Source organism: Salvelinus alpinus, chromosome 35, assembly GCF_045679555.1.
Source record: "Salvelinus alpinus chromosome 35, SLU_Salpinus.1, whole genome shotgun sequence".
NCBI classification, from domain to species: Eukaryota; Metazoa; Chordata; class Actinopteri; order Salmoniformes; family Salmonidae; genus Salvelinus; species Salvelinus alpinus.
The window spans coordinates 3,109,074-3,167,542 of NC_092120.1; the positions used below are offsets into that span (position 1 = coordinate 3,109,074).

At 43.0% G+C, this 58,469-nt stretch overlaps 2 protein-coding genes and 2 long non-coding RNA genes across 6 annotated transcripts; 2 read left to right on the forward strand and 2 right to left on the reverse strand.

Annotated features, from left to right (window-relative positions):
- The first annotated feature begins 7,185 nt into the window (after positions 1-7,185).
- On the forward strand, positions 7,186-29,034 carry ncam3 (neural cell adhesion molecule 3). Of its 3 annotated transcripts, none has more exons than XM_071383654.1 (16): positions 7,186-7,543; positions 9,586-9,657; positions 11,919-12,113; positions 12,681-12,818; positions 13,261-13,401; positions 13,541-13,658; positions 13,974-14,128; positions 16,533-16,675; positions 16,808-16,946; positions 19,368-19,535; positions 21,396-21,516; positions 23,133-23,262; positions 23,367-23,532; positions 27,070-27,274; positions 27,404-27,529; positions 27,947-29,034. In XM_071383654.1, exons 1-16 carry the CDS (start codon positions 7,483-7,485, stop codon positions 27,984-27,986), a joined length of 2,118 nt encoding a protein of 705 aa, XP_071239755.1. In that variant the 5' UTR covers positions 7,186-7,482; the 3' UTR covers positions 27,987-29,034. The 3 variants fall into 3 exon arrangements, with proteins under 3 accessions (XP_071239755.1, XP_071239756.1, XP_071239757.1); XM_071383655.1 differs by having other exon boundaries at positions 13,264-13,401; XM_071383656.1 differs by lacking the exon at positions 27,404-27,529.
- Positions 29,035-29,047: 13 nt separating this feature from the next.
- On the reverse strand, positions 29,048-30,321 carry LOC139564273 (uncharacterized). Its single transcript, XR_011672715.1, has 3 exons — positions 30,184-30,321; positions 29,386-29,507; positions 29,048-29,181 (listed from the first exon to the last, which is right to left on the reverse strand). It is a non-coding gene; the product is annotated as an uncharacterized lncRNA (long non-coding RNA).
- A 6,872-nt stretch (positions 30,322-37,193) lies between these two features.
- On the reverse strand, positions 37,194-45,649 carry LOC139564623 (IgGFc-binding protein-like). The gene is made up of 13 exons (XM_071384317.1): positions 45,585-45,649; positions 43,863-45,089; positions 43,316-43,656; positions 42,624-43,197; positions 41,928-42,532; positions 41,195-41,765; positions 40,442-41,040; positions 39,807-40,350; positions 39,449-39,645; positions 39,075-39,213; positions 38,600-38,928; positions 37,906-38,479; positions 37,194-37,761 (listed from the first exon to the last, which is right to left on the reverse strand). Exons 1-13 carry the CDS (start codon positions 45,628-45,630, stop codon positions 37,583-37,585), a joined length of 5,925 nt encoding a protein of 1,974 aa, XP_071240418.1. The 5' UTR covers positions 45,631-45,649; the 3' UTR covers positions 37,194-37,582.
- Positions 45,650-46,989: 1,340 nt separating this feature from the next.
- Positions 46,990-52,292, forward strand: LOC139564624 (uncharacterized). Its single transcript, XR_011672794.1, has 2 exons — positions 46,990-47,291; positions 51,864-52,292. It is a non-coding gene; the product is annotated as an uncharacterized lncRNA (long non-coding RNA).
- Positions 52,293-58,469: the final 6,177 nt, after the last annotated feature.

Consider the following 58,469-nt stretch of genomic DNA (forward strand, 5'->3'; position numbering starts at 1 on the left):
GATTCCTCTGAAGTAGGAGTAGGAGTCATACTCTCTCAGCGGGTGGGAACACCTCCAAAATCACACCCCTGTGCCTTCTTCTCCAGGAAGTTATCCTGAGAGGAATTACGATGTGGGGAACAGAGAACTCCTCGCCATTAAGCTGGCCCTCGAGAAGTGGCACCACTGGTTGGAGGGCGCACAACATACCTTTCTCGTCCTAACAGATCATCGTAATCTGGAATATATCAGAGGGGCCAAGAGGTTAAACTCCAGACAAGCCAGCTGTGCTCTCTTCATCACACGCTTCCATTTTCATGTTACTTACATCCCTGGAAAGAAAAACGTAAAAGCTGATGCTCTCTCCTGCCAGTTTGAATTTCCGACCAGTAACTCAGACCCTACACCCATTCTTCCTTCCTCTTGCATTATGGGACCGGTACAGTGGGAGGTTCACTCTGTCATACAAGAAGCCCTAACCTCAGACCCGGCTCCTCCTGAGACACCAGCTGGGAAGAGTTACGTACCAGCAGCTGTTAGACCTCAACTGATGCAATGGTGTCACACGTCCTTGGGGTATGGACATCCGGGCATTACACGAACCACCAAACTTTTAGCCCGTAAGTTCTGGTGGTCCTCACTGGCATCCGACATAAGGGATTACATACTCTCCTGTCCAGTCTGTGCCCAAACCAAAAGCCCTCGTCATCTCCCTTCCGGTAAGCTTCAACTTTTGCCAATCCCTCACAGACCCTGGTCCCATATAGCTGTTGACTTCATCACAGACATTCCTGAATCCTCTGGTAACACCACCATCCTTGTCATAGTAGACCGTTTTTCAAAAATGTGTCGTCTGGTTCCTTTTCCTCATTTACCTAATGCCATGGATTTGGCTGAGTGTATGTTCCAGCAGGTGTTTTGTCTGTATGGGATTCCAGAGGACATCATCTCTGATCACTGGCCCCAGTTTGTCTCCCGGGTATAGCGAGCCATCTGTGACCGGCTGGGGGTCGCCCTCAGCCTCTCCTCCGGGTACCATCCCCAGATCAAAGGGCAGACGGAATGCCTGAACCAAGAAATAGGGAAGTACCTCCGCCAACAATGTTCTGTCTCTCCACACGACTGGAGTCGGTATATGGCCTGGGCCGAATACGCTCAGAACTCACTCATGCATTCATCCATCTGCCTTACTCTGTTTCAGTGTGTACTTGGTTAACAACCCCCCATGTTTCTATGAGATGCGGAGTCTGGTACTGTACCAGCTGTCGACGACTGGTTTCGGCGTAGTGATCAGGTATGGGAGACCGCTCACCGGCATCTGCAGAAAGCCTCTAATACCCAGAAACGCTTTGTCGACAGACGCCGCCGACCTACGCCAATCTTTCACCACGGACAGCGTGTGTGGCTCTCTACCAGAGATATCCAAGCCGGATATGTAATGTAAAAAGTATCATAACAAAAAAGTCTGAAATCACAAATGCTCATATTCCTGCCATCTTTCTGAGCGATACAAAATTAATCTGTACAGGCGCAGTCTGGTTGAAAGGCCCTGTGTGTGTGTTAAAGACCCTCTTTGTTGGGCCCCCAGCAAAAAGTTCTGTCCTCGCTTCATTGGTCCCTTCAAGATAACCCATCGCATCAACCCTGTCACGTACCGCCTCCAGTTACCCCGTCAGTATAAAATCTTCTCGTCCTTTCATGTGTCTCTGTTAAAACCGGTCACCTACAGTCCTCTTCATCCTCCAGTCTCAACCTGCGGTGCGCCCCCACCATTGGACGTCGGAGGAGAACCTGCCTACGCCATTCTGGCTATCCTTGATTCCAAACGACTGAGAGGTCGCATCCACTATCTAGTGGACTGGGAAGGTTATGGGCCTGAAGACCGGTCCTGGGTCCCTGACCAGGACATCCTCGACACAGAGAGGATTCAGGCATTCCACCATAACCGTCCGGATCGTCCCGCTCGCCGACCTCGGGGTTGACCCCCGAACAGACCCAATGGACATCAGCCTTGACGCAAAACATTGGGTCAGTCCACAACCTTGTCGAACCAGCCTGCCGGACCTCGCCCCCGAGGTAGGCGGCCGCCTCTGCTCCCCCGCCCGCCCGCCCGCTCCACCCCCCGGTGCCATTGGGTCGTCAGGAGCTTCCCTTGGGGGGTGTACTGTAAGGTTCTGTATTTATTTTCTTAGTCAACCTTGTGTTCTGTTTCTTTGTGTTCTTGAACGTTGCCCTGTCTTTCATTTTTGTTCATTGATTTCACCTGTGTAAATTACTCACCTGGTCTCATCAGCTCCTTATTTAGTTCAGTTCATTCTGTTTGTGCCTTTGTGGTTATTGTTCGTTTTGACTCTACTAAGCCATTTCCTAGCTCGATTGTGAGAACTATTTATAGCCTTCAGTCCTAGTTTTGATTCACCTGCCTGTTTGCCTACCTGTGTATGACAATTGCCTGCCTGTGACCACGATTCCTGCCTTCTGCGAAGGCAAAATTAACACCTGCCGCGCTCAGCGCGTGAATCTACACCTTTTTCTCCTTGAGTATTCATTACTCAGCAGTGCTACCAACCGTCCACTACCTAGGATTCTCTCCAAGCTACTATGTGAACCTAACAATTTAGAAAAGTTATTGTTGCATGTAAACAGTCTTACACTATTTGTTTTATGTTGTGTCTGTATATTGTATGCATTTGTCTATGGAACAATATAAACAGTCCCCTTCTATTCTTGTCCTATCCCCTAGTCCATCTCGTCAGGCTTCCATACCTCTTTTTTTCTTTAAGAGATTTCTGGCTCACAAGGACGACTCTTTCCTTCCTCTCAAATGTATAAATATCTTACTATCTGAATAAAACGTACAGTATTCACATGAACCAAGCCAAGAATGAAGACCAAGGACTGTGAAATGTTCCTTTGTGAGTGTTACTCGTAAGATTGCTGATGTGACAGAGGATGAAAGCTGTTTGCTCTATCAAGATACATTTTTAGAAATGACCTAAATCTTCCCATTGTCAAGTCAAAGTAAGTGTAATTGTCTAGTCCAGAGAGTCTGAGAGAATACATTTCTGTATGTCACTCACCCACACAAATAGCATCTAAGAATAAAGAGGAATTACGTTTTTCTTGACTTCAACAGAACAGGATGTAATTACCTTGTCTATTGTTAACAGGAATGTGGTTGGAGTTGCCAAAGCCTGTGGTCGTTCTCAGGGTTCAATCCAGCTTAGTGTTATGATGCTTGGGCTATGAAGTCATTTTCTGCTGGAAAACCTTTTATACATGTTCATTCATTAACCTCGGTATTAGAGCTGTCCCTACTCGTTACATATTTCATTCTAATAGGTTTTAATTTTCACAGTAAATAGCTCACGGACACTAGAGAAGCTTCACCAAGTTTAATTCTTCCCAAAGGGTCTATACAGCTGTAATTCAGACACAGACATTGCTTCCCCTGTTGTAGTATTCATACCCCACTTTGGGTGGAGTCTCCTCCTTATCGCTAAACATTGCATCATTATTGTTAACCAGGGGGCTAAGTGACATGAGCCTTCAACGGTTTCTCCCCTTATAAGTACTGCCACATGCGATCGTGTTCCCTGCAGTCAGCCCCTCCCAAGCTTCATTATGGCACCCCTCATGTCTCTTTTGTAACTAATGTTCCTATACTTCTGAGTACAACAATGTTCAAAGTTTCACCCAGAATCCACAATGCCCATGTAGGACTGTAACATACACCCTAGCTCAGCTCACCCTTTCCCCCCTGTGAATGCAAGTCAAGGCATGTTATGCTACACATTTCTATAATTTTATCTGGTCAAAAGGGATCCAACGGGACAAAACCAACGCCTTATAGCCTCCTTGGATCCTTTCAAAGACTTATTTTACATTGTAATTGTAATAGAAATCATTTCAGAGTGCATTCACAGGCTGACAGACAAGTGAGGGCAAGCAACAAGGGGGAAAAAGGAAAACTAACAGCTGTTATGTTTCTCCAGACTCTCCCAAGTTCCTTAACTCTGACTCAACTTTGTAGCTACAGAATTGTTCATAAGCATAATTATGTATCTACATGGGAGATATCTTCCACCCCAGGCTCCAACCCCCAATCCAGTCCAGCCATCTACAAGGCAACAGGAGGGTGTGTGGCAGAAAAGGCTGGTTGGAGGTGCTATAGGAAGACAGGCTCATTTTAATGGCTGGAATGGAGTCAATGGAACAGAGTCAAACGTGGTTTCCATATATTTCATGTGTTTGATAACGTTAAATGTATTCCATTCCAGCATTACAATGAGCCCGTCCTCCAATAGTTCCTCCCACCAGCCTCCTCTGGTGTGTAACCCTTAAATGTCACGAGAGCCCTTTGGCGTCTGTCCCAATTTCCTGCAGTGTCTCCTCACATCCGGGGTTTCTGTTAAGAATGTATGTGTGTGCACAGTGTACAGTATGTGAGTGGTGGTATTTGTGTTTTTATTATCTAAACCAGCGTTGCAATTCTGGCACCAAAACAACACCCCATTGTTCATCTGGCCATTGTTTGTTTACCAGTATGAAAGGAGGACAAAGAAGGGAACGGTGGCTGGTCTACACTTTGGGGACTGGCGTCATGTGGCATCCCAAAAACATGAGGGTGTGGGGTCCTTGTTTTGGGGAGTGTGCCTTGACTAGCCATTGTCACCTGAGACTAATGGTATTTGACTTATTCATCAACAAAGATCTGGACCCAAGATAATTCAGCTAAACATATTTATATTTGTATATATTTCTCTTCACAGTCAGCGCTAGTTCATATTCCTTTTCACCTAAAAGGATAGTGGTTTTGGTAGCTAGCTGCATTGCCAAACGTCCCTGTACTTCTCTGAATCAAGGGATGAACATGACAGGAAGGAGGAGTGAGAAAAGAAGAGAGGGGAGGAGGGAACAAAGATAATCACAGCTGGGACCGCCACTTTTTCCCCATTGTGTGCCAACTTTCATAAAGAGCACGCTCCCCTATAATGAGAGAAAATGAGAGGCTGTTGATAATCGCTGTGATAGGCGGCCCTGATGGAAGGGCTGTGTCTCCAATGGCTGAGTGGACCACGGTCTGGAGCCTGCGATTGATTCACTATCAGCGTCGAGGTGCTGGGAAGGGCTGGCTGGCACTGGGGCCCCATGGCTGATATGATGATATGGCTTCAGAGGTGTGGCGGCCTGGTTGAGAACACGAGTGATACTGAGCTCCTACTGGGTGGCGGGCCAGATGAAAGGATGGTGATGATGCTGTGTATGCGTGTGTGTGGACGTGGATAACTATACTTGCGGGGACCAGATGTCCCCGCAAGAATAGTAAACAAACAACAATTTGACAAAGTGGGGACATTTTGTTAGTCCTCACAAGGTCAAACGCCTACCTAGGGGGTTTGGGGTTAAGGTTAGAATTAGAATTAGGTTTCGGGTTAAGGTTAGGGTAAGGGATTAGGGAAAATATGAATTTAAATTGGACTGAATTGTGTGTCCCCACAAGGTTAATAGTACAAGACTGTGTGTGTGTGTGTGTGTGTGTGTGTGTGTGTGTGTGTGTGTGTGTGTGTGTGTGTGTGTGTGTGTGTGTGTGTGTGTGTGTGTGTGTGTGTGTGTGTGTGTGTGTGTGTGTGTGTGTGTGTGTGTGTGTGTGTGTGTGTGTGTGTGTGTGTGTGTGAAGCTCAGATATTGGTTGCTAAACTGTGATTACATCACCTACCACATTTGTTTAGATACTGTAGCTGTCATGCCAGAGTGACAGGCCAATGCTTTAACCTATATGAGTATGTGAGTGTGCACCTTAAATAGACAAGTCTTGTACCAAAATGAATAGTACGTAGGTTTCCGGCTTGGCTTGAAACTGAACTGTGTTTTCATAGGATTCTGTGGAAAAAGACTTAATTTGCGTCCCAAATGACCTTCATGCTCATTTTACGATAAACACCATGCCCTAGTTTCCAGGATGTTCACAATCAAAGGGGCAGATGCGGTGCCGGAGTTCGCAGATTGTTAATTTGATTGCAAGATTTATACTGAAATGTGTGTACATAATCTCCTCTTAACTCTACATTGGAAGTGAGGGATCCCACTGGGCACAGACGTCAGTTCAAAGTCTAGTTCTGATTTATATTTTGGTTGAGTTGTCAACTAACGTGAATTCAACGGGAAATCAACACAACATTTTCACCATGTCATTGGATTTAGGTTAAAAGTTTGGTGAAGAAAAGATGAAATGCCCTCACGTTGATGACTTTTTATTTGGAAATGTAGTTGTTTTTTAACCAATTAAAAACATATTTAGCTTTTTTTACTTCATCATGAGTAAAATAAATAAATATATATTATTGTAATGTTTTTGTATTGAAGGATGGGCGTCCATAGATTATACACCACTATCAATTGTTTGACATTCCATCAATTGTTTAACTCAGCTGTTCTGGCAGAGGACCTGGTTAACGAAGCACAATATCTAATTGACTGGGTATGCCCCCGGAGAATATACCCTGATGAAGACAGGTTGTCTGTCGAAACGTTGGATATTAGGTTATTAAATTATTACATCTGAGCTCATAGAGTGTGCGGCTCTCCTTTAATTTTTCATATGTCCCCGGAGAAACCTTATTGTTGCGCTCCCTAAAAAAAGTATAAAATACGGCCTATGGTCGATTTATCACGTCTCATACTGCATCTCTCAGCTATGTCAGAATTACTGTAGTGTGAAACTAATCTATACCTTGTGCAGCGCACAAGTAACAGTTTATTTTGGAGTTGGGTAATTAAAATAAGTGCTCTCCATAAAATAAGTGCACTATGTACAATCCCTGTATCTTGAATATTTATATTCTGAGACTTTATTTTTCCATTCATGCCACACTGTCATTTCAGCTACTTTGATTGTATTGTTTTCTTTTTTGTACCTAGTGTTATTTATGCTGGGAACATAAATTATCAACATTTTACATGAGCTTTCCAGAGAAATCGGACACAAAGTGTGACAAGATGAGGTCAAGAAACGAAAACGCTTTATTAAATCAAGAATACATGTTTTATTTGCATATCTTAATTTCATCACATTATGAATTCAGATGAACTTGCTCTTTAACTTAAACTGATGGAGTCGAGTGATAAAAATATCTTCTTCCATCTCCTCCCTGGGGGAGTGGGGAGTGCAGAGTTCCTTTTATCCGGTGTTTTGGAGCGGAGGCAGGGGCCTGCGGTGGCGCCTGATAGGGTAGGGAAGGCTGCTTTCCAGCATTATTTCCCCCCGGTGCATGATCTGAACCGAAAATGTCAAGGGGTGTGGATTTGAGCAGGGGAGGGCGGCGTGCAGAGATGTTAGAGATTGTGGGGTCCCTGTCTGTCTCCCTGGTTCTAACCTCTTGCCTATAAAAGCATGAAATATATGTTTCCACCACTGTTGTATTTCACACGCAATTGCATGCAGCAGGTGTCAAGGACTACATCGATCCATTCATTGAGGATAGTGGCAACGTTGAGATAGAAATGGCTGAATCGATGCTCATCTTGAGAATGTGTTCCATAATGCTGGTCCTTGGTTTTTCAGGTGAGAATACAAAATCCTAAACACTTCAAGGTTTGAATATTTCTGTAAATAATCATATTAATTAGACCTACTTTTATATTTGTTGGGAGTGGGACTATTTTTTGTTTTTAATTTTATTTGATTATTTATTGGTTTATTTGTTCATTATTTGTCAATATGCATTTGCCTATAGTTTAAATAATATAGACATATATAGACAATAAATGTCACTGTTGGCGTTCATTTCTTTGAATATGTGATATTTATGCTTCCGTGTAATGACTATCTTCATTAAAACCCTTGAAATCAGTATATCAGAGCTGGTATAACCTATATCGGATGATCATATCACTGCTACAGATGTAGGATCTTAATTTGATCAACCTGTTGCAGGAAAACTTTCCTGTGCTGTAGGTCCCGTGTGGCTCAGTTGGTAGAGCATGGCGCTTACAACGCCAGGGTTGTGGGTTCATTCCCCACGGGGGGACCAGGATGAATATGTATGAACTTTCCAATTTGTAAGTCGCTCTGGATAAGAGCGTCTGCTAAATGACTTAAATGTAAATGTAGGACATTTAAAACTTGGTGAGTGTTTAAAAAGCCTTCTGGAGTTTGTAATTTCCACTTTGACATTTCAGACTTGATTTTCCCTTAAAATACATTTATCAACCCGTACAAAAATGTAAATTCTTTATAATCCACATAATAATGCACATTTCCTGTTGCTGCAGTATTATTTTCCTGCTGTAGCAAACTGGCTCAAATTAATATCCTACATCTGTATGGTTCTCCTCACAGGGAACATGGTTCACAGTTTGTGTTCTGTTATGCGATGCACTGGACTTGTTTGTCTTACTTTTCATTGACATGTTTTTTAATCTTACCTAAGGGATTCAATCCAACTTTACAGAGCTAACTAAAGTGAACATTTTCCTTGCCAATGTTCCCTACATGTACAATATATAGCACTTTCAATACATTCCTCAAGTACATGAATGTGGTGCTACAGCTATACAGCATCCCGAATGCTAGGACATAGGAGAGAATACTGAGTTTGGTCATCTCATATGTTAAAAAATAGATTTTCTTTATTCTATCTCTACTGAGTTTCATCAGTGTGAGGTGTACCCAGAGCAATGTCCAAGCTCATCTGTTCCGGAGGCTGAATTGTAATAGGAGATGCTTTCTGAATCCACCCCAGCCCATAATGTGGCAGTAATCTTTAAAATGCCAAAAAAGAGATGCCAACTAACTACTCTTATTCTAATTCCACCACATCTAAACTCTAATTAACCCAGCCGTGATTGTTAAGGCTATATCATCCCTCTGCTGTAATTTGGTTTTGGCTCAAAGAGCCCCCTGACCTTGTTTTACAACCAAATTGATTATAGGGGAAAGGAAAGCAAAAGGTTGGAAATCTATCCAACCATTTCACCTTTCAGTGGCCAACAAAGACAAAGGACAGAAATAAAGGAAGTTATGAGGCGAAGGAGATGTGGCCATATAAGAGAATTGGGACGCAGCCATACAGCCATTCTCAGCCACAGCCATGCAGCCTGTCTCAGCCTTAGTACAGGAAGGAATAGTGTGCTGCTCAGGAAGTCCACCACTGCCAAGGTCCCTGCTTGTTTTTTCCTGGCCGCCTGTCAGCATGCTGCAATTAGTCCCTAGGAGCCTATTTGTAGGCCTAACTTACTATCTCCAGATGGATGGCAATCTGCAGGGCTTCAGCGTTGACATGAGCAATAGAGACCTCACTCCTTCTGCAGGTGTCCCAGGTCAAATCAATCAACTGATCTCTCTTATAAATGTATAGTGTTGATGAGTGCATCGTTACAGTCTGTTGTAGAGATACAGTGTAGAAAATACATGACAGTTGTGGTTTGGTGGTATTTGATTAATCACACTAATGTATTCTTAGTCAAGTCGATAGGCATGCCCAAATGTTTGGCTCTAGGTTCTCCATTTCAATAGTTATTCCAGAATATAGAAGTTTCAAGTGGTGTTACTGTTAGGTGTCCAAAAGGTTGTTATAATATTGCTCTTCTTCTTCACTGTGTCAGAGGCCAAAATGGAAATCATCACCCCCAAACAAGATGTGTTGCTGGGTGAGAATGCCATGCTCCTCTGCAAAGGTTGGTACAATGTTCTGGCATTTCCATAAGAGCAACATCTTACCATGGTTAACATCTTACCAAGGGTAGAGTGTCTTCTGCATATTCTAGTACACTGGCATATGCAGTTGTATGAATATATATATATATATATATATATATATATATATATATATATATATATATATACATATATATATACACATATATATGTACAGTTGAAGTCGGAAGTTCACATATTCTTAGGTTGGAGTCATTAAAACTCGTTTTTCAACCACTCCACAAATGTCTTGTTAACAAACTATAGTTTTGTCAAGTCGGTTAGGACATCTACTTTGTGCATGACACAAGTCATTTTTCAACAATTGTTTACAGACAGATTATTTCACTTATAATTCACTGTATCACAATTCCAGTGGGTCAGAAGTTTACATACACTAAGTTGAGTGTGCCTTTAAACAGCTTGGAAAATTCCAGAAAATGATGTCATGGCTTTAGAAGCTTCTGATAGGCTAATTGACATCATTTGAGTCAATTGGAGGTGTACCTGTGGATGTATTTCAAGGCCTACCTTCAAACTCAGTGCCTCTTTGCTTGACATCATGAGAAAATCAAAAGAAATTAGCCAAGACCTCACAAAAAATTGTAGACCTCCACAAGTCTGATTCATCCTTGGGAGCAATTTCCAAATGCCTGAAGGTACCACGTTCATCTGTACAAACAATAGTACGCAAGCATAACCACCATGGGACCACACAGCCGTCATACCGCTCAGGAAGGAGACGCGTTCTGTTTCCTAAAAATGAACGTACTTTGGTGTGAAAATTGCAAATCAATCCCAGAACAATAGCAAAGGACCTTGTGAAGATGCTGGAGGAAACAAGTAAAACGAGTCCTATATCGACATAACCTGAAAGGCCGCTCAGCAAGGAAGAAGCCACTGCTCCAAAACCGCCATAAAAAAAGCCAGACCACGGTTTGCAACTGCACATGGGGACAACGATTGTACTTTTGGAGAAATGTCCTCTGGTTTGATGAAACAAAAATAGAACTGTTTGGCCATAATGACCATCATTATGTTTGGAGGAAAAAGGGGGAGGCTTGCAAGCCGAAGAACACCATCCCAACCTTGAAGCACGGGGGTTGGCAGCATCATGTTGTGGGTGTGCTTTGCTGCAGGAGGGACTGGTGCACTACACAAAATAGATGGCATCATGAGGGTGGAAAATTATGTGGATATATTGAAGCAACATCTCAAGACATCAGTCAGGAAGTTAAAGCTTGGTTGCAAATGGGTCTTCCAAATGGACAATGACCCCAAGCATACTTCCAAAGTTGTGGCAAAATGGCTTAAGGACAACAAAGTCAAGGTATTGGAGTGGCCATCACAAAGCCCTGACCTCAATCCCATAGAAAATTTGGGGGCAGAACTGAAAAAGCGTGTGCGAGCAAGGAGGCCTACATACCTGACTCAGTTACACCAGCTTTGTCAGGAGGAATGGGCCAAAATTCACCCAACTTATTGTGGGAAGCTTGTGGAAGGTTACCCGAAACGTTTGACCCAAGTTACACAATTTAAAGACATTGCTACCAAATACTAATTGAGTGTATGTAAACTTCTGACCCACTGGGAATGTGATGAAAGAAATAAAAGCTGAAATAAATCATTCTCTCTAGTATTATTCTGACATTTAACGTTCTTAAAATAAAGTGGTGATCCTAACTGACCTAAGGCAGGGAATTTGACTAGGATTAAATGTCAGGAATTGTGAAAACTGAGTTTAAATCTACTTTGCTAAACTGTATGTCAACTTCCGACTTCAACTGTACATATGTTAAAGCTACTGGCCGATAGCTTGTTGGCCTCATTGGGACCTTCCCTGGCTTCCGGATTGGTACCTCTACTGCTTCCTTCCTACTCCTCACCAATGCTCCACACTCCTCCGTCCAGCATGGGACTGCTTTCTTCTGCCCTGAACTCTTAGGATTGAGTGTATGTAAACTTCTGACCCACTGGGAATGTGATGAAAGAAATAAAAGCTGAAATAAATCATTCTCTCTACTATTATTCTGACATTTCACATTCTTAAAATAAAGTGGTGATCCTAACTGACCTAAGACAGGCAATTCTTACTAGGAATAAATGTCAGGAATTGTGAAATACTGAGTTTAAATGTATTTGGCTAAGGTGTATGTAAACGTCCGACTTCAACTGTGTATATATATATCCTTAACAATTTTTTTTATATATGATACATATAATCACACATAACCCCTCTTAGCTGGTGGGGAAGGAGACATCACCTGGCAGAAAGATGGAGAGGATGCTGAAGGTGACCAGGTTGAGAAAGTAGATGAGACATCGTCAAAACTGTTCATCAGGGATGCCAAGTTGGAGGATGCAGGACTGTACACATGCTTATGTGAATTTGACACCGGTCACGTAGATCATACAATTCAGACCATCTTTGTCTACGGTAAGATGTTTAAGGTAAAAGTTTTCACCTGGCTAATATGACCAAGAGTCAGTGTTGAAGGGTTTTTCTCGTATTGTTTGAGTATTGAGCTAATTAGTGTTGTCTTGCAAGATCAAAGACAGATAGGTCATATCTCTGTAACACACACACGTTTGTTTTAGTATCCTTGTGGGGACCAAAACAGTCATTCCCATTCAAAATCCTATTTTCCCTCACCCCTAACCCTAACCTTAACTCCAAACCCCCAACTCAATTCCTAACCCTAAACCCTAACCCTAATTCTAACCCTAAACCTAACCCCTAAGCCTAAAATAGCCTTTTTCCTTGTGGGGGAGAGTGAAATTTTCCTTAATCCTAACCTTAGCCCCAAACCTCAAACCCCCAACCCAACCCAACTCCTAACCGTAACCCCTAACCCTAATTCTAACCCTAAACCCTAAGCCTGAAATATCCTTTTTCCTTGTTGGGACCGGTGAAATTTTCCTTGAGGATAGTAAAACCAAAAACCAAAAACACACACACACAATGACCCTTTCGCTCTCTCCATCCCTCTCTCAACTCACCCAGAGCGGCCATCCTTTGGGGAAACACTGTCCTACCATGAGTTCCTGGAGGGTCAAGATGTGGTCATCACCTGCATGGTCACTGGCAAGCCGGAGGTGGAAGTCAACTGGGAGAGGGACCATGAGAAACTGCAATCTGAAGGTAGGAGGGGTACCCTCGGTTCTGATTGTTCATGTGGTATGGGGGTCTCTTTGCTTCCTAGCTCCTCACACTAGCTGCTGCCTGCCTGCCGGTGACCGATGGAGAGGTGGCGATGGTGGACAGGCTGTTGAGCGGCAGAAGGGGTCACGTAGCTCATAGGCTAATCTGATTTGCCGTCAAATCGAGGGATGTTTTCCGGACTTCCCCGGGAAACATCTGATTCAATCTGTCATCTTTTTCCAGAGGGACAAAACACACTGAAAATAACAGTCAGACAAGCCCTGACCCTGTTTCATGTGAACGCCACCATTGACAACCTTAAAGAGAGAGCGTGATTGCTTTTTGAAGCTTGGTTATATTGATGATTAAGCAGAGAGAACGTGTTCCTGACGCTGAGATGGGGCTGATCTTTCTTTTCCCTGTTGCCGTCTTTTGCTCCCAGCAGGTCGGATCACAAGACTAAAAGACAACTCTCTACAGATCAACAACATCAACAGGAAGGATCACGGAACATATACCTGTGAGGCTAAAATCAAGGACCGGCCCATTTTTGAAAAGCTCGACATCTCCATCTCCGTCAACGGTGGGGTTACTCAAAGTGCAGTAGGGAATAAGGGATATTTTAGGATCTTTATTTCGTACAAACTCTGTATAGACCAGAGGATTAGGTGTGTTGTTGTTGACTATAATAAATCATGTCTCCTCTGACCCTCCTGCTGTAGTTCCCCCCACAGCGAAAATCCATGAGGAGGTGAAGAAAGTCACGGCTGGACCAGAGACCAATGTCTCCCTCAGCTGTCTGGTCGAGGGAGTCCCCCAACCGAACATCATCTGGACAGTGTGAGTGTGTGTGTGTTTCTTCACACTGATGTGCATGTGTGTAAAGCCAGAGTATCAGTTTGCAATAACACAGAGAGAGAGCGAGAGAAAAACTAGTGTGTATTGGAAAGTGTATGTTTGGGTGAAGGCCTCCAGTGTGTCTATATTTATGTGGTCATTTATGTCTCAGTACACCACTAATGTGGCGTGCCATCCTGTCTGTGTGGTTGACTGTGTGTCTCACTTCCTGTCAACTTCCTTATCAGCAGCATGCTAATGTTCTGTAGCACCAGGCCTCACTTCTGCCTGTCTGTCTGTTGGCGCTTCCCTCCTCAGCCCAGATTCTTCAGATGAGTCCCGCTACAAGTACAACTCAGACAAGAGCGAGCTGATTATCTCGTCCGTTGTCAGGAGCGACTACGGAGAGTACATCTGCACGGCCAAGAATAAAATCTCAGAGAGCAGTGCCATGATCATGCTGGATGTCTCAGGTGTGGTTTGTTAGAGAACATCAGGAAACACACTCCTCCTGGAAACAAACAGCTTTAGCTTCACAAGACCAAGCTTTCTCCAAAATAACAGATAAAAAATGGCTTGTTATTTGAATACTTCCTTCCAGATGTTTACGTTCCTGATATACAGAGATATCATGGAGAATTTGATTCTGTGTAAGCAACCATTTTCTGTCAGACAGTCTAGTGAGCCTGAGTTTCAGAAAACAAACCATTTGATCCCATTCAAACCCATTACCCGTGTAACATTTTCAACCAGGGAAAAGCAGCATTGTGTGTCTCTCATCAGATAATTTTTTTTTTAAATCTTCAGGTGTTTTCAGAAAGATTGATGGAAAGAATGGGCACCTTTGAGGAAAATGGGGAAGGTTCATGCTTTTTCAATTTCAGTCAAGTTCTAGGTTTAGTATTTTTTTCCCAAATCTAGTTCTGGGGAGGGTCATGTAATTTGTAATTGATGAAATTCCAATATTTCTTAGTGTTTTAAAATGAGTTGATTATAAGGCTATATATCGATGTGTGCCCGATGCCGTCCCTCATCTCTGATTCTCCACTGGTCACACAATATCAGGTGTGCCTATAGGCTATTTAGTGTGGTCTCAATCAAATGATCCATAGCTTATAGGCTATAGGCTATGAAATGCATGCTTGCAGAAGCACAGAGAAAAGTTATATTTCTACGATAGAAGCTGATTAAACAGCATGATCATTAAACAGGTGCACCTTGTGCTGGGACCATAAAAGACCACTCTAAAATGTGCAGTTTTGTCACACAACACAATGCCACAGATGTCTCAAGTTTAAAGGGAGTGTACAATTGGCATGCTGACTGCAGGAATGTCCAAGAGAGCTTTTGCTGGAGAATTGAATGTTAATTTCTCTACCATAAGCCGTCGTTTTAGAGAATCTGGCAGTACATCCAACCGGCCTCACAACCGCACACCATGTGTAACCACGCTAGCCCAGGACCTCCACATTCGGATTCTTCACCTGCGAGATAGTCTGAGGAGGGGAAGGGTTGGTGCTGAGGAGTATTTCTGTCTTTAATAAAGCCATTTTGTGGGGAAAAACGAATTCTGATTTGCTAGGTCTAGCTCCCCAGTGGGTGGACCTGGCTCCCAAGTGGGTGGACCTATGCCCTCCCAGGCCCACCCATGGCTGCTCCCCTGCCCAGTCATGTGAAATCCATAGATTCGGGCCTAATTAATTTATTTCAATTAACTGATTTCCTTCTATGAACTTACTAAAATCTTTGAAATTGTTGCATGTTGTGTTTATATTTTTGTTCGTATAATTCTATCACTATCGATTGATTAATCTATTCACGTTCTGTGCAACAGAAGATGTTTAAACCCAGACAGCTTTTAGGGAAACACTTGTGACCTTCTCTCGTTGGGTTAAGCCATTGAAGAAGAGTAGCCACTAGTTAAAACTTACATTTTTTCTGCGTCGGTAGTCCTACTCTGTCTGGGGTGGAAAGGTAGGCCTAACTTCAAGATTCCTCATAATGTCTCAGATTTAATTATTTGCAAACAAGGACAGTTTCATTTAAAACAAGACATTTGGCATTAAAGAAATATGATAAGATGAACACATAGGGACAACTCTTTGTCCATTCTTAGCCTGTAATTTCGGTAGTTTGTGTGTTATTAAAAAATATTCTGCTAATATGTAAAATGACGTAGAATTGCATGAAAGGTTTATAAAAGGCAATTTTTTCTCGGACCTGCAAATACGATTATAGATTTATGCAATGCTTTTACTATAAAGTAAATCTTTCCACCCATACTCTTGTCCACGGTGGTCTGCGAACTCACAACCTTCTGCCCCCGGGCTGCAGCCCTGTGCGCAATAAAAATTCCTGTGCTGTCATGTAATGCTTACAAGACATAGAACAGTTTCTAAAACTTCATATCTAAGGCTCTGGTCTGTCCAAGAAGTGAGGGTAAATGGTAGACATGTTCTCTGTTATCCACTTTATGTTTTAATTATTATTATTATTATTGGGTATAGGGGAGGGTCACTTGTTTTTTCCCCCAAGCATTCAGGGAGGGTTTAGGTAAAATATATTTTGCTGAAGGGAGGCCCATCCATTTTCATTTCAGAGAGGTCCGTTTTTCTCCATGTAACCCTTATTATAAATAACTTTCACTCCCTAACCAGATACAATGCCAATATCTTGCTGGCTTAACCATACACACTATCAATATCTTTCTGGTCTTCGAAGCCATCTGAACACACAACAAAATAATTGTTCCTATTTAACAGAAGATGCTCATATATTGTTAATAATTTACACATATTCTTATCTATTGTAATTTGTTTGTTATTGTCACACAAAGCACTCAGTTTGTCCTGTCTCTTGTTCTGTACGTGTTTACAGAGCATCCTGTAGCAGTGCTGAGCCAGAAGAAGATGGAGCTGGAGCCAGGCCAGACTCTCTCAGTGTCCTGTAACGTCTCAGGACACCCTATGCCCGCGCTGCAGTGGGTCAGGAAGACCAACAATGACCACCTGCTAACAGTGGTAAGACAGATGATACGTTCACACAGTGGCATTAATTACAACAACTATTGGGGGAGAATCAGGCAGAGAATACATTTTTTGTTATATTTCTCTCCTCTGAGTTCCTGTCTGGTTGTGTTTGTGTGGATACAGGACACTGGTGGAGGTCGAGTGAGAATGGAGGATGGCTATGTCCTGGTAGTTGACAATGTGACGCCCTCAGATGGAGGGCTGTACAGCTGCATGGCTATCAGTCCTGCTGGCAACGCCTCCACAGACTTCAGCCTGCAGAGTAAGGCCACTCTTGACCTTCCTACTCTGTTATGATAATACTTAGCGCTAACACAACATTCCACTGGACAGAGACGTCAGTTCAATGTGAATTCAACGTGAAATCAACAGAAAATGTCACCAAGTCTTTGGATTTAGGTGAAAAAAATATGTTTAATTAAGTTGATTACTTTTTTCAAATCCAATCAGTTTTCCACGTTGATTCAACGTCATTGCATTCCATTTTTTGGTTTTAATGACATGGAAACAACATTGATTCAATCAGTTTTTACCTTTCTATAAAGGGACAAGCAGCCACAAACCACTATAAAATTCTAAAATAACTGAAAACAGTGGGAGATTTTAGCTAAAGTGTAGGTACTCTAAACTCAGCAAAAAAAGAAACGTCCCTTTTTCAGGACCCTGTCTTTCAAAGGTAATTCATAAAAATCCAAATAACTTCACAGATCTTCATTGTAAAGGGTTTTGACACTATTTCCCATGTTGTTCAATGAACAATTAATAAACATGCACCTGTGGAATGGTCGTTAAGACACTAACAGCTTACAGACGGTAGGCAATTAAGGTCACAGTTATGAAAACTTAGGACACTAAAGAGGCCTTTCTACTGACTCTGAAAAACACCAAAAGAAAGCTGCCCAGGGTCCCTGCTCATCTGCGTGAACATGCCTTAGGCATGCTGCAAGGAGGCATGAGGACTGCAGATGTAGCCAGGGCAATAAATTGCAATGTCCGTACTGTGAGACGCCTAAGACAGCACTACAGGGAGACAGGATAGCTGATCATCCTCACAGTGGGAGACCACGTGTAACAACACCTGCACAGGATCGGTACATCCGAACATCACACCTGCGGGACAGGTACAGAATGGCAACAACAACTGCCCAAGTTACGCCAGGAACGCACAATCCCTCCATCACTGCTCAGACTGTCCGCAATAGACTGAGAGAGGCTGGACTGAGGGATTGTAGGCCTGTTGTAAGGCAGGTCCTCACCAGACATCACCGGCAACAACGTCGCCTATGGGCACAAACCCACCGTCGCTGGACCAGACAGGACAGGCAAAAAGTGGTCTTCACTGAAGAGGCGCGGTTTTGTCTCACCAGGGGTGATGGTCGGATTCGTGTTTATCGTCGAAGGAGCGAGTGTTACACCGAGGCCTGTACTCTGGAGCGGGATGGATTTGGAGGTGGAGGGTCCGTCATGGTCTGGGGCGGTGTGTCACAGCATCATCGGACTGAGCTTGTTGTCATTGCAGTCGCGTTACAGGGAAGACATCCCCCTCCCTCATGTGGTACCCTTCCTGCAGGCTCATCCTAACATGACCCTACAGCATGACAATGGTACCAGCCATACTGCTCGTTCTGTGTGTGATTTCCTGCAAGACAGGAATGTCAGTGTTCTGCCATGGGCAGCGAAGAGCCTGGATCTCAAACCCATTGAGCACGTCTGGGACCTGTTGGATCGGAGGGTGAGGGCTAGGGCCATTCCCCACAGAAATGTCCGGGAACTTGCAGATGCCTTGGTGGAAGAGTGGGGTAACATCTCACAGCAAGAACTGGCAAATCTGGTGCTGTCCATGAGGAGGAGATGCACTGCAGTACTTAATGCAGCTGGGGGCCACACCAGATACTGACTGTTACTTTTGACCCCCTCTTTGTTCAGGGACACATTATTCAATTTCTGTTAGTCACATGTCTGTGGAACTTGTTCAGTTCATGTCTCAGTTGTTGAATCTTGCTATGTTCATAAAAATATTTACACATGTTAAGTTTGCTGAAAATAAACGCAGTTGACAGTGAGAGGACATATCTTTTTTTGGTGAGTTTATTTATATTTGAAGTATTCACCGTTTTTTATTTCTAATGTGTAACGGCAGCCTTCCTTCTCTTCAAGAGAAGAGGAGGTGTAGCAGGGATCGGACCAAGACGCAGCGTAGTTGGTGCTCAACATATTTAATAATGATAAACAGTGAACACTTAACAATTACAAAAATAACAAAATGTGGCAAACCGATACAGTCCTAGCTGGTGCAGAGAAAACACAGAGACAGGAAACAACCACCCACCAACCCCAACACAAAACAAGCCACCTATATATGATTCCCAATCAGAGACAACACAAAACACCTGCCTCTGATTGAGAACCATATTAGGCCAAACACAGAAACAGACAAACTAGACACACAACATAGAATGCCCACCCAGCTCACGTCCTGACCAACACTAAAACAAGCAAAACACACAAGAACTATGGTCAGAACGTGACATAATGACAATGTTCTTATTCTTTCATCTCTGACATGCTCATTCCCTCTTCACCTCTCTGTCTTTGAACTGCTCTGCACCTCCCTCCTTTCTCCCTATTTCCCCCTCCTTCAATCCTCTCGCTCTCCATGTTTCTCTCATCTCTCCTCCCCCAGCCTGGCCAGGTAAAGCATCCCAGGTAAGTGGCACCCCAGGGCCCACATCGGTCCACTTCACCCTGGGTGCTTCCCTGGTGGACGGGGGCTCTCCCATCACCCACTTCACCCTCCAGTGGAAGACAGGACGTGAGAACAATTGGCAGGAGAGAGTCATCCAGTCCACAGGTAAAAACCTGACTCTCAGTGCCCAAACTATTTAATGAAATACTGTAGATGATGTTTGAGACAGATGAAGCCAATGAATACGCTGAGGCTTAGAAGTCGTAACTGAACACGGATTTCCATAAACCAGGGGAGGCCTCTGATGACCATTTTAGTGATATGACTAGTTATGAGTAGTTTGATTAGTTTGAGTGAATACATACAGTGGGGAGAACAAGTATTTGATACACTGCCGATTTTGCAGGTTTTCCTACTTACAAAGCATGTAGAGGTCTGTAATTTTTATCATAGGTACAACTGTCAGAGACGGAATCTAAAACTGTCAGAGACGGAATCTAAAACAAAAATCCAGAAAATCACATTGTATGATTTTTAAGTAATTAATTTGCATTTTATTGCATGACATAAGTATTTGATACATCAGAAAAGCAGAAAGGTACAGAAACCTTTGTTTGCAATTACAGAGATCATACGTTTCCAGTTCTTGACCAGGTTTGCACACACTGCAGCAGGGATTTTGGCACACTCCTCCATACAGACCTTCTCCAGATCCTTCAGGTTTCGGGGCTGTCGCTGGGCAATACGGAATTTCAGCTCCCTCCAAAGATTTTCTATTGGGTTCAGGTCTGGAGACTGGCTAGGCCACTCCAGGACCTTGAGAAGCTTCTTACGGAGCCACTCCTTAGTTGCCCTGGCTGTGTGTTTTGGGTCGTTGTCATGCTGGAAGACCCAGCCACGACCCATCTTCAATGCTCTTACTGAGGGAAGGAGGTTGTTGGCCAAGATCTCGCGATACATGGCCCCATCCATCCTCCCCTCAATACGGTGCAGTCGTCCTGTCCCCTTGCAGAAAAGCATCCCCAAAGAATGATGTTTCTACCTCCATGCTTCATGGTTGGGATGGTGTTCTTGGGGTTGTACTCATCCTTCTTCTTCCTCCAAACACGGCGAGTGGAGTTTAGACCAAAAGGCTCTATTTTTGTCTCATCAGACCACATGACCTTCTCCCATTCCTCCTCTGGATCATCCAGATGGTCATTGGCAAACTTCAGACGGGCCTGGACATGCGCTGGCTTGAACAGGGGGACCTTGCGTGCGATGCAGGATTTTAATCCATGATGGCGTGGTGTGTTACTAATGGTTTTCTTTGAGACTGTGGTCCCAGCTCTCTTCAGGTCATTGACCAGGTCCTGCCGTGTAGTTCTGGGCTGATCCCTCACCTTCCTCATGATCATTGATGCCCCACGAGGTGAGATCATGCATGGAGCCCCAGACCGAGGGTGATTGACCGTCATCTTGAACTTCTTCCATTTTCTAATAATTGAGCCAACAGTTGTTGCCTTCTCACCAAGCTGCTTGCCTATTGTCCTGTAGCCCATCCCAGCCTTGTGCAGGTCTACAATTTTATCCCTGATGTCCTTACACAGCTCTCTGGTCTTGGCCATTGTGGAGAGGTTGGAGTCTGTTTGATTGAGTGTGTGGACAGGTGTCTTTTATACAGGTAACGAGTTCAAACAGGTGCAGTTAATACAGGTAATGAGTGGAGAATAGGAGGGCTTCTTAAAAAAAAACGAACAGGTCTGTGAGAGCTGGAATTCTTACTGGTTGGTAGGTGATCAAATACTTATGTCATGCAATAAAATGCAAATTAATTACTTAAAAATCATACAATGTGATTTTCTGGATTTTTGTTTTAGATTCCGTCTCTCACAGTTGAAGTGTACCTATGATAAAAAAATTACAGACCTCTACATGCTTTGTAAGTAGGAAAACCTGCAAAATCGGCAGTGTCTCAAATACTTGTTCTCCCCACTGTATATAAAAGTAATGTGTGTGTTCATGCACCCTGTTGTTTGTGTGCAGACCCCCTGGTTATCACAGATCTGAATCCCTACACCACCTACTCTGTCCGGTTTGCCCCACAGAACCACCTGGGTCAGGGAGGCTTCTCCGAAGAGCTCACCGTCCGCACACAGGGCATACGTGAGTGTCACCCTCCTCTTCCTCCTCTCTCTCTCCTCACTCCCAATCGCATCATATCTAGGCAAATGCAGTATAATTATTTCTAATTGTCACCAACTATCATTGTTCAAACTGCATTACTTGTGTCAACAAGCTACAGTATATCCATATTGCCTACTGTTTTGAGTGTCTATCTATAGTTGGAGTCGGAAGTTTACATACACTTAGGTTGGAGTCATTAAAACAAATTTTTCAACCACTCCACAAATTTCTTGTTAACAAACTAGATTTTGGCAAGTCGGTTAGGACATATACTTTGTGCATGACACAAGTAATTTTTCCAACAATTGTTTACAGACAGATTATTTCACTGTATCACAAAAGTATCTATATCCACAGACAAACGAGTCCTATATCGACATAACCTGAAAGGCCGCTCAGCAAGGAAGAAGCCACTGCTCCAAAACCGTCATAAAAAAGCCAGACTACGGTTTGTAACTGCACATGGGGACAAAGATCGTACTTTTCGGAGAAATGTCCTCTGGTCTGATGAAACAAAAATAGAACTGTTTGGTGATAATGACCATCGTTATGTTTGTAGGAAAAAGGGGTATGCTTGCAAGCCGAAGAACACCATCCCAACCGTGAAGCACGGGGGTGGCAGCATCATGTTGTGGGGGTGCTTTGCTGCAGGAGGGACTGGTGCACTTCACAATATAGATGGCATCATAAGGAGGGAAAATTCAGTGGATATATTGAAGCAACATCTCAAGACATCGGTTAGGAAGTTAAAGCTTGGTCGCAAATGGGTCTTCCAAATGGACAATGACCCCAAGCATACTTCCAAAGTTGTGGCAAAATGGCTTAAGGACAACAACGTCAAAGAGTGGCCATCAAAAAGCCCTGACCTCAATCCTATAGAAAACTTGTGGGCAGAACTGAAAAAGTGTGTGCGAGCAAGGAGGGCTACAAACCTGACTCAGTTACAACAGCTCTGTCAGGAGGAATGGGCCAAAATTCACCCAACTTATTGTGGGAAGCTTGTGGAAGGCTACCCGAAACGTTTGACCCAAGTTTAACAATTTAATGACAATGCTACCAAATACTAATTGAGTGTATGTAAACTTCTGACCCACTGGGAGTGTGATGACAGAAAGATAAGCTGAAATGAAACATTCTCTCTACTATTATTCTGACATTTCACATTCTTAAAAGAAAGTGGTGATCCTAACTGAACTGAATTTTTACTAGGAATAAATGTCAGGAATTGTGAAAAACTGAGATTTAATGTATTTGCCTAAGGTGTATGTAAACTTACGACTTCAGCTGTATATTGGCTGGAAGAAATGTTAATCTGTCATAATTCACTCATTCCACTGTCACATGATCATCCACATGACATCATCACCTGCTCGCTGACGGCTATTCATGCTCCATTATTGCCCCGCTCCTGATGACATCATCCCATTCCATCGGCATTCGGCCCCGCAGGAGGTAAAGTACTGACGTGACGTGTCGAAAAATTCACGGATAACCAACCTCCCTAACATGACAGTAGATTTTACTACAACAGTTTCACACACCCCTGACCTCTGTACCTATTGTACCAACACACTGCCTCTACCCCCCTCCCTCCCCAGGGGAACCAGACAGCCCAGTCCTGGTGGCCAGCGTGGGGAAGGTTGAGGGCAATATGTTCTCAATCCCTTTAACACAGTTGGACAACGGAGGTGCCCCCATTATCCACTACACTGTCCGCTACAGAGTGGTGAGTATGAATGCGTTTCTGTTTTTCAGGGAAGACAAAAGATCAAGACATTACAGAGTGTGCAAGACCTTACACCACCCCTCCTCCTCCTCTCTCTATCTTAGAATAAGGTGGACGAGGACTGGAGGGAGAAGGACCTGCCGTCCAACTCGACAGTGATCAACCTCCATGACCTGCAGTATAAATCAGACTACCACATGGAGGTGCGAGCCGTCAACCCCTACGGCTACTCCAGCCCAGCCAAGCTGAACTTCAATGTCCCACAGCCTGGTAAGCTGCTATGGCATACTGTAGTAGTGAAATAAAGCTTGAGACCTTCCGAGAGGTGGGACAAATACTGGATTGAGCAGAGTAACGTAGTGCTACCACCACCTTTCGATTAACCGGTATGTCAGAGTGAAGGATACACCAGAACTCAACAACAATATAACAAACAATTACATACTTTATTAAACATTTAATTGTCACGGCCGTCGTAGGGAGGAGACCAAGGCGCAGCGTGATAAATGTACATTCTTCTTTATTTAAAGAATGAACACTGAACAAAACGAACAAAATAACAAAACGAACTGTGAAGCTAATATGGCTAGTGCAGACAGGCAACTAAACATAGAATAAGAACCCACAAAACCAAAAGGGAAAATGGCAACCTAAATATGATCCCCTATCAGAGACAACGATAAACAGCTGCCTCTGATTGGGAACCAATTCAGGCCACCATAGACATACATTTGCCTAGACTTACCAACACCCCATGACATACAAAAAAACCTAGACAATACAAAACAAGCATACCCACCCTCGTCACACCCTGACCTAACCAAAATAATAAAGAAAACATAGATAACTAAGGTCAGGGCGGGACATTCATTTCATGAGACAGCGTGGAGTATCTCAGACAGGCATCCTACTATATTTCTGCTGTCTATGCAACTGAGCCTGAGTAGGAAGAAGAAAACTGTGGTGTAAGGCACACACAAAACTGTGGTGTAAGGCACACACAAAACTATGGCGTTCTGCATCAGCATCGAACAGCCCCCGTGATATGCAACTTTTCAGGGAAGTTAGAAACCTATATACACAGGCAGTTAGAAAAGCCAAGGCTAGCTTTTTCAAGCAGAAATTTGCTTCCTGCAACACAAACTCAAAAAAGTTCTGGGACACTGTAAAGTCCATGGAGAATAAGAACACCTCCTCCCAGCTGCCCACTGCACTGAGGATAGGAAACTCTGTCACCACAGATAAATCCACTATAATTGAGAATTTCAATAAGCATTTTTCTACGGCTGGCCATGCTTTCCACCTGGCTACCCCTACCCCGGTCAACAGCACTGCACCCCCCACAGCAACTCGCCCAAGCCTTCCCCATTTCTCCTTCTCCCAAATCCAGTCAGCTGATGTTCTGAAAGAGCTGCAAAATCTGGACCCTACAAATCAGCCGGGCTAGACAATCTGGACCCTTTCTTTCTAAAATTATCTGCCGAAATTGTTGCAACCCCTATTACTAGCCTGTTCAACCTCTCTTTCGTGTCGTCTGAAATTCCCAAACAGCAGTGCTGTTCTAAGGTCTTCGAAAGCCAAGTCAACAAACAGATTACCGACCATTTCGAATCCCACCGCACCTTCTCCGCTATTCAATCTGATTTCAGAGCTGGTCATGGGTGCACCTCAGCCACGCTCAAGGTCCTAAATGATATCTTAACCGCCATCGATAAGAAACAATACTGTGCAGCCGTATTCATTGACCTGGCCAAGGCTTTCGACTCTGTCAATCGCCACATCCTCATCGGCAGACTCGATAGCCTTGGTTTCTCAAATGATTGCCTCGCCTGGTTCACCAACTACTTCTCTGATAGAGTTCAGTGTTTCAAATCGGAGGGCCTGTTGTCCGGGCCTCTGGCAGTCTCTATGGGGGTGCCACAGGGTTCAATTCTTGGACCGACTCTCTACTCTGTATACATCAATGATGTCGCTCTTGCTGCTGGTGAGTCTCTGATCCACCTCTACGCAGACGACACCATTCTGTATACTTCTGGCCCTTCTTTGGACACTGTGTTAACAACCCTCCAGACGAGCTTCAATGCTATACAACTCTCCTTCCGTGGCCTCCAACTGCTCTTAAATACAAGTAGAACTAAATGTATGCTCTTCAACCGATCGCTGCCTGCACCTGCCCGCCCGTCCAGTATCACTACTCCGGACGGTTCTGACTTAGAATATGTGGACAACTACAAATACCTAGGTGTCTGGTTAGACTGTAAACTCTGCTTTCAGATTCACATCAAACATCTCCAATCCAAAGTTAAATCTAGAATTGGCTTCCTATTTCGCAACAAAGCATCCTTCACTCATGCTGCCAAACATACCCTCGTAAAACTGATCATCCTACCAATCCTCGACTTCGGCAATGTCATTTACAAAATATCCTCCAATACCCTACTCAATAAATTGGATGCAGTCTATCACAGTGCCATCCGTTTTGTCACCAAAGCCCCATATACTACCCACCACTGCGACCTGTACGCTCTCGTTGGCTGGCCCTCGCTTCATACTCGTCACCAAACCCACTGGCTCCAGGTCATCTACAAGACCCTGCTAGGTAAAGTCCCCCCTTATCTCAGCTCGCTGGTCACCATAGCAGCACCCACCCATAGCACGCGCTCCAGCAGGTATATCTCTCTGGTCACCCCCAAAGCCAATTCCTCCTTTGGCCGCCTCTCCTTCCAGTTCTCTGCTGCCAATGACTGGAACGAACTACAAACATCTCTGAAACTGGAAACACTTATCTCCCTCACTAGCTTTAAGCACCAGCTGTCAGAGCAGCTCACAGATTACTGAACCTGTACGTAGCCCATCTATAATTTAGACCAAACAACTACCTCTTCCCCTACTGTAGTTATTTATTTATTTTGCTCCTTTGCACCCCATTATTTCTAATTCTACTTCTACTTTGCACATTCCACTGCAACTCTACCATGCCAGTGTTTTACTTGCTATATTGTATTTACTTCGCATCTGCAGACAGGTGCTTGGACCAATACAAACAGTCAAAAGACCCACATGATAGTGATGAAGGCACATATAGGACCCATCCCTAAAAACTAAACACATTTAACAGGACTCAGCCAACAGAATAGGACAGAGACATGACACTAAAAACATTTAAATGTGGCATTTAAAAACATTTAGCTTGTCTAGCTGACGAGATGCTCCCGTGGGGTCTGAGCGTGTGCACCCTTGCTGAGCCGGCAGGCATGGCAAGTTCCAGGCCGACGGTAGGTACATATCTAAGGTGCACTGAGTAGCCTTAGCCTTAAGCAACAACCCCCCAAAAAAGCTTTCTTATCTGGTTGTCGTCGGCAGCCCTACACAGCAGCGAATAACACCCTCCCACCATTATAGGGTGAGTGCAATATAATTGCAAGGGCTACGGAGCCTCACGTTCACCGAAGGACCGGCTCCTCCGCAACCACCTTTCTGCGCTCTCACCTTCTAATAGTTTTTCCAGAGTCCCGGGCAGAGCTGGCGAACAGGCACAGGTGCCAGCAATTAGTTCATTATTTGGTGATGTCATTCCTTACGAGCTGTTTCACAGCTTTACAACAGTCACATTCTGGAAAACAGACTATTGCCCAATAGAGAGGAAAATATCTCTGAAATAAAAACAGTTACAGAACAGAATGCCAGGTCAGGATAAAATGTTTTACTGAGTTTAAATATGATTATCTCTCCCTCTCTGTGTCTTTCTCCTTCTCTCCGTCCCTTTCATCCCCTCCCTCACTCCTTCCCTCCCTTCTTCCCTTTCAGTAGCCAAGATGAATAAGGGTGGGATGGGGAAAGGGGCTGTGGCAGGCATTGTCATAGCCATCTTCTTGGCGCTACTGATCGCTGTGGACGCCACCTGTTGCTACACCAACCGCTGCGGCATGCTGATGTTCCTGGCTGTCAAGCTGTTTGGGCAGAAGGTCCCTGGGATGAAGACTGTGGAGGAGGGTGACGGCACCTCTAATGGGTAATACTGTTCTCTAGCCTACTGTCTGCCTGTTCCTCAATGTAACATATTCAGAGGGTTGTAGTGTGGTTATGTGTGTTTCTCTATATGAACCCTCCTGAGCCTCAGTTTATGTGTCCTTCAATGCAGAGACTTGAAGTTGAATGGGCTAGGAATACCGAGGGATACCATCCCAAAGCTGCAGACACAAAATGGGGAAAAGAATGGGTTGCAGGCGGAGGTCACGTGCGACAAAGCACCCCTCACCAAATTCGAGTAGGTGGCCCATGATGACGTCAGAGGGGTGGACACAGCCCACCCTCGCCCTAAACGGGCTGTGATCCATAAAAAATGGCAAAAAGAGGCACCTCCGCACTTATAAGTCAGCAAGTGTGTTTGATCACTGACTAATTAAATGATAACTAATATACCCATGTGCAAAGTGACACCCTTAGCCATTTTTTTATACCCATTTTAATTGTTAGGTAGCCACCACCCACTTGCTACTGCTAGAGTCTTTGATGACTTGAGCTGACGAACACGGGAATGCCCTCTCAGAATTAGTAGGCACACAGTCTTATTTTCCTGTATTTGCATGTGCATATTTAGTTACTGAGCTAATGACTCATTAAATATTTGCATGGCTAGTTGTATTGAGTTGTATTTTATTTCTAACCTATCATTTCCTATCAGGAAGACGTCCCCCAATGGAGATCCTGCCACAGAGGCCTGAGTTACTGAACAGGAAGTGACATCCTAGTATCTGAAGAATGGAACCTGTAAATGTCAGTAGAAAGGAGGAAGTATTGTGAGTTGAGGGGTCTTAGTTAAATGTTTTTGGAGAGTTCCCAGGACAGTCCATGTTGAGAAAGGATAAGGATTAGGAAAGTTATCTGTGAACTGTAATGTCTAACATTAACAGATTGTTGTAATTTCATCCAGCCCTGTGTAATCTCATGTTAAGTGTTACATTTCCTTGCTTTTATGTTTCAGTACATTCATGTTATGTTTCAGTACATTCATGTTATGTTTCAGTACATTCATGTTATATTTCAGTACATTCATGTTATATTTCAGTACATTCATGTTATATTTCAGTACATTCATGTTATATTTCAGTACATTAAGGCTGCTGTAAATTGTCAGGGAGACCTTTGTAGTTCATTAATTGAATCATAACTCATTATTTATTAAAGTCTATATTCACTTTAATCTGCAAAACAATCTGTAAGTGACATATCATTACTTAATAAGGACATTTTATCCTAACATATTAACAATATACAGCAGAGCTGCCCAACCCTCTTACTGGACATCTACTGTCCTGTAGGTTTTCAGTCCAACCCTAATTTAGGATATCTTATTCAGCTAGTTAAGGTCTTGTTGAGCAGCTAATTAGTAGAATCAGGTGTGTTAAATTAGCGTTGGACTGAAAACCCACAGGACGGTAGATCTCCAGGAAGAGGGTGGACAGCCCTGATATACAGTATACAGCATAATCACATTAACAAATAACAACGTGTCAAAATTACATCTCTTCAAGTGTTGTAATCATGAGGAATATACAGAGCTCATATATTACAGAACTATATGATGTGCTTATTTTTTAAATAATCTGTTGTTAAATTGCAAATTGCTCATATAATCATTTTATGTTTGTATTTGTTTAATTATCAACATTTTTACTGTTTATTTGTACATTGTACACTGTACATTGTTTGTACATACACATACAGTATAACAGCTATGCATTTTGCTATTTAAAAAATGTGACTTAAAAACATGCTGTTTTTCATTCACTTTTCTTGAGTTTACCATACTGTAGGCCTTGTGGTCTAGATATCAAAGTTCTCTGACCACCTCAGTGTGTTTGTAGTTGGCTGTAGTTAACTGCATCGTCATCCTCTGCCTTGTTATTCCGCTGCCTCCTTTTAAGGGGAACAGGTTTTAATGCAGATCTATATTTGTATTTACCTAGTAGTTATTACTATTTTACAGATACTACGTGATGTAAGCCTGTTGTTGAATTGTTGCGTACACATTTTTGCAAGTTATTATGCAATTGTTTTGATACACATTATTTTACTTGTGGAATTTACTTTGAGCGCCTCACTCACTCTGTGGTTATTTACCTGTGTGAAGGAGCAGGCCTGATATTGAGCTCTGCGTAGTTCATGTCATTAGGATCAGTGATTGGCTTGGCTGACCGTCTCATGTTTTCATAGATGTCCTCTGGTGTAGACAATGTTGCTTTCTGTATATAACAGTCAGAATACAGTCAAAATACTGAGCACTGGCCCCAGGCATAGAATGACTCTCTCTACGCTTTGGCATACTTTAACTAACTCAAAGTTCAATGGGATTGTCACGGTTTTCTTCCTGGGATGAAGGAGAGGACCAAAACGCAGCGCGGCTAGTGTTCAACATGTTTAATAAAGAATAATAACGTGAACACTACAAGCTACAAAACAATAAATGGGAAAACCCGAAAACAGTCCTATCTGGTGCAGAACACAAAGACAGGAAACAATCACCCACAAACAAACAGTGAAAACAAGCAACCTTAATATGGTTCCCAATCAGAGACAATGACAAACACCTACCTCTGATTGAGAACCATATTAGGCCAAACAACAAACCCAACATAGAAACACAAAACATAGAATGCCCACCCAGCTCACGTCCTGACCAACTAAACAAAGACTAAACAAAGGAAATAAGGTCAGGAACGTGACAGGGATTGATTTACACATTTACCATTCACTTTCATACGAGCTGGTTTTTATTATCTAAGAAAAACAGAACAATAAATTACATGTGTAAGGTTTGTTTCGAAATGACAACATAGCCCATTGGCAATGACAACCACATTTGCGATGACAACCACAGTAAGGCCACTGTTCGTACTTTACTTTCCTCTGATCACCGACCTGGGGGACTGGTTTGGTCGGAAGCTTCTTCTCGGCCGTGTTCCACTTCTGTCTGTGGATGATAAAACAAAGATAGAATTCAGCCATAAAGGCCAACTAAATAGCCTGTTGTGCTTTTTAGTAACTTTCCACTGTGGGACAACCAAATCAGCAGTTGGTGGTTGTCTATGCCAGTATGGTATCTCTTTTGAAAGAATTTGGAAAGAAAGAAGTTGTGTAAGTCTCAGTTGTGACATGATTACGACATCAAGCCTGTAGACAGTGTATTTTCATTTGTATACACAGCTAAAGAGGGAGGGGAATGGAATTATGTACATTTCTAAAGAAGATGAGAGGGGGCCCTTCAGTGCACTATAATATATGTTTAGTTCTTTATTACACATTTTCAAACCACTCACCTTTTAATCTAAATGTTGAGCACCACAATCACTGCTGTGACAAGGAAAAGAGCCCCCAATGTTGCCAGGACCACCATTAAATGGGCTGATTCTGGAACACAAGAGAAAATACACTATTAGAATTGATCAGACTATGGTTTTGTATATCAAATATTCACTCCAAGATATTCCACAGATTACATGCAACATCATATACTGTAACTTCATATCCCTGTCTGCATGCCATTGTTTTGTTGAGATACACAGGGCAGACATAACAACAGCGTGACATACAAAAAGTGCAGAAGTGTTGCAGTAACTTTAACTTTCACCTCCAGGTCTGTAGAGTTCAGTGATCCAAGGGCTTTCTGGGCCATTCAGAAGTACAGTCCACTGTCATCAGAATCTATTTCTTTGAAGGTGTGTTCTTTCCCCATCCCTAATCTTAGTGAAGTTAGCGGTCCTAACCTCTGAAACCAGGTGTAGGTCTCTGCTGCAGTGTTGGCATTATTGCTGCAGGTCAGAGTCAGACGACTGCCTTTCACTACATCAGGGCTCGGGCTGACCTTAACAGAAACGTCCCTTGGAGCATCTGGAAGCAGACGTACAGAAAACAACATTGTTCTGTGTGTATTCATTTGATTGTATGTTAGTAGTACTGCATTTATACATTAATACAGACAATGAATCAACCAAGCCATCTCAGATGTACATTGGCCACTGCAAAGAGAAAACAACAACTTGAAGATGGCTGACTACATCATAAATCACATCAAACCAACATTTATTGCTGACTTACATCTCACATCCAGCAGTATTGGTGTAGATGTGCCTTGCCCCAGACCACAGGAGTAGCACCAAGTGTCATTAGGGGAAAGTGGACCTAGAGGACACTGTCCACCATGGACACCAGAGAAACCAGGGAGTGGGAGGCCATCTTTAAACCAGAGGAACTCCATTTGAGGAGGGTTGCAGGTGGAGGTGCAGGCCAGGGTGACGTGGTCTCTCTTTAACAGGGACATTTTCATTTAACTTTAGGGATAAGACTGACATGAAGAAGAAATATGTATAACCAAATATAGGACATGTTGAGGGTTAATATCTGACCATCCTAGGTTAGGTAATACCTTCATTGTTTAGTGTGATGACATGTACATAAATCTAGATGTTCCTGATATTGTCAGGTCCACACCCCATGGTCCTGTATATCCCTGAGGGGCCTGATTACGTTAATTTGCATCAATTCGGAAGAAGAATCTGCCACTGTCATCTTCAATCACATTGTTGAGTTTCAGTGTGCAGTTATTGTCTTGGTCATAAAACTCTGTTCTTCTACTGTATCTTGTTTTAATCAGTCCAGATGTGTTATACACTCCATCTCCTTGCTGTGAGCTGTCTAGTTTTGTATTGCCTCTCGGAGTGAACCATATCCTTCTTCTAACTATCTGGGTAGCTGGGTAGCTCTATGTACAGTCAAATACCACTGATGAGCCTTTTGATGCACAGGTAGTCCTGTCCCTGTCATGGTACCAAACAGACCAGTTCTGGGCCAGTGTGCCTGAAAACCGCGATTTAAAACATAAATACATTCAATCAATCAATCAAATGTATTTATAAAGCCCTTTTTACATCAGCCGATGTCACAAAGTGCTATACAGAAACCCAGCCTAAAACACCAAACAGCCAGGAATGTAGATGTAGAAGCGCGGTGGCTAGGAAAAACTCCCTAGAAAGGCAGGAACCTAGGAAGAAACCTAGAGCGGAACCAGGCTCTGAGGGGTGGCCAGTCCTCTTCTGGCTGTGCCGGGTGGAAATTATAACAGTACATTGCAAAGATGTTCAAACGTTCACAGATGACCAGCAGGGTCAAATAATGATAATCACAGTGGTTGTAGAGGGTGCAACCGGTCAGCACCTCAGGAGTAAATGTCAGTTGGCTTTTCATAGCCGATCATTCAGAGTTAGAGACAGCAGGTGCGGTAGAGAGAGAGAGTCGAAAACAGCAGGTCCGGGACAAGGTAGAACGTCCGATGAACAGGTCAGAGTTCCATAGCCGCAGGCAAAACAGTTGAAACTGGAGCAGCAGCACGACCAGGTAGACTGGGGACAGCAAGGAGTCATCAGACCAGGTAGTCCTGAGGCATGGTCCTGGTGCTCAGGTCCTCCAAGAGAAGAGAAAGAGAAAGAGAAAGAGAAAGAGAAAGAGAAAGAGAGAGAATTAGAGGGAATATACTTAAATTCACACAGGACACCGGATAAGACAGGAGAAATACTCCAGATATAACAGACTGACCCTAGCCCCCGACACATAAACTATTGCAGCATAATTACTGGAGGCTGAGACAGGATGGGTCAGGAGACACTGTGGCCCCGTCCGACTGTACCCCACAGAAAGGGCCAACCAGGCGGGATATAACCCCACCCACTTTGCCAAAGCACAGGCCTCACACCACTAGAGGGATAACTTCAACCACCAACTTACTACCCTGAGACAAGGCAGAGTGCAGCCCACGAAGATCTCCCCCACGGCACGAAGCCGAGGGGGGCGCAAACCCGGACAGGAACATCACGTCAGAGGCTCAACCCACTCAAGTGGTGCACCCCTCCTAGGGACGGCATGGAAGAGCACCAGTAAGCCAGTGACTCAACTTCTGTAATAGGGTTAGAGGCAGAGAATCCCATTGGAGGGAGGGGAACCGGGCAGGCAGAGACAGCAAGGGCGGTTCGTCGTTCCAGTGCCTTTCCGTTCACCTTCACACCCCTGAGCCAGACTACACTCAATCAATAGACCTACTGAAGAGATGAGTCTTCAATAAAGACTTAAAGGTTAAGGCAGAGTCTGCGTCTTTCACATGGGTAGGCAGACCATTCCATAAAAATGGAGCTCTATAGGAGAAAGCCCTGCCTACAGCTGTTTTTTACTTAGAAATTCTAGGGACAATAAGGAGGCCTGCGTCTTGTGACCGTAGCGTACATGTAGGTATGTACGGCAGGACCAAATCGGAAAGATAGATAGGAGCAAGCCCATGTAATGCTTTATAGGTTAGCAGTAGAACCTTGATATCAGCCCTAGCCTTAACAAGAAGCCAGTGTAGAGAGGCTAGCACTGGAGTAATATGATCAAATCTTTTGGTTCTAGTCAAGTTTCTAGCAGCCGTGTTTAGCACTAACTGACGTTTATTTAGTGCTTTATCCAGGTAGCTGGAAAGTAGAGCATTGCAGTGTTCTAATATAGAAGTGATAAAAGCATGGATACATTTTTCTGCATCATTTTTGGACAGAACGTTTCAGATTTTTGCAATGTTACGTAGATGGAAAAAAGCTGTCCTTGAAACAGTCTTGATATGTTCGTCAAAAGAGAGATCAGGGTCCAGAGTAACACTGAGGTCCCTCACAGTTTTATTTGAGACAACTGTACAACCATCAAGATTAATTGTCAGATCCAACAGAAGATCTCTTTGTTTCTTGGGACCTAAAACTAGCATTTCTGTTTTGTCCAAGTTTAAAAGTAAAACATTTGCCACCATCCACTTCCTTATGTCTAAAACACAGGCTTCCAGGAAGGGCAATTTTGGGGCTTCACCATGTTTCATCAAAATGTACAGCTGTGTATCGTCTGCATAGCAGTGAAAGTTAACATTATGTTTCCGAATGACATCACCAAGAGGTAAAATATATAGTGAAAACAATTGAGGTTCTAAAATGGAACCTTGAGGAACACAGAAATGTACAGTTGATTTGTTAGAGAACAAACCATCCACAGAGACAAACTGATATCTTTCCGACAGATAAGATCTAAACCAGGCCAGAACTTGTCCGTGTAGACCAATTTGGGTTTCCAATCTCTCTAAAAGAATGTGGTGATCGATGGTATCAAAAGCAGCACTAATGTCTAGGAGCACGAGGACAGATGCAGAGCCTTGGTCTGACGCCATTAAAAGGTAATTTACCACCTTCACGAGTGCAGTCTCAGTGCTATGATGGGGTCTAAAACCAGACTGAAGCATTTTGTGTACGTTGTTAGTCTTCAGGAAGGCAGTGAGTTGCTGCGCAACAGCTTTTTCATTTTTTTTGAGAGGAATGGAAGATTTGATGTAGGCTGATAGGTTTTTATATTTTCTGGGTCAAGGTTTGGCTTTTTCAAGAAAGGCTTTTTTACTGCCACTTTTAGTGAGTTTGGTACACATCCGGTGAATAGGGAGCCATTTATTTTGTTCAACATAGGAGGGCCAAGCACAGGAAGCAGCTCTTTCAATAGTTTAGTTGGAATAGGGTCCAGAATGCAGCTTGAAGGTTTAGAGGCCATGACTATTTTCATCAATGTGTCAAGAAATGTAGTATTAAAAAACACGAGTGTCTCCCTTGATCCTAGGTCCTGGCAGTGTTGTGCAGATTCAGGACAAACTGAGCTTTGGAGAAATACGCATATTTAAAGAGGAGTTCGTAATTTGCTTTCTAATGATCATGATCTTTTCATCAAAGAAGTTCATGAATTTATCACTGCTGAAGTGAAAGCCATCCTCTCTTTGGCAATGTTGCTTTTTAGATAGTTTTGCGACAGTATAAAAAATAAATGTAGGATTGTTCTTATTCTCTTCAATTAAGTTGGAAAATAGGATGATCGAGCAGCAGTGAGGGCTCTTCAATACTGCACGGTACTGTCTTTCCAAGTTCATCGGAAGACTTCCAGTTTTGTGTAGCGCCATTTCCGTTCCAATTTTCTGGAAGCTTGCTTCAGGGTTCGAGTATTTTCTGTATACCAGGGAGCTAGTTTCTTTTGAAAAATATTTTTTGGTTTTAGGGGTGCGACTGCATCTAGTGTATTACGCAAGGTTAAATTAAGTTCCTCAGTTAGGTGGTTAACCGATTGTTGTACTCTGACGTCCTTGGGTAGGTGGAGGGAGTCTGGAAGGGCATCTAGGAATCTTTGGTTTGTCTGAGAATTTATAGCATGGCTTTTGATGATCCTTGGTTGGGGTCTGAGCATATTATTTGTTGCGATTGCAAACGTAATAAAATGGTGGTCCGATAGTCCAGGATTATGAGGAAAAACATTAAGATCCACAATATTTATTCCACGGGACAAAACTAGGTCCAGAGTATGACTGTGGCAGTGAGTAGGTCCAAGGACATGTTGGACATAACCCACTGAGTCGATGATGGCTCCGAAAGCCTTTTGGAGTGGGTCTGTGGACTTTTCCATGTGAATATTAAAGTCACCAAAAATTTGAATATTATCTGCCTTGACTACAAGGTCTGATAGGAGTTCAGGGAACTCAGTGAGGAACGCTGTTTACGGCCCAGGAGCTATAAAAAGTGATTGAGTAGGCTGCATAGATTTCATGACTAGAAGCTCAAAAGAAGAAAACGCAGTCATTTCTTTTTTTGTAAATTTAATTTTGGTATCGTAAATGTTAGCAACTCCTCCGCCGATGCGTGAGGGATATGGTCACTAGTGTAACCAGGAGGAGAAGCCTCGTTTGACACAGTAAATTCATCAGGCCCAAGACATGTTTCAGTCAGGCCAATCACCTCAAGATTATAGTTCATTGAATTTAACTGCCTTGGAAGTGAGGGATTTAACATTAAGTAGCCCTATTTTGAGATGTGAGGTATCACAATTTCCTTCAATAATGGCAGGAATGGAGGAGGTCTTTATTCCAGTTAGATTGCTAAGGCGAACACTGCAATGTTTAATTTTGCCCAACCTAGATGGAGGCACAGACACAGTCTCAATGGGGATAGCTGAGCTGACTACACTGACTGTGCTAGTGGCAGACTCCACAAAGCTGATTTATTCATTTTCCACTGATGGATATAATGAACTGAAACAAGATAAAACGTACCTATCAGGGAGAGTAGAGTTAACATAGATAACTGTAGAATGTATTGACAGTGCATAGCGGCTTTAGCCCTGTAGGAAGAGAGTTGTATTCCAGAAATATATAATTAATACAATCTTTGATCCAAGAACATAGTACCAACATCTCTGCTGTGTGTTATCTGACCAGCAGTGGCTGGGCGAATTCTTCTTATTGAAGACTGGGTGGTTGTGGAGAAGTACTGATGTCTACATAAAACATTGATTTCACTGAAATTACTGTCAAACTTCTGCTTTTTGGAGAGACAAAAATTCCGACAGCCACAACAATTCCACAGCCAACCAACCAAACTGATTTGTGTTATTTTGCAATAACACCCACTGGCAAAAACTGGTTGAATCAACGTTGTTTCCATGTCATTTCAACCCCCAAAAATCAATGCTATGACATTGAATCAATGTGAAAAACAGATTGGATTTGCAAAAAAGTAATCAATGTCAGGGCATTGTCTTTTTTTCACCAAACTTTTAACCTAAATCCAATGACATGGTGACATGTGTTGTTGATTTCACGTTGAATTCACATTAGTTGACAACTCAATACCTCGCAAGTAATAATTCAAAACTAGATGTTGAACTGACATCTGTGCCCAGTGGGCAGAGGCAGTATATAATATGGCATGGCATATACAAGATTAATATACTCAACAGTTTTGTTTGAATTAATTACTTGAGAGGTTTTGAGTTATCTGATTAAATCAAAACTGTTGTATTTCCAACTAAATGCTGGATAAACAGATGACACAGACTCATTTTGCTGCAATATGTTTATTATTAGGCTTTTGAAAGTTGTAAAGGATAGACAGAGATACACACATACAGAGATGATCTGAGTTTTAGTAATACACAACTCTGGGATTATATTTGAATTGTAATGAATATAGAGTTCAATAACAATTCCATGCATGAATACTAATAATCCCTCACAATATTATATAGATTGGAATATGTTATCACATACAGAAGGTCATTTTAAGGTACTTTTACGATTTTATGTCGAAATGCTCTAGCCTACAACCAGGACATGAAAGGACATTTTTTATTTTTAAAGGATATTTTGGAGCCATGAGAGTTTATTTGAAAATTAAGCCTCCAAACTTGATATGTACAGGTTTTACATATTTGTTCAGGAGTTTTTTATTCAGCCACACCCTGACTCCTTGACGACACAGTGTTCACCACTAAGCACGTAACCCTTGTCGCACAGGCAGCCCTCCACACAGACTTTGAAACAGATCTCTGGGACATTGGGTTCGGCACAGGTAGCAGGGCAGGCAGTGCCACATAGCTCATAGTGGCTGTGGTATGGGCAAGCCAGGGCTGTTCGAGTTGAGAAAAAACAAACATCACAAATGTAGTCCTAATACATTTTGCAAATGCACACATGGTTCTATCATGTCATTATACACATTTAAGAATGTTTGAGTTCCTAAATGTGATGTTTTGTTAAAGCTGAGTACTAACGGCAGTTGGAGGCCTTTCGCCACAGCGGTGAGACTACAGCCCCAGCCTGCTGACATTCGGCCACGTAGTTAGCCAAGGCCTCACACAACACCTCCTGTCGACCCTCATTCAGACACACATCATAGAGGCAGTTTGAGGCAAACTCCTTCACCGGCACTTTCTTATGACACTGTTCAAATGGACCCCCTCCGTCTGTCATCAAACCACAGTACTGTGGTCCAGTGTAAAGTGCCCGGTCTGCATCTGAGCACGTGGGGCAGTTGCTGTTACAGACGTGCCAGCAGAATGGGTCACCGTCGGCAACACTCCAGGATGCCACCCACGCCGTGGTATTTGCTGAAAGCACACCTGTGGGAGTGGTGAAGTCATCTGCTTTGTTACCATTGTAGTTGCCACAGATGCCACCGAGGTTGTCGTAGTAACTGCTGCTGATGGTCACCATGAAGAAGGCGGTCCAGTCAAAAGTGATCTTCAGGCCGACATCTGTATGGATGGTCCCTTGGATACCAGACTCTGTGATTCTGATGCTGCCAGACTCCAAACTCACAGGGAGGTCAGACCTAATGCCATCAATCTGAGACGAGAGAGAGATGAGGATTTAAAGAGGACTTAAAGCGGATGGAGAGCATAGAGGATTCTTACATTCAACTTCAACATGGAAAATCTGTATCAAGTATAACTTGAAGCCACCCACCTCCACTGTCCCTCTTTGGCCACTGAGAATGGTGATCCTGTGACCACTCAGGTCTATGTTGGCTGATTTGAGGAAGGAGCCTTTGGAGTTGACGCGCAGCTCGTTCTTGGTCTGGATGCTGAACTGAGGCAGGGAGGGATCTTTGCCCGTAGTATTCACCAGAATGTAGGAGCAGGTACCCATGAAGGAGAAGGGCTGGCCGTCGAACGTGCTGTAGTGAGGGTCACCGAACAACCAGCAGGTGGCCTTGGACTGGGCCACACATACCGCCTTATTGTTCATCACCACACAGTTTTCTTTCTCACGGCACTCAGTGTCCTCACAGGGGTCTGACAAAATGGGTATTAGAGATGTTAACATATCTTGCTCATTGCAATATCAAAATAGAAACATCAACAATGTCCAACATTCCACATCCAAATGTACTAACACAAAGCCATATCTGTTTGGTTGCATTATTATTAATGTTTTTTACCTGTGCTGTAGCAGTCCATGACTACATTCTTCAACCCACATTGCTGACCCTCTTTGCACTGTGAGTTCTTGCAGGTGAATACTCCTGCTGCACAGCTGCAGGTCTCAGAACAGTTGCCAAGCATCACAGACTGGCCAGACTGAAAACCAGCAAAACATGTCAGTGATATCATTGAGTGTTTCCACTATTGTGGTAACCATAGGACGACTGTAAACAATAAATGTAGTGATTGATTATATTATTTGCACTTTATATTTGCAGTTAGCGTAGAACAGATACAGGCCTTTAATTGTAATAATCCCTTTAGGATACCATTGAGTTTTTAGATATGAAATAAAAATGTACTTGTCAATACACAATAAATCAGCAATCACCTTGTAATAGTGTCCATCAACCACACAGCCACAGTTCTCCAGTAAGACACACTTGCCACCATCAAACACAAATCCATCGTCACACTGGCAGCCCTCCTGGCATAGTGGGCATTTGGGAGACTCACTCAGAGAGCCACAGGTGGAAGAACAGGTGTCGGCACACAACTCATAGTGACTGTTAGCTGGACACGTCAGAGCTAGAGGACAGATGGAAATGGGAGGAAACACATGTTATCAAAAAAATGAAATCAGCTTCAGCTTCAATTGTTTTTCAGCAGAGCATTAGGTCAGAGAAATATTGCACACTAAGATAAACCAGGATAAGGTAAATCAACTTTCAATATCAACATTTACTCACGACAAAACTGGTCAGATCTCCAGCTGCTGACAAGGCCACCAGATGCCTGACAGAAAGTCACATACGTCTGTAAGTGGCGGCACAGGGCATCCCCACCCTCTCCCTCCTTCATGCACTCCTCAAAGTGCTCTTGTGGTGGCACAACAGCATGGCATTGGGCAAATGGACCCTTGGTTGACTTTATGATGCTACAAGCCGGCGGGGGTCCACTGGTGGGAGGACACTTCAAGCCACCGTCACATCCTGTCTGACATTTGACCCCTTCCTGAACCACTAACCACCCCGCTGCAAACTTCTCCACAGACGGCTCCTGCAGCCCACTGGGCAGCAGGAAGTCATCCTCCTTCTTGTCATTATAGTTACCACAGAGACCACCGGTAACACCTTTGTAAGTGGATGGAAGCTGTATGATGGCGCCAGCAACGGTGTCGTAGGTCACCATCAAGCCAAAGTCTGTTACCACGACGATGTTAATGCCGTTCTGGTAGGCCCTGACCTTTCCATCTCCGAGTGAGAGTGGGAGATTTGTTGCAACGTCATCCACCTGGGGAAGGAGGAAAGATTGAAAACATCAGTTTTTCTAATCAAGTATTGCTTTTTAATACTGAAATGAGTAGATCAAGACAGAAAACTACCGTTATTTCCCATATAACTCTGGGAGACATAGATATCTTGTATTTGTAGGCCTGTATTTCAACCCTCCTGGTGACAATTGCATCATCCATCTTGGTCAACTGCTGCACTGACACAACAAACGGAGCCATCGATCCGTCTTTCTCCACAACCTCCGACATTTTGTACACACAGTCCCCATGTAGGCTGAAGCAGCTGCCATCGAACGAGTGGAATCTCCTGGCCCCGCTCACATGGCAGGTGCCTGTGCTCATGGGTATACAAGCCTGCACCCCGTCTTGGACCTGGCACTTCTCATTGGGACCGCAGGCAAACTTCACATTACACTCCATGTGTCCATCCTTTTTACACACACAGCGCTCTTTGCACTGGCCGTTGGGGAAGAACACCTGGCCCATCTGGTAGTACTGGCTTTGGTGAACGCAGCCACATTCAGCCAGCATCACACACTCACTGTCGCTCAGTATGAAGCCGTCGTCACAGACACAGCCCTCGGTACACAGGGAGTTCTCACAGCTCTCAGGCTCATCGAGGCCGCTGCAGGTCTGGGGGCAGCCTGAGGCACACACCTCATAGTGGCTGTTGGCCTTGCAGGAAGATGCTACAACACATTAGGTCAAACATGATAGAATTTAATGTTGGAACCAGAAGCTCTTAGCCAGACAAACCACATCTGACTTATTGTAATGATCATAATTGTTACTGTCGTTGTCTTGAAATACACATCTGATGAGGTGTGTCTGTGCACTACTTACGACAGAAGCTGTCCGACCTCCACTGTTCCACCTTGGCAGGGGCATCCTGGCAGGCAGTGGTGTAGGTGCTGAGGGCGTTACAGAGGGCAGAGGCATGGCCACGGTACAGACACATATCAAACACACAGTTCTCATAGTACTCTGTGGGGTCCACCTTGGCGTGGCAGTGCTTGAACGGACCGTTTTTGTCTGTGATCCTGCCGCAATACTTCCCTGTTTGGTAATCAAGCATCAGGCTGTGGTCACAGGTGGGGCACTTCTTGCCGTCGCAGTCGCTGGAGCAGCCCGGGTCGTTCCCCACTTTCCAGCTGTCCCCAAATACTGTTGGGGTGTTGGCAGGGCTCTTGTCTGGTTTGAGGAGGTCGTCGTTCCGTTGGCCGTTCCAGTTTCCGCAGAGCCCTCCGATGAGGTCTGAGTAGGAGCTGGGGAGGGTTAGGGAGACGTGGCTGTTCCAGTTGAACTTCAGTGTCAGGCCAAATTTGGTCTTCACCACCCCGAAATACCCACTGCGGAAGATGGACAGTTGGCCATCTTCTACATCAAATGGCAAGTTCACGTACTGGTTGTTGACCTGGGAAGAGAGAAAGAAACGTTAATGAAACACGAAGGACGATACCATCCTGATATTTCCTCTTACATTAAGTAGTATAATCATAAAAGCTCATTGACCGAGTAAACCCGGAATGCAATTATGTCATTCATTTGGAATGGATAACATTTTAAGGTAGCTTACCAATACTTTGCCAGGGTTGTCCCTACTCATGATGATGATGTTTTTGAAGACAATGACGGTGACTGTCTTTGTGTAAGACACTGCCGTGTTCCTCCCCCTATTCTGATTCTTTACAAGCACCTCAAAGGGCACCAGAGACTTGTCATCTTTGCTGACCAATTTGGAGAGAACGTAAGTACACGTTCCCTGGAAGTCGAACCTCTTGCCATCAAACGTGCGGTAGTGGGGGTCGCCTGAACCTTGGCAAGTGGCATAAGATATTGGGTAGCAATCTCTCTTACCACTCTGCAGGCCACACACCTCTGACTTCTTGCATGCTGTTGCTTTGCATTCAACCTTGGCTGTTCCTGGATTGCATTCACACTGCTTTGTGCATTTGTCATCTTCCCAGAACTTCATTCCAGACGGGTAGTATCGTCCTTCATAAGAGCAGCCACAGCTCTCCTTGGAGACGCATTTGTCTCCACTGAGGACAAAGCCCTTGTTGCATTGACAGGTCTCCACACAGGGTTCCTTGCACTTTGCTTCGGCATCTAGATCTGAACAAGAGGCAGGGCAAGCTGTGCCACACGCCTCGTAGTAGCTGTTTGACGGACATTCCAGTGCTGCAAATGTGAAATGAGAAATAGATTTAAATAATAGTGAAAAGTGCAATCTAAAAATCGGCATGAAATGTCTGGAAAGAGGAAAACTCACAGCATCCAGTGATTGTCCTCCACTCAGGGCTAATTTTGACCCCCTCGGCCAAGCAGGCATCATTGTAGCTTTTCATGTTCTCACAGAGGAACTGATAGATGCCTTTATTGATGCAGACGTCATAGACACAGTTGTCCATGAACATGCCTGGGTCCAGGACCTTGTGGCAGCTGGCGAATGGGCCATCTTTTTTGGCCAATAGACCACATAACTTCTCTCCCTTGTATTTCTGTTGGAGAGACGGAGTGCAGCTAGGACATTCCCCTTGGCAGTCATCATGACAGAACAAGTCGCCATCTTCAGTTCTCCAGCTCTGGGCAAACTTCACCACTGTGGGTTCCTTGTTACCTTTGGGGTTAGTGAACTCGTCATTGCGATCCCCGTTGTAGTTCCCACAGAGCCCACCCAGGGTGCGGAAGTAGCTGCTGGGGACAGTGATGTAGAACTTCATGTTCCAGTCGTACATAACTTTCAGGCCAAAGTTTGTCTTTAGAACAGCATAGCTGCCACTATACACCACCGTTAGGTTTCCCCTGGCTAGGGTCACAGGCAGGTAGACATTCTCACCATTCACCTAAGAAAAGATCAATAAGCATATGGAAAAACCCCTCAGTTCACCTCCTGAAATGACCAAATTTACCATGGAACCAACCCCAATCCTGATCATTTCCCTCTGGTCTCTTGTTACTTACCTCAACCTTCCCTTTATGCGTGCTGATCACAACAGTCAGCCCATAGACCGTGACTGAGACTTTCCTTACGAAAGACACCCTCTTGTTCCCTCTGTGGTTGTTCTTGGTCAGGACAGTGAACGGGATGAGGCCAGGTTCAGATTTAACAACCGTGGCCATGACATAAGAGCAGGTGCCCTGGAAGTCAAATCGCTCCCCATCAAAGGTGAGGTAGTGGGGGTCGCCCACGGCCCTGCAGGTGGCCTTGGACTGGGCTACACAAACCCCCTTTGTACATTCTTCCTTTTCTCTGCATTTGACGTTCTCACAGGGGTCTGGTGGTGGAGTGGGTGGTGCAGTGCCTGATGGAGTACAGATGCAACATTCAAGAATAACACTAGTTTTCATGCAGTGCATTTGTTGTGTTGCATTTTGTTTTATTGTTTTGCGTAGAATTGCAATGTGTTGCGTTGCATTGGGTTGTTGAAGAGTTGACCTCTTTAACAGGGGAGGTGTGGAGGGGCAGTTGATAGGCCAGTTAAGTGGATGTGTCAATTAAACAGCGTACCTTTGGAACATACTCCTGTTGTAGCGTAGCCGTCTCTTGGCATGCCACCATAAACGTAAACAGCCATGAGGGAGTCGCCTTTGATAGAGAAATGCTGTTGCTGCTCTCCCAATGGAATATTGACCCACATGTACTTAGGGTCTGAGTTGAATGATGTCCATTGGAGAGATTTCACACAATTATTTTTCTCACAGACTTTAACGGTTTTGATCCCTTCCCCCTCGGAGACAATGACCAATGTGCTCTCGAATTTGTTCTGCGTGTCCACCGACCACTCGTTGGCTAGATCAGACGTTGGGAGGATGTTGGTGAGGAACGGATCGTAGGGCTTGTTGTTGCTGAAGTACATCACCATGACCTTCTTATCACTTTTGATGATCAGCGGATATTTGGGTTGGACAGAAACCACATACACCTGCCCCTCATTCAGCTCTTTAGCAGTGGATACCTTTCCCTCAAAGATCTTCACTAGAGTGTTGTCCTCTGAGGCCACAATGTTGACAAAGTCTGTTGATTGGGTCATGTGCATGGAAGGAACCAGGTAATTGGTGGAGAGGCTCTGTACCGGTAGCAGTTGTTCGTAGACGTGATTGCAGCGGCCTCCATCTGCAATGCACTCGTGTCCCCCCAGGACTGCCACAGGGTGCTTAGCTTTTACCCTGGTCCCAGTGAAAGTGGTGTAGCTTTGGTAGAGGTAGACCTGGTATGGTTCCATGGTAACAATCATCGCCTTTCTTTGCTTCCAGGAATCCACGCCACTGAGATTCATGTTGGAGACAGGGATGATCGTGATCTTGTTGGGCTCTTTGCCGTTGATAATGGACATAAGCTTGTGCATGTTGCTTGGACCCCCTACAGGGGTGAAGGCCACATAGTCAGTACCCAGCTGGTCAGTCGGGAAGACCACACTGCTGTCTCCGGTCGAGAACTTGTAGTTGAAGGCCACCACCGAGATGTCAGAGTTGGAGGTGACCTGCACTGTTTTAGTGGAAGCTCCTGGACCCCCAATTTCAGCGGTACCAGGTATGGCGATCCATTTGGTGTTCTGTTTCTCTATTTTCACTGAGGTCGAGAAGCCGATTGCATTGACCTGAATTTGAACAATGGCTGGATAATCCTGTGTGGTTATGGCCAGTTGAAGACTCTGATCATCATGGTAGCTCAGCAAATAGTTAGGCATAAAGGCAGTAATGAACTCCCGCCCCACTGGGCATGATCCGCTGACCACTAAAACATAAAGGAAGAAAGACAATTTTACAGATGAGCACCTGCATTCTTTTCACAGCCATTTGACGAATGTAATATCAGTTTAATAATGAAACATATACTATAGCTTAATTAAGTGCAGTACAATTGTCTTGCTCCGACTGCTCTTGCTGAATTCACTGACTGTCAAGTGTCAATTTAGTAAGGCACAAAATAATTTGTTTTTGCTTGAATGACATGACCTTATACAAATGTTTGTGTTCATAACAATACACATGCTGTCGCTTCCCCCTGCATAGCTTTCTAACCAGTATTACATGTCTATATAGTGTGCCCTGCAGAACAAACAACATAAATGTACTATCTAAATAGAGGAGGCTAGAAATATTTAATTTGCCAAGCTACGGTACAGTATTTGTTTACTCATAATGTTAGATAATAATAAATGATCAACTTGTTCAATGCTGGCAGTGATTACATGACATGGAATATTGAAAGATAATCTGTGATTCTTACCTATGAATAGGGTGACAGCCACACAAAGCAGGAAAGTTGTCCCCATGGCTGGAAACTAAAATGCACAGTCAACAAATGACATGGAAAAAAATGGAAAATAGATGTAAAAACTAAATCAGTTTTGTTTAGATTAGATTATAGAGTAGCTACTGACAGGAGAGAAAACAAGTGGAATTAATAGTGAAGGCATTTACTTTCATTAATTAATATCCATCAATAAATTACATACACAAAAATAATGTGATTACTATGCATTAATACATTGTACATGCATCTACAAAGACAGGAAATAGTTTATTTCAATTCACTTTCAGCTTCGTAATAATTTGGTCTTCAACTGATACTATTCACAATATTTCTAATAAAAATACTGACTTAATGTCCATACTTTACCTGTTGGTGGGACCATGAAGGATATAACAGACAGGGAGGGATGAGAGGGTGTCTTATATTGTGAAGAGGATGGGTAAAAAAAAAAACACATCCTTGCCAAAATATTTAATTACCGTACTTATTAAGTCAACATAGCGTATATATGACTTTAATGCATATATTGACAACTTCGCGTCTTTTGTTTCAATCTAACCAAAACATTTACATAGGCTTTGTCACGTCTACTCCCACTCCTCCCCTCCGGCGTTTGAAGTCGCCAGTATACTAACCACTGGTCCTGGGATCCTTCATTATGCACACCTGGCATCCATCATTATGTGCACTTGCAGATCATTAGGATACTCACCTGGACTCCATTACCTGGCATTGTTCCTGTGTTCATGCCTTATCGCCACTGTTATGCTGTCTCGTTTCATGTTTGTTATTTTATTAATTGTTTCACCTGCACCTGCTTCTCGACTCACATTATCTCAGTTACAGGCTTTTTCCTTAGAAGCAATACTTTAAAAAAAAATTGGAAACAAACATCTGTTTCATACAATTTTACCTCAATCTACCCCAACATATATAAAATAAAACATTTTAATTGATTTATTTAACCAGGTTGTCACTTAGATTTTGTAAGAGAGACCTGGTAAATAATATTGGCAAACATTTTTCATAGACTCATTTACTATGGCCCACTGACCAGATTTTTTATTTTTTTATTTGCAATAGAATAAAACTTTTAACAAGGTCCCACTATATATTAAGTATCACATAATGGTAATATAGCAGCATAATGTAACTAGTGTGGGTAGTTGTTACGTAGTACTATCATGTAATTATTATATAGTTTTTAGCATCACTGTGTAGTGTTGTAAATAATCATTTGTTCTTAATTGACTTGGCCGGATAAATAAAGGTAAAATAAAAATGAAATACAAATTAGGACCATATAAAATAACAATGTACTTTCAAATTATTCAAAATATCATACGTTTTTAATTTATTGTTTTATGGCATTATTTAAACATGGATTAGAAGAAGTGCTCATCATTTACACATGGATGTTTTAAGTGTATGTCAACAGAACATGGTTTAAGTGTATGTCAATAGGAGACGAGCGAGGAGAACTTACACAAACAAAGCCAACCATGGATACCATTACAGAAACATTGATCTTGAAACAGGATATGAGAGCCACATCCCAGTTCACAAAGAAAACAATCGTTATTTACTTTCAGCCCAATCAAGAATAGGGTGACAGAGGTCTGAACAAGAATTGACTATGGACCCTTATGAGGATTTTGGGGGTGTGACGAGAGGAGTGAGGTGAGGATTTATTTGTCTTAAATACACATCATGTCATGGGCGTGTTTGTATAGTTTAAGGGGGAGGTGAGTATGTGAAATGCATTACAGAGCTGCCAACATACTTACAACCAACAGTAGACATACATGGCACTGCAGCTCACAAACAAAACACTCCTCCTGCTTAGTTTCTTTGACACTTTGAAATGATGGGCACAGGCTGGCCTCATCCCTGTCAACAATATAAGTAAAGGGCAAATTATTAATATGCATGTATGGTTTCACAGTCTAGCTCTGAGGGTGACGTGTCAGAGGGCACCTTTTTTAACTGCTATCACTAGGTTTGAATGTCATTCTTTATCTAAGTGACAATGCAAATTCCTCCCATAAAATGAAAAGTTCCTATTAGTAACCTTTTCCTGTTGGGTCAACGTACGGATTTACAAAACTATTATACTTAAGGTGGGGATGGAGGAGTAGGTGTGTTGTATTTGTATATGTACCTTCTGTGGGTGGCTCAAGGTTAGTCGAGCATGTCTTGTTGCAACAACTTGCAACAACTATTTGTTGATGTGCTTGTTGAACAGTTGCTTTTCAAAATGCCTGTGTTGCAGCAACGGTAAATCGTTAATGTAATGAACAGTCTCACAGAGTGACTCCAAGTGCCATGTAATGAAATTTGAAATATTTCTGTAATATGCCCCAAACGTTGCAGTTACATCCACCTCGTGGTGTAGCATCAACTTTTCAACCAGCCCAACTGTAAGGGGGATAGTACTTTTCCCACAGTTGTTGGGAAACCTTTGACAATAACATTGGACAAAATGTATGTCCATAAATATTGATTAGAGTAAACATACTCTACATTTCAGCTATGTAAAAACATTATGTGATCTGACTGCTTACTGTTCGCTAGCATACTGTAGTTGTTATGGGGTTGCAACCCTACATCTCGCCACATGGTGAAGTTAGAGCAGCTCTTACCATCTAAAATGTGTGAGAGTGATAGTTTTAATCCCACTCTGTAACACAATACAATTAGAAGAAATCCAAGGGGGTGAATACTCATCTTTTCCCTGTTTTCCATATTTGACTAACAAGTAGTTATGTAAAAAACAAAGCAGGCTGGATTACATAGGCTTGCAGAGAGAGTAGCAAAGTCTACTGGTAGCAGTACTCTATAATACTTAACTAAGAAATGGAAATATAAGGCATCAACACACACATGCACATTTGTGACATTGAAACCCAGTCCTGTAAAAGCTTACACTTTGACTTGTCAAACTAGTTTTTTTTTTCAAGTCTGTTTCGTGAGCCTCATCTTGTCCTGTTGTATCGTCACATGGGATCATCTGGTGTTGGTGTGTTTCCGGCTTGTGTCTGAAGTACAGTCGTGGCCAAAAGTTTTGAGAATGACACAAATATTAATTTTCACAAAGTCTGCTGCATCAGTTTGTATGATGGCAATTTGCAAATACTCCAGAATGTTATGAAGAGTGATCAGATGAATTGCAATGAATTGCAAAGTCCCTCTTTGCCATGCAAGTGAACTGAATCCCCCAAAAACATTTCCACTGCATTTCAGCCCTGCCACAAAAGGACCAGCTGACATCATGTCAGTGATTCTCTCGTTAACACAGGTGTGAGTGTTGACGGGGACAAGGCTGGAGATCACTCTGTCATGCTGATTGAGTTTGAATAACAGACTGGAAGCTTCAAAAGGAGGGTGGTGCTTGGAATCATTGTTCTTCCTTTGTCAACCATGGTTACCTACAAGGAAACACGTGCCGTCATCATTGCTTTGCACAAAAATGGCTTCACAGGCAAGGATATTGCTGCCAGTAAGATTGCACCTAAATCAATCATTTATCGGATCATCAAGAACTTCGAGGAGAGCGGTTCAATTGTTGTGAAGAAGGCTTCAGGGCGCACAAGAAAGTCCAGCAAGCGCCAGGACGATCTCCTAAAGTTGATTCAGCTGCGATCAAGGTTGGATGTGACAGGAGAGATGAGGTGCACATTGTCGACCACACCCCTGACTTTGAGAATCTCAGACCTGACATGTATCAAGCACACCCATCTCATTAGTGGTGGTGATAAGATAAATTATGTCAGACTAATTTGCAAATGTCTGTCATAACCCCACATTAAAAGTATATTATGGTGAGTTGAGAATACAATAACAAATACTGTTAGAATGTTTTGCAATTGACTGCCATAGCCCCATTTAAAAAATAAACATTGCCTGTTAATTACATTTTTTTTTCACACCATTTTTCTATTCAATTAAAAAACGTTCAAATGTGTTGTAATTCTGTTAACTTTTTACTATCAGCATTTTTAAATTAAGCGAAAAGACAACACAACTGCTAGTTCATCTCCTTTTATAACAAAATAACACATTCAGGAATGTGTTCTACATTGATTGGTACAAACATGTAATAATTTTCAGTAGATTCTCGATAGCTGCCATCATTTCAACCAACCAATCAATAGATCAATAAATACATTTTATTAAAAAAGCCCCTTCGGACAACAGTGGATGTAAAAAGCAAATGCCCACATGAAAAAATACTGTACTATACTATGGTATAAATATTGTGGTATTACTATATTTATATACTATTGTAATCACTGTAGTGTTTTTGTGGACATTTCTGTAATACAGTGCATTCGGAAAGTATTCAGACCTCTAGACTTTTTTAAACATTTTGTTATGTTACAGTCTTATTCTAAAATGGATTAAGTAAATAAAAATCCTCATCAATCTACACACAATACCCCATAATGAGAAAGCAAAAACAGGTTTTTAGAAAGTTTAGCAAATTTATAACAAAAGAACTGAAATACTTTTTTTTTTTTTTTTTTTACTCAAAATTGAGCTCAGGTGCATCCTTTTTCCATTTATCATCCTTGAGATGTTTCTAAAAATTGATTGGAGACCACCTTTGGTAAATTCAACTGAATGTACATGATTTGGAAAGGCACACACCTGTCTATATAAGGTCCCACAGTTGACAGTGCATGTCAGAGCAAAAACCAAGACATGAGGTCGAAGGAAATATCTGTAGAGCTCTGAGACAGGATTTTGTCGAGGCACAGATCTGGGAAAGGGTGCCAAAAAATGCCTGCAGCATTGAATGTCCCCAAGAACACAGTGGCCTCCATCATTCTTAAATGGAAGAAGTTTGGAACCACCAAGACTCTTCCTAGAGCTGGCCACCCGGCCAAACTGAGAAATCGGGGGAGAATGGACATGGTCAGGGCGGTGACCAAGAACCCAATGGTCACTCTGACAGAGCTCCAGAGTTCCTCTGTGGAGATGGGAGAACCTTCCAGAAGGACAACCATCTCTGCATCACTCCATCAATCAGGCATTTATGGTAGTGTCCAGACAGAAGCCAGTCTTCAGTAAAAAAGCACATGACAGCCCACTTGGAGTTTGCCAAAAGGTACCTAAAGGACTCTCAGACCATGAGAAACAAGATTCTCTGGTCTGATGAAACTAAGATTTAATTATTTGACCTGAATGCCAAGTGTCACGTCTGTAGGAAACCTGGCACCATCCCTACGGTGAAGCATGGTGGAGGCAGGGACTGGGAGACTAGTCAGGATCGAGGGAAAGATGAACGAAGCAAAATATAGAGAGATCCTTGATGAAAACCGGCTCCAGAGCGCTCAGGACCTCAGACTGTGGCGAAGGTTCACCTTCCAACAGGACAATGACCCTAAGCACACAGCCAAGACAACGCAAGAGTGGCTTCGGGACAAGTCTCTGAATGTCCTTGAGTGGCCCAGCTAGAGCCCAGACTTGAACCCAATCGAACATCTCACGAGAGACCTGAAAATAGCTGTGCAGCGACGCTCCCCATCCAACCTGACAGAGCTTGAGAGGATCTGCAGTGAAGAATGGGAGAAACTCAACAAATACAGGTGTGCGAAGCATGTAGCGTCATACGCAAGAAGACTCGAGGCTGTAATCGCTGTCAAACGTGCTTCAACAAAGTACTGAGTAAAGGGTCTGAATACTTATGCAAATGTAATATTTCGGTTTACATATTTTTTTACATTTGCACAAATATCTAAAACACTGTTTTTGCTTTGTCATTATGGGGTATTGTTTGTAGTTTGATGAGGGGGGAAAACAATTTAATCCATTTTAGAATAAGGCTGTTATGTAACAATATGTGGTCTATACTTGGCATGTAGGTTTCTCACTCATGGGTGGCACAAATTGGAATATTGGGGAGGGAAATGGGCGGAGTATACGCAAACAAAATATTAGTATATACATTTATGTGGGTGACCATCCAGCTAGGCCAGACAAGGTTATGTGTGGTGTGCAGCTCCCATTCCTCGTATGATTTTGTGTTAGTCTGAGTTCTGTAAGGAATCAGTCAACTGTATTGTGTTGAACTTTGTGTATAATGTATTGTCCATGAAAATGGACTTTAGTGTAAAAGGCTGTCCTCCCTTTAGGTTTTCTCTGTAAACAAGCAATGATAGTTGCTCTGGCATAAAGCCTGTTGAGTGACCATGGACTGAAAGTCATTCTATTCTTGTGTTTTCTTATCCTTTTTGGTCTCCTGCTCAGACCTCTTCCAGGACAACAGGAGCACCAATCCCAGCAACATTAGCAGCAGTGGATACATCAACAATCTTCTCCTCTGCTCAGCAGGCATCACACAGCACACTGTGGAAGGAAGGAGAGAAGAAAGGAGCACTCAACCTCAGTAACTGAAATAGACAACATTTCCCTCTATATCTGACTAGTACTTGATCATGAACTGTAGTATAGTATTGTGAACAACACAATCACATCTTGCCCTGGAGAAGGACATGGCCAAAGCGGGGTGGATGTGGTGGTGGAGCCACCTGCAGGCAGCTTAGCTTCGCACATAACATTACCTTCTGAGACCTGCAGCTCCCTATAAACATTATGTGCAAGTATGGTATCACATCTCGATGGACTGTGTTAGGTACATACTGCACCAGAAGAATAAAACAAATGAATGATGAAAAATATCAATTTGTAAAAAGAACTGTAAATTAACTATCTGAAAACAACACTGAGTCAAGGAACAAACCTTGGAACCCTGATATTTTACCTGGTGGTGGGTGGAGTGTGAGAGACTTAGTAAAACTCTGGTCCAGAACCCTCAGTCTCAGCTTGGCTGTAACAGTCAGAGTGCTGTTCAGCCTTCAGGGTCACTTCACTCTCCAGCCCATAGCGCCTCCTGCTGTCCAATTCCATAGTGGTGTTACTGTCCATCACACCTTTCCACACTAACTCTGGCTGGGGAAACCCCTGAGAGGCATGGAGGGTGACAATGAAGCCATCACAGGTTGCTTGGGCGGATATCCTGGGCTCATCATAAGGGACTGGATTGAGATATTATAAATACTTTTGTAAGGTCAGTTGTCACCATTTCAGTTTCATTATAAAGATGCAGCAACAGAATTAGGTTTGGGAAAAAATTGTATCGACACGTTCGTGTGTTATATGCTAACACTGTTGCTATGGTGTCTACTAATGGCATACACTCAAGTCCATTCCCTATTTTTCAGGGGTGTAGACAATGTGATGGCCTATCCCCAACATTATTCATTCTGTCACTAGAGCCTTTAGCCAAACATCTAAGGCAGAATGTAATTTCTTCTCCTATACTGATTAAATTATCTACTCATATAATATCACTATATGCGGATGATATCCTCCTATATATGACAGATATTCAGAATTCAATCCCATCTTTATTATCTACATTTGAAGAACTCAAGTTGCTGTCCGGGTATAAGATACATTGGACATAATCCGCATTAATGTTGCTTAATGAAGTGGCCAAGATAGGGTCACTTCCCTCAACAATTCCTATGAAAACTCAGTTCACTTATTTGAAGAATAGTATACAAACATCTTTGCACTGTCTGCTGAAATGGAATTATGATCAAATTTAACGAGATCTAACCATTTGGGAGAAGTCGCATGCTTCCTTATAAACTAGGGTTGCTTCCATAAAGATGAATGTGCTGCCACGTATTAGTTTCCTGAGCATGATGATCCCACTCCCTTCATCACTAGGTTATTGGGGAATGATTGATAAACTTATACGTGAATACCTTTGGAATGGCAAGCATCCAAAGATCAGGTTTGAGGTGTTACAATGAAAGAAGTGTAATGGTGGACTTGCATTACCAAATTTGAGTATTGACCACCAGTTACGCCCACTTAGATCATGGTTTGATCAGTCTGCATCAGTCTCCTGGAGAACTATTGAGGAAGAAATTGTTTCACCTATTAGACTGCAGGATGCGTTATTTTCTGGTATATCTAATAAGAATAATGTATTTTGGTCCTATTATTTCTAATTCAATTGAGAATTTTAGGATGGTTGAGAAGGGTTCTAAGTGTTAACTGGACATGGCATCTCCAAACACCTCTGTGGCATAACAAGGCTATTACTTCCAGTAATAAACCAATTGAGCCTGGTCTTAGCAAAAGGGGTCAATAATCTAGGGGATATATTCAACTCAGAGGGTGTCCTTACGTTTTTATTTGCCAGGGTTGTCATTCTTTCTATATCTTAGACTGCGGTCAGCGCTTTGTGCCTATGGGGTCCCATTGGGTACAAGTTTGGGAAGGCACCCGATGATAGTGTGGATTTTTACATTCTTGTCCAGAGGTTGTGTATTTACTCTCATCTTCAATTACTAAAAGGAGAAACATTTTTCAAATGGTTAAAGCACGGGTATAGGATTCGCTGTCAATAATGAGACTATTGATTGAGCGAATGTCTGGGAGAAAATATTTAATTCATCAAAGAACCCAAACCATCAGCTAATTCATTTTAAACTTTGTCATAGATCGTAATGGACACCACTTGTAAGATTTGATGCAAAACAGGCTCCAAGTCCATACTGTGACCTATGTAACCTCAATACACTTGGCACATACAAACATATGGTATGGGATTGTCCTGAGGTTTATGAGTTTTGGAAGAAAGTGTCATCTATTCTCTCTGACATGATTGATAAAACTGTACCGCTTGAAGCAATTCCGCAGTTGCTTAACGATAATACTGGTATGCAGCTGAATGAGAAACAGCGAAAGGTTTGGCTGGCTGGGTTGACTGCTGCCAAAACTTGTTGTTCAGTGCTGGTTGCCTCCACATGGCTGGCATATTTTCAAGATGTAGTTATGTGGAGTTATCCACTGCCGTGTGAATAAAGCCAGACTTTGTAAACGTGGAAAGTTGCTGCCTCAGAAATCTCTGAGTTTCAGTAGATGATGTAGGTGTGTGGTGTAAAATGTGTTATATTGGCAAAGAACTTTTCTGTTTATAATTTGTACTCTTGTGTAGTGTGTGTTGTTTATTTATATTTTATTATAACTTCCATTTTTTGTGTATTTTAGTTTAATATAATGGGTTGTCAAAAGTTGGGGATAGGCTGGGGCTGCCAGGGGTATGGTTGGGATGGATGGGATGGGAGGGTGTGTTTGTTCAAAAAAGGGGGGAAGAGGGGCCTCCCGGGTGGCGCAGTGGTCTAGGGCACTGCATCGCATCGCAGCGCTAGCTGCGCCACCAGAGACTCTGGGTTGGCGCCCAGGCTCTGTCGTGACCGGGAGGTCCGTGGGGCAACGCACAATTGGCCTAGCGTCGTCCGGGTTAGGGAGGGTTTGGCCGGTAGGGATATCCTTGTCTCATCGCGCACCAGCATCTCCTGTGGTGGGCCGGGCGCAGTGCGCGCTAACCAAGGTGGCCGGGTGCACGATGTTTCCTCCGACACATTGGTGCGGCTGGCTTCCGGGTTGGAGGCGTGCTATGTTAAGAAGCCCTTCCCCCCTTTTTTGAACAAACACACCCTCCTTGGTTGGGTTGTGTTTCGGAGGAAGCATGGCTTTCGACCTTCGTCTCTCCCGAGCCCGTACGGGAATTGTAGCGATGAGACAAGATAGTAATTACTAACAATTGGATACATCAAAATTGGGGAGAAAAGGTGGTCATAATTTTTTTTTTTTTATAAAATAAAAAATTTAAAAAGGGGGGAAGGTGTAATATTCTTAATGATTGTATTGATCTTGTGACCCAATAAAAACCATTGTTCAGGGCCTCCCGAGTGGTGCAGCGGTCTAAGGCACTGCATCGCAGTGCTAGAGGCGTCACTACAGACCCGGGTTTGATCCCGGGCTGTATCACAACCGGCCGTGATCGGGAGTCCCATAGGGCGCCACATATTTGTCCCAGGAGTCATCCGGGTTAGGATGCGTTTGGCTGAGGGGACATTACTTGGCTCTTATGCTCTAGCAAGTCCTTGTGGCGGACCGGGAGCCTGCAGGCTGACCTCGGTCATCAGGTGAACACCAGTCAGGGCGGGTGTTGTGGGTCATGTTTCGGGGGACGCATGACTCAACCTTTGCCTCCCAAGCCCGTTAGGGAGTTGCAGCAATGAGACAAGATCGAAATTGGGGAGAAAAAGTGGATGAAATAAAAAATATATAAAAATAAATAAATAAAATTGTTCACCAAAAGAAACACGCAGCAACAATGGAACTTACCTGCAACTAAAACTAGTAGCTTTTCCTGGGTGCTAGCCTGTTCACCTGTCACATCACAGGTGTATGGGCCTTGGTCACTCGGCTGCACACCACTCAGTCTAAGTGAGGCATTTCCCACAGCGAGCTGGTCTTCAAACAGATCAGTCCCTTGTAAACAACACTCTGTCTTTCTAGCTGATCTCTCCCATGGTAATATCTGTGGACCACCTCTGATTCTCCACTCGGCCAGTTGACGACCAGGTGGTTGAGATTCAGGTTTTTAGATGAAGGGAAAGAGTAGCTAAGGGTGATGTCAGCGCCCGGAGCTGTCACTTCTCTGGGTTGTAGACTGGTTGTAGTTAGCACCGATGATATCACTTATATATGGAATAGGTGGAAAGAGAGAAGGATGATGTGGAAGAGAGAGTGGTATTGGTAATAATTAATAATACATCATTAAATTGTTGCAATTTAGCTAGCAACAGCAAGCTAGCTAGCTAAATTTCCATAAATGTTTGCTCATCGACCTGTCCCCAAATTAATACAATTGGTTCAGAGTTTGTTTTGTTATTTCAACCTGCGTGTCCTGATCGCGTCTGGTGTGGGGGGGACAAAATCAACATGCGCACGCAGGCACGGTCTGGTCAGCATGTAAGGTACCTCTGTCAAGTATTGAATTTCAAACACAGATTAAACTACAAAGACCAGGGAGCTTTTCAAAAGCCTCCTAAAGAAGGGGAGTGATTAGTAGACGGTTAACAATAACACATAAGAGAATAAATATATCTTTAAGCATGGTTAAGTTAATAATTATGCTGTAGATGATGTATTAAACCACCCAGACACATCAAAGATACAGTCGTACTTCTGAACTGATCTGCAGGACAGGAAGGAAACTGCTTAGGGATGTTAGTGAAGAAAAAAATATATACAGAATACAAGTATTCCAGAACATCCATATGTGTGCAACAAGACACTAAAGTAATACTGCAGCAAATCACAACAATGGAATACACTTTTTGGCCTCAATGTTTGGGGCAAATATAAAACATCACTGTTTAACGGCTTCCTTATTTTCAAGCATGGTGGTGGCTGCATCAGGGTATGAGAATGCTTGACATCAGGAAATACTGGGGAGTTTTTCAGGATGCAAAGAAACGGGATGGAGCTAAGCACAGGCAAAAATCCTAGAGGAAAACCTGCTTCAGTCCGCTTTACACCAGACACTGGGAGAGGAATTCACCTTTCAGCAGGACAATAACCTACAATATGAAGCCAAATATATACTGAAGTTGCTTACCAAGAAGACAGTGAATGGTCCTGAGTGGCCAAGTTACAGTTTTGACTTAATCTGCTCTTATGATACTTACCCAAGAAGAGTCACAGCTGTAATGGCTGCCAAAGGTGTTTCTAACATGTAGACTCAGTGGGGAGAATACTTATCTAATGAAGGTATATTACTATTCTATTTTTCATTCATCTTTAAAAAATGTTTGAATTTTCCTTTCACTTCGACAAAGCATTTTGTGTAGATCATTGACAAAAAAATACATTTAAATACATTTTAATTCCACTTTGTAACACAATAAAATGTGAAGAAATCCAAGGTGTGTAGACTTTCTATAAGCACATATGTTTACCTGGGCTTGTTAATGAGTACATAAAGGAATTATGAAATTCCTCTAACAAGACATACCCAAATCTAACTGCCTCTAGCTCAGGCCCAGAAGCAAGGATATGCATATTCTTGGTACCATTTGAAAGAAAACACTCTGAAGTTTGTGTAAATGTGAATTGAATGTAGGAGAATATAACACAATAGATCTGGTTTAGATAATACAATGAAAAAACCATACGTTTTTTCTTTTTCATTGTTGTATCATCATCTTTAAAATGAACAAGATAAAACAAACATTCAGATATGAATATGGGGACAATTTCAGTGAAAAACATAAGAGGGCAACAGTACTTGTGCAAAGTTTCAGAATGATAACTTCCAAAATGAGTGTGCTACAAGTAGTCCAAATGTACCCAAGTGGCCAAATTGGTGAAGGTATACATTTTGAAACAAATAACTATATACAAAATACCAAAATGGTATTCTAACACACCCCCCCAAAAAATATTGGAAAAATAGAATAAAAAAAAATTTGAAAAAAAAAATAGAAAAAAAATAATATACATTTACAAAATAACATGGGTAACTATTTACACACTTTCAATATTTGGAAGACTCTCAGTCCTCTATCAAATCAAATCAATTTATATAGCCCTTCGTACATCAGCTAATATCTCAAAGTGCTGTACAGAAACCCAGCCTAAAACCCCAAACAGCAAGCAATGCAGGTGTAGAAGCACGGTGGCTAGGAAAAACTCCCTAGAAAGGCCAAAACCTAGGAAGAAACCTAGAGAGGAACCAGGCTCTGGACCCCTGCTGTCTCTGGCCAGTCCTCTTCTGGCTGTGCCGGGTGGAGATTATAACAGAACAGATTTTCAAACGTTCATAGATGACCAGCAGGGTCAGACACTAATAATCACAGTGGTTGTGGAGGGTGCAACAGGACAGCACCTCAAGAGTAAATATGAACAGTTTACCTCTAGATGGCCCGGGAGGTGTGGAGCCAGAGACAGCAGGGGTCCAGCTGGATGAACCAGCTTCAGAGG

Coding starts and splice junctions, on each gene's coding strand:
- LOC139564623 (XM_071384317.1), bottom strand. CDS start 45,630: ATGGGGACAACTTTCCTGCTTTGTGTGGCTGTCACCCTATTCATAG. Junction 43,198..43,315: donor CGCATAAAGGGAAGGTTGAG/GTAAGTAACAAG, acceptor ATCTTTTCTTAG/GTGAATGGTGAGAATGTCTA. Junction 39,646..39,806: donor GAGATCTGACCAGTTTTGTC/GTGAGTAAATGT, acceptor TCTGTCCTCTAG/CTCTGACGTGTCCAGCTAAC.
- ncam3 (XM_071383654.1), top strand. CDS start 7,483: ATGGCTGAATCGATGCTCATCTTGAGAATGTGTTCCATAATGCTGGTC. Junction 12,114..12,680: donor TCAGACCATCTTTGTCTACG/GTAAGATGTTTA, acceptor CAACTCACCCAG/AGCGGCCATCCTTTGGGGAA. Junction 14,129..16,532: donor GATCATGCTGGATGTCTCAG/GTGTGGTTTGTT, acceptor ACGTGTTTACAG/AGCATCCTGTAGCAGTGCTG.